This window comes from Tachypleus tridentatus, chromosome 10 (genome assembly GCF_004210375.1).
Source record: "Tachypleus tridentatus isolate NWPU-2018 chromosome 10, ASM421037v1, whole genome shotgun sequence".
Classification (NCBI taxonomy): Eukaryota; Metazoa; Arthropoda; class Merostomata; order Xiphosura; family Limulidae; genus Tachypleus; species Tachypleus tridentatus.
The window spans coordinates 88,110,502-88,164,578 of record NC_134834.1 but is presented as its reverse complement, the minus strand read 5'-3'; the positions used below and the strand labels follow the sequence as shown (position 1 = coordinate 88,164,578).

Below are 54,077 nucleotides of genomic sequence, written 5' to 3'. Positions count from 1 at the left end.
TACCCGACGTTTCTTTGGAGTGACTGTAGATACTTATTAAAACATTGTTATTACATCCTTCTGGGCTTTTGAGGTTTCAATATTTTTTGTTAGGGAGCTTGGCTTTTCCTGTTCGGAATTGAATTGTGGGCTAAATCGAGACAATCATTTTCTGCTACAACTTATCAGTGACGTTGTCTCAAGCGATATCTGTGTGTTCCTACCACAAAAAGATCACTTATACTAGGCTAACAATTTGATGATACTGAGAACGTTAAAGGCTTCATAATGGGTTTTCTCGTGAGTGGTTTATTCACAATGTCGTTATATTTTCAATTACCAGTAAGACTTGTGTCGGTGTGGCGTAGAATAAGAACAATAGAAATGATCATTGCTGTGTTCGATACCTCCTGTAACTGTTCATTTGGAACCATATGGAAACTGTCCATGAACCACTAGAAATTGGATGAGCGTGGGCGAGAAGAAGTATTGATTTAGCACTGTCGAGGTACGTCTGGATAGTTGTTCATCAGAACAGGAACCTGGTGGCCAACAAGAAAATGTGAACGACCATAAAAACAACAAAACACAAAATGTGAAACAGTAAGTTTGCATGTATCTCCTCATGGACCAAACAAACCTTTATGCCAACTTTGGAGAAGATCCTTTAATAAGGGCGAAGTAGTGGTAAAATAAACCCACAAAACACCCATAAAAACAGCAAAATGCAAAATTGAAAATTTGTATGTATTTCACCATGGACCTAATGAGCTTCCGTACCAATTTTCGTGAAGATCCAACTACACCCTGCAAAATATTTGCATGGACATACGACAGGCAGTACTATTGTATTTATATAGATGGTGTCAGTGCAAATGATCTGCATATGACGTCATATATACACTCTTAGAATGGAGAAAAATAAAGTTCTCCATGACGGGATAGGGAGGCGAAACAAGTAGATTGTGACCCCATTGCAACTCTATATGCACACAGGATAAAAATTTCGTGAAGTGGGGGTCGCACATCGTGTAATAAAAAAGTTTTTCCAGTATCATATAAGCAAGAGTTCCATTATAGTATGACAAGTAGGGTATTTCAGAACTCAGTCTTAAACCCTTACACTATTTGATTTACATCAATGATAAAGATGAAGAAATAGTCAATAAATTGCTTAAATTTGTAGATGGTATTATGGTCTTGGGTGTTACTAACTATAAAGAGGATATTGATGATTTACAAAGAGATTTAGATCATTTAGTGAGTTAGGCAAATAAATGGCAAATAGGTTTTAAGTAAAATAAGTGCAAGATAATGCATGTGAGTTATCATAATTTGAATTATAAGTATAATTTGGATGAGAATAGCCTTAAAGTGCCACGAAAGAAAGGGATCATGGTGTAAGGGTTGATAGGTCTCTAAAACCATCCAGACAGGGTGCTGTTACTAGTGATAGGTTTGGTTTGGTTTTTAAAATTTCGTACAAAGCTACTCGAGGGCTATCTGTGCTAGCCGTCCCTAATTTAGCAGTGTAAGACTAGAGGGAAGGCAGCTAGTCATCACCACCCACCGCCAACTCTTGGGCTACTCTTTTACCAACAAATAGTGGGATTGACCGTCACATTTTAACGCCCCCACGGCTGGGAGGGCGAGCATGTTTGGCGCGACTCGGGCGCGAACCCGCGATCCTCAGATTACGAAGCGCACACCTTAACGCGCTAGGCCATGCCAGGCACTAGTAATAGGACAAATAGGATTTTATATTATATTTACAGAAATATTGAATGCAAGTCTATAGAGGCTATAATTTCATTGTATAGGTCACTTGTTTGGCTACATTTGGAATATTGTGATTATTCTTTGTCCCCTTACCTAAGGTAAAACATTGAATTCTTGGAAAGGGTTCAGAAAAGGGTTACTAGAATGGTGTCTTCAAACTGTTTTCCCTTGAAAAATAGAAGCGTTAGGCAGGATTTGATTGAGGTGATTAAGATTGTAAAGGAAATTGGTAGTGGTGAAACATCATCTTTTTTTCATATTTAACAATGAGAATAGTAGGACTAAGGAACACAAATATACATTTTGGCAAGGTAGAATTCATCTTCAGCTAAGACAGTTTCATTTTTTTAATAGTATGGTTGGCCTTTGGAATGGTTGTCTTCGGATGATGTGGAGGCAGTAAATTTAAGTGAGTTTGGGGAAAGCTTGATAAATATACTCTTCAAAAAAAGAAACGCAAAAGGCAAAATATAAGACAAATTGTTAACAAGTTTATTCCGGGTAGTTCTGTATGACATGTGTGAAACTTTGCACATTCACTGCTGAACATCCAAAGTCTGCAAAGGCGAAGTCCACGTTCACTAGTTGAAGTTTAACGTCACTCAACGTCAATAACGAGTATACCCCCCGTGAGCATCAATAACTGCTTGGCATCTCCTGCCCATGGAAGCAATGAGATGACGAATCACATCCTGTGGAATGGTTGTCCACTCAGCCTGCAAAGCTGCTGCAAGCTGAAGTAGAGTCTGCGGTTGAGGTTGTCGCCGTCGCAGACGTCGGTCCAACTCGTCCCAAAGATGTTCGATAGGGTTTAAATCTGGTGATCTGGAGGGCCAGGAAAGAACGTTGATGTTGTGGTGTCTCAAGAAGACAGTGGTGAGTCGGGCTGTGTGAGGACGGGCGTTGTCATGTTGAAAAACGTGGTTGACGTTCACCATGATGGGTTGCACATGGGGCCTAAGAATCTCGTCGACGTATCGTTGAGCCGTAAGATTCCCTCGAATGTGCAAAAGGTCTGTTCTGGCATTGTAGGCGATGAAAGCCCACATCATGACGCTGCCACCACTAAATCTGTCAACATCCTGCACACGAGGTCTGCCAGATCGTGGACGGTCACGAGTTGATCCATGTTGTTGGTGACGATTCCATAGCCTTGTGATGGTGCTTGGGTGGACATTCACAGCTCTGGCAACATCTGATTGAGATTCGCCTGCTTCCAAGCGACCAATGGCGTTGTTGCGTTGTGCTTCAGTCAGTCTTGGAGTAACTGTATTGGGTGTCGGTGGCTTAACACTGAGCTATGGAAACCGAGAACCCGTCACTTGTATAGGGATTTTGCACATGTTGCACTTGCAGAATATGCAGATCTCTCAAACAAATTTATTGGACACGCATGCGTTTTGGCGAAAAATCCAATGTTTTCCTCCGTTTTCAAAGTGCACAACTTTTATTGTCATTTTGGTCTGACAATCAGTGCCTTAACACGTGTAACATCACATACTCTGAGCTTGTAACGTTATTACATATATTTCTCTTTAAAATAAAAAAATATCCCTTTCGTGTTTCTTGTTTTGAAGAGTATATATGAATGACAATGACTAGCTTTAAGAGATATTATTATTATGTATTTATTAACAGTTTAGTCTAGAAGACGGAACAGTCGATATGGACCAGTAATTCACATGTTAATGTTGAGTTCCCTCTATCAGTTAAAATTATAGCTTACGATACTGCTCCCTTCTTTGATTATGAAGTTCCTTGAATAATCCTAATACGCAAATAAACCAGTGCACTAAATTAACTGTCTATTCAACAATTTTTGATGGTTTTATTTTCTGAGGATTATGGTATGCAAATGGGATGGTCTCTTGTTCTTTGTTGTCATTTGGTGTCCTGTTACTTGGTTCCCTCTGGCTAGGTGATCGATGAAATCCACAGATAGTTTTATTCTTGATGATCCTCTGGTACTTTCCTCAACAGGAATCCTGGGCTGTTCTGGAGGTAAAATTTCTGCTGACAAATTTTTCAACAGAGTTGACCAGTTGACCATACTCCCACTGACTTACTTTCAGAAATAATCAGTTGGATAACCTTTGATATATACTGTCTGTCAATATTCTATAAACTAATATACAGTTATTCCGAACATCTGCTTAGCTTTAGAGTTTGTCCTTTCTTGCAGCAGGGATTGTACAACTATACCATGTCAACTCAAAGAAATTCCGTCTTACCAGTACTAACATTACAGTGATGTTTCATTTTAGCACAAACTAATTTACTTATTTCTCAGTTAAAATCATGTATGACAGTTATTTCTTCTTCAGATCTACGAGACCGCTTCCAACCATCAATTTTCCAATATGCACCATAATACTTGGTTCCACTATGCCCCAATGACTAGATATAGAATCATTTCCAATAACTTCTTATATGATTATTTCACTTTTTAGTTGTAGTATTACCATATTCACTGTTATCAGTGTAAGTTCAACCTTTAGTTTCGTAATTGTTATACATTGTATAAAGATTTTCTGGTCATCAACTGTTAATCTATTTAAATCTGGTTTTATCTCACATTGATATTTCTGCATGAAGTCAGTCCCCAACATTCACTTCTTCTTTATATCAATTACCTATACATCTTGGTATAAAGTAGCTTCATGTAGCAAAGCAGCTTCAGCTTTCCTCTTGCCGGAATTTTGACCATTTGCTATTCCCATCTTTCCATCCTCTTTTGTTTTCATTGTTATGGCCAAGGAACAAGTTTTAAATCAATTGTTTTATTATAATCAACATTATTATAATCTTCACCATAATGACCAAACAGAAGAAGTGGAATAACTGGAGTTTAAGGCTCGCGACTCTCAATCTGTGAGTTATGGTTTTGATCCCATCGCTGAACACACTGTCTCTTTCAGTCGTGTCAATCTGTGAGTCATGATTTTGATCCCATCGCTGAACACACTGTCTCTTTCAGTCGTGTCAATCTGTGAGTTATGGTTTTGATCCCATCGCTAAACACACTGTCTCTTTCAGTCGTGTCAATCTGTGAGTCATGGTTTTGATCCCATCGCTGAACACACTGTCTCTTTCAGTCGTGTCAATCTGTGAGTTATGGTTTTGATCCCATCGCTAAACACACTGTCTCTTTCAGTCGTGTCAATCTGTGAGTCATGGTTTTGATCCATCGCTGAACACACTGTCTCTTTCAGTCGTGTCAATCTGTGAGTTATGGTTTTGATCCCATCGCTGAACACACTGTCTCTTTCAGTCGTGTCAATCTGTGAGTTATGGTTTCGATCCCATCGCTGAACACACTGTCTCTTTCAGTCGTGTCAATCTGTGAGTTATGGTTTTGATCCCATCGCTGAACACACTGTCTCTTTCAGTCGTGTCAATCTGTGAGTTATGGTTTTGATCCCATCGCTGAACACACTGTCTCTTTCAGTCGTGTTAATCTGTGAGTTATGGTTTTGATCCCATCGCTGAACACACTGTCTATTTCAGTCGTGTCAATCTGTGAGTTATGGTTTTGATCCCATCGCTGTACACACTGTCTCTTTCAGTCGTGTCAATCTGTGAGTTATGGTTTCGATCCCATCGCTGAACACACTGTCTGTTTCAGTCGTGTCAATCTGTGAGTTATGGTTTCGATCCCATCGCTGAACACACTGTCTCTTTCAGTCGTGTCAATCTGTGAGTCATGGTTTCGATCCCATCGCTGAACACACTGTCTCTTTCAGTCGTGTCAATCTGTGAGTTATGGTTTCGATCCCATCGCTGAACACACTGTCTCTTTCAGTCGTGTCAATCTATGAGTCATGATTTTGATCCCATCGCTGAACACACTGTCTCTTTCAGTCGTGTCAATCTGTGAGTCATGGTTTTGATCCCATAGCTGAACACACTGTCTCTTTCAGTCGTGTCAATCTGTGAGTTATGGTTTTGATCCCATCGCTGAACACACTGTCTCTTTCAGTCGTGTCAATCTGTGAGTTATGGTTTTGATCCCATCGCTGAACACACTGTCTCTTTCAGTCGTGTCAATCTGTGAGTTATGGTTTTGATCCCATCGCTGAACACACTGTCTCTTTCAGTCGTGTCAATCTGTGAGTCATGGTTTTGATCCCATCGCTGAACACATTGTCTCTTTCAGTCGTGTCAATCTGTGAGTTATGGTTTTGATCCCGCTGATCGCTGAACACACTGTCTCTTTCAGTCGTGTCAATCTGTGAGTTATGATTTTGATCCCATCGCTGAACACACTGTCTCTTTCAGTCGTGTCAATCTGTGAGTTATGGTTTTGATCCCATCGCTGAACACACTGTCTCTTTCAGTCGTGTCAATCTGTGAGTTATGGTTTCGATCCCATCGCTGAACACACTGTCTCTTTCAGTCGTGTCAATCTGTGAGTTATGGTTTCGATCCCATCGCTGAACACACTGTCTCTTTCAGTCGTGTGAGCATTTTAATGTTATGGTCTATCAAATTTTCGAGAACAAAAGAATAGAGTAAGGTTTGGAAGTGGATGGTGCGGATTAGTTACCTTGCATTTAGTGTATCACTGCAAAATTAGAAGTGGCTAGTGCAGATAGCCTTCAAGTAACTTCGCATGCAATTCAAATCAAAACAAACCAATGATTAAAGAACAAACTTTAAGTCAACTACTTGACAATAAAAACATATATAGTTACAATATCTTTGATTCATATGTAAGTAATCCCAGCCTACAAATATGGATATATGTAGGTAAAAACCTAGAATACAAACTTATATGCTGCCTACGAAATAACCTCACCACATTTGAAAGAAATTGTATAGTTGGATGATGTGATGGCAGTCTAAGCCACCGTAAAAGAGTCAAATAATTTGCAATACAACTATTTGCAGTGAATAAGATGACAGTACAGTTCCAACCACTTCGGAAAACAATAGTTTTTACCCTGCCTATGCACCCAGGAATTCATAATTTAAGAAAATTGTTGCCACTGCTGTAAAAGAGATATAAGTTCTCCTCAGTAACTTAAAAGCTATTTTAATAGCATAGACTACCATAGTTAGATTATAAAAGCTGGCATTGTGTAAAAGGATGTTCACTACTTATTGATACATCACAAATCTTGAGCAAGGTGCTCCACTTGTCCACATCAAAGACCATTTTACCAGAAGTGGCAGTAATTACTAGAAGAGCTGCTAAAATTCTACACTATAACTAAGATTAATAATAAGTGCTTTTAATTATGTGTAATATGAAAACTAGAAAATGATTTTATGACCACTCTGCTCTAGGTTTTCAGTTGTTTTGTCAGTTTGTTGAATATATATTTAAAAATGGCTGGTATGGATTGAGAAAATTTTATGTAGAGGAGCAAACAACGTTTCGACCTTCTTCGGTCGTCGTCAGAAGGTCGAAACGTTGTTTGCTCCTCTATATAAAATTTTCTCAATCCATACCAGCCGTTTTTAAATATATATTTTTCTCTACAAGTGGGTTTTCTTGTCATCATAGTTTGTTGAATTTTGGTGCAAAACCGCTAGAGGGCTATCTGCACTACCCATTTTTTTATTTAGAAGCGTTAAAATTAGCACGTCTCCTGCTAATGCTCTAGGTTTTCTGTTACATTTACCAATTGTTGAAAAACATGAAAAATCTTAAGTGTTCTCTACTTTAAAAATGCCCCATTAGCTTATCAGGCCGTTGATATTGTAATGGCCATAGTTCCCTTTTCATTTGAAAAGTCATTGTAACTGCTAACGCCCCCCGCTAGCAGAGCGGTATGTCTACGGATTTACAACACTCAAATCAGGGGTTCGATTCTCCTTGATGGGCTCAGCAGATAGCTCAATGTGGCTTTGCTATAAGAAAACACAAACAAAAACACACGTAACTGCTAAAATCTATTGTTTTCAGTCATAGTGACCTAGGAAGTAAGTTAAAGTCAACAGTGAGGTTATGTTTAAAGGTTTATCAGTCTCTCACGGATCTCCTTTTCTTCCTCATCTGTCAGATCTAAGCAGCACTTAACAACACTGACATCATTTCTAACTTCAACTTGTTAACACTGTTTTCTGGTAAAGCCAGTGCGTTGAAGACTATCATTGTCTTAACTCTTTCTCTATCAAATTATTATTTTTAACTAATGCTGATTACTACATTCTTTTTAGTCTTTTAGTACCGAATAGGGGTGAATTACATAAAAGGTTCATAACTTCACTGCAAACGAGGATATAAACATGAATTTTTCAGAGTTTGTTTGGAATGTACATAGTCGGGTAGCCAGTCCTGTTCAAACATCTCCATTTCTTCCAGAGTTTCCTACTGCCACTGGGCATCCTGTTCTGAACTGGTCGATGATTTGGATTCAGGTGGATATGGGGACTGTACCTGGAATTCCTGAACCAGGGCCTTTCCTCGAACCACGGTCGCTCTTCTCGTGATTTCGCTGACCTTCCCCTGGCAGTGGAACAACGCCCCTTCGTGGTCTTAACTATCCCTACTCCATTGGTTGCTTCTACGTTCCTTTGTGTGCTTGGTCTACTTTCTTCACCACTGTCTTCCAAGTCTTCTTCAGAGTTTTCATACTCAAAACAGTCACTCCCCGAGTCCGAATCTTGCTGAATTATTTCCAAAACTTGAGTTGTAGTGAATGAAGAACACCTGCTCGAAGTCATCTTTAAAACTTTGTTTACAAAATTCTTCCCTTTTTCGCATCCCGGAAACAATACTAATCGTGTGACCAGGTTTATGAAGATATAAATAGACTAAGATAAACATCCAAAACTCATAAACACGTCAAGTGTGAGCTTTGCATTTGCTTGTAAAGTGCTGCTATCTAGTGAATAAAGAAGACACTATACAAATTATACAATAGTCGCAAATAACGCAAAGCCGTAGGATTGACTGGCGTCAAATTTGGCAGCGAAAGAGTTAAGATCTTATTTTAATGATGTGTTCTACTTGCTGTCACGCAACATGAGACTACTGAATTTTATAATTTGATGGACTGAGTCATAACGTCCAGTTAAATTGAACATGTGAGTTTACGTGACATGTGAAACATTAGTTACACCCATTGTTCTCTTTAAAACTGATGTTTTTCACCTTTAATACTCTCTATCCTGCTTTTTGGCCACATTTTCCATTTTTAGCAACAAACCCATGCACGTGAAGTAATGTATATATTCAGCGAATCCACATATTTTCACAGTTACTCCAGTAAATCTGTTTCTGATAATGATCCATATATGAGATCTACTGACAATATAACTATTCTTTCCAGAATTAACATTTGTGGAGAATAGCCAACTTACTGTTGTATTATACCTCAGATTTTGGCACTCTAAAGATAAACAAGCTCTTATCTATCTACTCCTATGCATCTAAACTAGTTGGTGTTACATAATGAAATTGTATTTTCCAATGTTATGGTTCAATATGCGATCTTGCCTTATAGTATTTACCGTTTATGAGCCATTCCAGTGATGTACAATCTACCTTGGTGATATTTCTTTTTTACAATATAGTGATGAATGTGTTTTACAAATATTAAAATTGTAAAGTTCTTGAAGTAATGGCATTCAGAAGACATTAACATTTGATGTGCATATTTCTATACACCATCCAATATTTGTGGCAGCATCGCTCCAATCATAATGTCACTGATATCCATGTCCATGGAAAAGGATTCTATCTCGTCTCAGGAAGAGTTACATCAGAGCATTAAACAAGGTAAATTTTAATGACTGGGGAGAGTTTGTACAGTTCTAACTTCATCTAAAATGAGATTCAGTCTTAGTTAACACAAAAAAGTGGTGCCAACATTTTAGAGAAGTTTACCACAAGCATTTCTAAAACTGTGCAAAGCTAAGAAAGCTTCGTATTTCTTCCTTCTATGTGTCCAGTCTACCAGTGCTTATATTTCCACGAGGTCTTCAGATATATCTATGCATATCCCACAAAAAACCTCCAGACACATTTGAATGAGAGAATATTTCTTTTACTTCGGTTTTATATATACTTATCATAACGAAATATACATGTTAAATTCTTCAAACACAACTTGAAGCACCAAATCTAAAACTGGGATGCTATTAACATATAAAAATCACCACTCCTACAATAAAACACATAATACAAATTCTATTACTGAAACATATTTTGTGGGGTTCCTTTCTTCTGGCAACTAAGCTGTGGCTGCTGATTGATATCTTATAATTATACTGTTGGCTTCTTGTGGAAACATAGTATATATAACGTCCAAATGATGTCCATTGTTTTCACTGGAATCTTTCTCCACACACTTGCAGGTAAGAATGTCTTCTCGGTTGGTTGTTGCCACGCTGAGATCTACTTCGCTATTTAAAGATCATAACTCATTGGAATAAGCAGCTAACTTTTCTTGAGTATCCTCGGTTGGTTGTTGCCACGCTGAGATCTACTTCGCTATTTAAAGATCATAACTCATTGGAATAAGCAGCTAAATTTTCTTGAGTATCGCATTTACTACTTGGCTCTATTTTCCATTGAGTTAGAGCAATAGTACAACGCAGGTATTATGGAATCACTTGTTCCTATGTTCAATGGTTCCAACCAGCAACTCGTAAAAATACTTGACGAAGAGTTCTAGATTTTTAATTTTTTTTTTTTTGGTCAGCCTTTAAAGGAAGCAGGCGTAATCTGTTTGATTCTGCTATTTCTTATGGGAGGTAACAAGAGTAGTTGTCCAACACTTGCACCACTCATTACCAATTATTATGAATTGCTGTAATCGTAGATATGAAGTCCAGCTCTTAATAAGCTGGAATCTAGGTATACTTCCAAAAGTTAAGTTACCTATCATACTTGGCTGAACAACATACTTCTATATTTTGTATTGATGCGTGATCTAATCATTTCACTTTTCTTCGTATAAGGTCTCCTGATTGATCCAAGATGTATCATGTAAATGACGTATTAGTAGCCACATTGTACAGTGACAGGTAAAAGTGAGTCAGCATGAATCGCAGCTTGTTTCTCAACGCCTCTAGAAGATCCACCTAGCATAGAGCTCTTAGGAATGATGGATACTGATCATGTGTCTCACCTACTTACAGTCCTCCTAAATGGATCTCAGTGTATCCATAATTAACTACCTTTTAATGTAATTCAATTATCTCTGTAAATGTCTAAATATTAAAGTTCCAGAGCATTTGCGAAAGTAATGAAGAGTATTGCGTATTCAACAAAAGATTTTCCCAAATCAGTCAAGGACCGTATAGTATCTCCCTCAAATTAGTATATCTCTTCGCTTTTTTTCACATATTTTACCATTTTAAAAAGACACTTCTTGAATTATAACATACTAAAATAATGTGGTAAAAATAACACTCTGAAGGAATGGAAGATATAAATAAACTACCACTTATTTTAATCTAAATCCTGATCACTGGCACTAAATTTTATCTTGATCAAACTTATTTGTGATGTTCCAAGACCCAAAAACAAATGAAGTACTCAATGACCTGATCATCACCACAACAAGAGGACTTAACAATAAAAGCAGTATAATATCATAAATAAAGGGTAGTTGCACACACTAACACTGATTGTAAAACTGAACCTGGAGAAATTGTTTGAACTTGGATGATAACGAGAAAATAAAATTAACTTATTTATACAAAACTATAACAGGCTTGATATGAAATTGTTCACATAACTGAATGATAACTAAATTATTGACTTATAAGTTAAAATTCATTATGCACACATGGTTAGCGGCTGGTACATTAATTCTAGCCAATAGGAAGGGCATAGGTAAGATTTCACAGCACTTATTGAATTTAATATTTCAAAATATATTTCCCTCACTTTTGTTACAGCACTAAATTCGGCATTCGATTTCATGAGGTGACCAGTGAGTTGGTAGCTCGTTGCGTTACTTTGCGAAAACAATTCCCAGTTTTGTACCAGCACTTTTAGAACGAAATGTATCAAACAAAAGAGAGCCCTGATTATTAATGTGTCCTAGAATATGGCGTAAAGATAGCAAATAGGTTATAAATGTAGACTTGCTCGCAGGAGAATAAAATAAATACTCTTAGCAAGCAAAGAGAATAACAAACACGTGCTGAGTGTGGCCTAATGGTTAGCTTGTCCTAACTGTAGATACGAGGAATCATCGTTCTTGTCTCATTGAAGCAAAAACGTATTCTACATATTAGAGTCATAAGTGAACTATAAGATTGATGGTCAAATTCCACCCTTCGGCCAGTTAATAGTAGCCAAGAAGTTGAAGTGGAAGGAATGATGTTAAAGCTAACTGAATTTCCTATATTTTGTCAGTTCAAAAGGGATTACTATGTGCAGTTAGGCCTTTGTGGAGATGTACATGCAGAGTCTAAAACAAACAGACGTTCAGAGATGTTTAAACAAGTCATCATGAGTTCGATTTATCAACTACATCTGTCAGTACTTAAAAGTTTCACTGACTGAGTTCTGTGTTAGTACTGAAAACTATTATTTACCGGAGTCAAGAGGAACGCATCTGCACGAGATAAAACTAGAAGGATTGCACCAGTACAGTATTTTTAATCAAACGAGGACAGAATTCGATAATTCTAAACAACCCAACTCAGTAGTAATTTTCATTGCATGTTTTCAGGAAGATTATCTTATAGCAAATACTATTTATCATTTACAACCAAGGAAAGAGATACCAAAGAATGTTGGCCAGGATAATATAAGCTCTGTTGAATAATCATCTGAGACGATGATTTAAAAACGTCCAAGAATATCTACGTTCTGTAGATGAAAACGTATCTAATTTAGAAGTGACAGACGAGAGGGAAGACAACTAATCAACATCAACTCTTGGGTTATTGTTTTTCCAAAGAAAAAGTGGGATTGATAGTAGCATTATAACGTCCCCACAACTCAAGAGCATATTCGGTGATGGGATACGAACTCGCAACCCGCAAAATGCAAGTCGAGTAAAATAATCATCAGTCCATCATCATATGATGATCAATAATCATCATCATACGAGAAAAATATTACAAAATTATCAGGAATAGTGATCGCAAATTAATCATTGGATGTATTATTTTGACGTGACTACAAAATAAACTTACAGTGTAATATTGGCAGATTGTGGATCACAGTTTTCATCTGAGCAGTTTTGTTTGTTGTTTTTAATGATACCTTAAACCTGGCCAAATCAGAGACCCCCTATGGTTCAGGCATAATCATCTTTAATTTTGAAATGCGGACTAGAGAGAAGGTAACCAGATGACAGCACTTGCCACACAAAGTAGTTACAATTAACGACATTGTAGGATCGCTTGCCACTCTTATGACGCAACTACAGCTGAAAGTGCAAGAATGTTTGATAATACCTTATCCTGAACCCGAGACCTTCACATTCCTAGTCTAATACACTAGTCAATAGTCTACTTTCAAGTCATATTCTGAGTCATCCAATTTGATACTCTACCTGTTATCATCAATGAGTGCAAGAAGAAGTTTGTGATGGAAAGTTCTGTTCATAAACCTGAATTTATGAAACCCAATCTAAAAGAACGTTAGAAATAAATTGGCAAGACCTTCCTGAAATTTGGTATCAAATATACTCTCACTTTTTTAATGCACTGATATAAAACAAAGTATGTCTTTACAGTTGGAAAACAACAACAAAAACATGACAAAAAATTACTGAAGTAAACTGAATTTAAGCCTTTTTTCACCATTTTGTCTCCTTTCGACAGAGAGTGAATTCTACACATGGTTATTCATCACTCTATATTGGTTAATTGTTACGAAAACAGAAAAAAGCACAAAACGTCTAAATTATGAAAAATTAATATTTATAAACATCACTTCCAAACTAGTTCTAATTGTACAAAAAAACACCACACATCATACATTAATTTTCTACAAAGCTTCACAACATAAGCAAATCAATGTCACACGCTAAGAGGTTTCAAGCTATAATGTTTTGATTAGTAAATACTGTCGCACAAGACAGAAATATTTCAATAGCAATCATTAACGTGATATTTGTAGTACACACTGTACCATTTGTTTGTTCTTTTTAATTCATATGGACATTATTATTTAAATTTCTGGATTGTCTTTAAGTATAATATCACTCCTCTGGAGAATCAGCGATAAGTCCGAATGCTTATAACGCTAAAAATTTGATTTTAATATTAAGCTCATGGTGGACACAGCACATGTACAGCTTTAGTCTCAATAACAAACGAACAGTTCAATTTCAATGTAGATAATTTCTCATGGAAGCCACTTACCTCTCCCTTTCTTCAGCATGCATAATCCACTAATTGGCAGTTAGCTACATTTTCTTACAGGTAAGATAACTTGTAACACTGTAAGATTGATGATCGTCATTTTTGTCAATGAAGTATATTCTGGCAAAGCACGAAGATAGTGTCTATGTAAAATAGAGTCATCCCGCTTTGTATATCTGTATACAAAACTAGGCTAGTCCCATTAAATTGACTTTTTGTGGCTGATTTAACTTTGAGTAGTTTAAGGAATTTCAACCTAATGTTTTGTAGGTTTTTTTTTTCCTTTTAGTAAACTCGTTTTACTTGAACCTTGGATTACTATAGACTCTGACTTTTGAGGTCGTTGTAGTTTATTTTGCTTAGCGTATAACACATGGATTCATTTGATTTAAACTTGACTTTGAGATTTATCATAAAGTTTTTTTTTACTTTATTTAATTTAGCTTGTAAAGAAAAGCTGAACTGATAAACATTCCTTTACTTTTCTCTTGTCATATCAATACATCCACAGTAATCACTTACTTTTATAAGTTGATACCATAATATCCACTTATTTTAATTTGTTGCTAATTTAAATTTGTTTGAAAATTCAAAGCATTGCTCAATTTCGTGAATATAAGCATTCATAAAGACTAACCATACATCAAAAACAATAAGGCAAAGCTTTGATAAAAAAAAAATGAAGCACTGAGTTTCCAAAAACCAAATATTTTCAATATAGAAATAAGAATTGTTGGGTTTTTTTCAGCAGAGAATTTGAATTTTCAATATCTTCTGGAAGTTAAAATAATTTCACTTTAAATGCCAGGTTAATAAATTTACATTGATTGAAACAAGTTATGTTTACCAACAATCTGCTTTGTGCTTTCAGTGTTTTGAGAGACAAGTTAAAACAAAGGCATCATATTCTGCAGGTTGGTTTAACTTTATTGTAATAACAGTTTGGTTTAAAAACAACCATGTTGTGTGAAAATGTTGCATGTTCTGGCTACTCAAAATGTTTCAACTGTCACAAGTAAGTGAAATTTAACAGTGTCAGTAGAGTTTTACTTGAACAGCCATTGCTACTAAGATAAATAATTACTTTATCATAAACAACTCCCATCACATTTTGAGACATGCATCAATCATGATGACTTAAAATGTTATCTCTTATGTAGTATTGCTTCAAAGAAATATCCAGTTTTGATTCCCCAGGGGAATACTTCCATGATTTATATAGTTGTATTTACTTAATTTACACAGAAAATATCTTCAGCCAGGGGTTTTATTCAAACCTATAGATGTAAATTTACTATTTCAATTGGAGCTTTTGTTTTCAATTGTTGAAATAAATTCATATTTCCATCACTGTTGTGTCTTGAAGGACATTTTGTTGCATTTGAATGAAGACTAAACTTTCAAATCAGCTCAGTGTTTTGGCTTCCATGATAAGATTACATGAGACAAAATCTTTAACTCTACACACACTATAATATTTTGGTCCAGTATTTACAGAAGCTTGCAAGATTCAATTGCAAGAAAACTATGATTCTGCCTAAAACTATCTTTTATACCACCAAGATAAAGTGTCATTTAATAAGTGCAGCTGAACAGCCAGTCATTTTATGACAAAAAAAAAAGGTGTTTTACTTTGTAGTTTATTAAATTAACCAGAAACTCCTTACTATGTGAATGCTTTTATTATTTTATAAAAATTAAAAAGAACGTTCTCAAAAAAGAAAAGATTTTTTTTTCTCTGAATATCTGTGCTTATCTATTAAAACTGACAATTTTTCATTCAGTTTACTCCCACATATAAACCAAAATGAATTAATATAAGAATTTTTTTTAAATTTCATCAACTATTTCTTTATATGAATTAGACTTTAAAACAAAAACAACCAATTCTCAATTAAATGCAACAGTATAATATAAGATACAGTACATGTTGAGTAACTGAAATTCAATAAAAACAATATATTCAAATTGCTAAAAAAGCACAATTTGTGGGAAATTTAATATTCTTGTAAAGATATGGGTATATATTAAATACTGACCAAACTACTCATAATGCTTAGTCCATAAGAAAAAAAAATTCTACCAAATCCTGCAATAATAGAAACTGCTTTTAATAAAATAGTGAATAGTGTTCTCGTATATTCTTCCTTGTTATATCCACATATTGTTATGTAGACACTAAAACAACTTATTTATTTGGTAAATATTTTCACAGTGTAAATGTAAGTCAATCAACTGGCACAATTAATTGTTGATTGAGGGAACTTGACCTATTGATACATTTTCATATTGACAAATTTATCTTTATACCTGTTCTAAAGTGCCAACACTTTCTTTTAATTGAATTAATTACTAGTTTAATTATTACTTTATGTTAAAAGGTTTTAAAATTACCAAATGTGTGCCAAAATAAATAAGTTAAACATTTAGAAAGGGATACGAGTTATCACATAACATTATGAAAGGAAAGCTCAAATGTATATTGTTGAAACATTAGTGTTTCAATGAGTACATTACAACCGTTTGCTGCAATTAGAAACATTCAAGAAGACAATGTTATTCAGAAGGTTTAAAAATGAGATTTATTCATAATGTCCCTAAATGTGTTTGTAAGCAACTGTTCTACAGGTGAAAGTTACACATAAAATGCCTAATATTTATTTTACACATGGAGTTGGTAAACTGTTTGATGATTTCAAAATATCACAAAAATTATAATAACACACACGACAACATCCTATGGATTTTAAAAACAAAGCCTGAAATTTTTTTATTCTAAGAGTTTCAGAAGTGTAACAATGAGAAGTTTCGGTAAGTGTGTACAAACAAACAACAGTGAAATGTGGTGGGAATACGACAGCAGGATCGGTAAGTGTGTACAAACAAACAACAGTGAAATGTGGTGGGAATACGACAGCAGGATCGGTAAGTGTGTACAAACAAACAACAGTGAAATGTGGTGGGAATATGACAGCAGGATCGGTAAGTGTGTACAAACAAACAACAGTGAAATGTGGTGGGAATATGACAGCAGGATCGGTAAGTGTGTACAAACAAACAACAGTGAAATGTGGTGGGAATATGACAGCAGGATCGGTAAGTGTGTACAAACAAACAACAGTGAAATGTGGTGGGAATACGACAGCAGGATCGGTAAGTGTGTACAAACAAACAACAGTGAAATGTGGTGGGAATACGACAGCAGGATCGGTAATTGTGTATAAACAAACAACAGTGAAATGTGGTGGGAATACGACAGCAGGAGTATGTTTTGTTTTGTTTTGTTTTTTTTCTGGAGGAAAAGAAAATACTGTAAATATTATTGTCATTACACAAAAAAGAGCCATTTATCCCAAGATCTTAATTTGTTATACAGTATATGTAAGTGATGATGTTCAATTGGCACTGGCTTCAGTAAGAGGCATTTTGGTGAAAAGAAATTGGTGATATGAATGTTATAAAATGACTAGCACAAAGTCTCATTTTTAATTTAACTGACACTCTGTGACATCAGACAAAATTTAAGATTGTAAAAGAAGGAAGTTAAGTAATCTAAAAACAACTTTGCAAGAGTGTCATTAAAAAATGAAGGAAATAACAGTTTAAAGAATAAAAACAAAACTGGTTTCACCCATGCGTGATATACATCACACTTAACGTATTATTATTTATTTTGTAATAATCTAAAATGAAACTGTTTTCCTGATACTGTAATATGTGGTCAAAATATATGTATTAAAAAAATTTTTTTGTAATCTTTCTTGAAAGCTGAATATTCAATTCTTTGTATTTAAGACTTCACATAATGATTGTATATAGCTGACTTACAAGAAATCTAATTTAAGGATTATAATTTGCCCATCATAAACTTTCTTACCATAAAAGTACACAAACAAAAAACAAAAACTTTAGTAATTGTGGGGTAAATTTGAGGAAATTTAATATGCATCTATAACAGCCACTCTGTGTTTTCTACAAAATTTACTTTACGCATATTAAAAAGCAATCAATTAATATATATCATATATATTAATATTGATTAAAATTTCTGTTTGTAAAAACCAACAAAATAATGTGACTTTTAAATGAGTAACTAACATTTTTGGTCAAATTTTGTACAGAATTTTCTCAGCAGTGAAGTGTTTTGCCCTATTAAATTTTCTTAGCTTCTTTCAACAGAAAATAAGACAGTTGAACTACCTCTAGGTCGACTTTACATACTGTTTAAAACCTTATTTATTTATGGCATTAAACACAACACACACAGGAAATGTGTAATAATATTAACGATATGAAACATGAAAAAATATATTTTCTGAAGTTATAATGATAATTGTCCTCTGCAAACTACTAACAAAGTAAGTATAAGATCAGACTATACAGTTATTGAATAATTCTAGTAGAATGTTAATTATATATGTACAAAGTTACAATATTTATATATTTCCAATGCACTGTTTATAAAAATAAAAAAAAGACTTCACACATAAAAAAGAGAAAGGATGAAATGCCTTACCAAACAACGAACATTTGATTTTTACATAAACATTAGCCTTACTTGGAATAATACCTTAACCATGCCATAAGAATAGTAAAAAATATTACATAGCAAGTTTTTAAATAAAAGAATTAAATATGTATATATATATTCATGGTTGTTTTTTTGAAATACTGAATGATAACTGTCCCATTCAAGAAGTACATATATACACTTTTACAGCTAATTATAAAGTGATAAATATAAATAATGATAATACAATTACTTAAGAAAGTTATTTAGTCAGAAATATTAATTTTCTGTCATATGATATCATCAAACATTAATAATAATGCCCACTATAACAATAAAATATTTTCCAAAAACAAAAAAATACTCTCCCGAATACAAATATCAGTATTGTATGTTTTGAAATAAGACAAGTTTTATAACTACTTGATGTATGTTTTCACATACTTTAAATAGTTTTAGAAAATATGTGCTTTGCTTCTAAATTTTCATTTTTACACAATAAACAAATGAGGAAAAGGTCTTTAAATACTTGAAATTATAACTTTAATAAATACAAGATTTAATTTTAAAGTTATAAACTGAAGTACAATTTAAGTAAAATATCTATATACACTATAGTGTTTAGGAGTTAATCAACATATGAATGTGCTAACTACTGAAAATTCAGTTGTAAGAAAGCTTCATTCTTCATTTTACAAAATGTTCCCCTTATAGCAGGTTTTTTGTGACATTATCAGAAAGTTATCAGTTTCCTGAAACATCTACAATTGAAAACATTAAAATGTTTAATTAATTTAATTGATTTTCTAATTTTTAGCCATCAACAACTAATATTTATTGCTCAAAGCTATAGTTACAGCATTATATGCTCTAAAATAAAGATCCAACTGCACATTACAAGTAGCCAGGTATAAACAGATAATCTCCCAACAACCTCTTATACCACTATATAATTTGTTGAACCAAACCAAGATAAACGTCCTGTTGATGACTGACCCTTTCACTAAATCATCAGATATTTGGCAAATGGTAAAACCTGTGACTGTTTGAATAGCTGTTACCTCCTTTATATTCTGGAGTGCTGGCTCCAGGAAGCTGTGGTAACAGTGTTTGATGCTGGGAATTCTGCAAAAGAAACATGTTAAACTTTTAAAGTAATCCTGTTATATTTCATTAGTACTTAAATATGTTGATATTCTGTACTTTTATGGCGATAGAAATTTATATTGAATTTCTGATTTATTGCTCTTGAGGATTAACAATACAAAAACCAAGACCTTTTCAAAAATATGCTCACTTGAAACTTCAGATGAATTCTACCCAAACTAGTAAAACCCTCCAACTACTTATTTAAATAAAACTAACATGACTGGTTACTAAAAATATAATAAACCCACTAAATGAAACTTTAAATTAACTTGTATGAATTCCTTTAAAACTATATATGCATTTCCCATGGAAAGTTATAAAATGTACGTACAAAAATATAGAATTTAAACATTTATTTCTCATATCTTTAAATTAGAAAAGATGTTTTAGTTCAACAATACATAAAAACACTAGTACTTTGGACTTTTCTCTCTTCAGTCTTATATGACTGCCTTCTGTCTCAAAATCTGAGATCTTAACCTCGCTCAAGTAAGGATGTTTCAGTAGTCCTTCACAGGTATACCTCTTTTGGGGGTCTTTGTCAAGACATTTCTACATAAAGACAAATATGGAACTTCAGTAGTGATTAGAAATACCTAACATGCATTAAACACTTGTAACTGCAAACCAAACTTTATTTTACAGCTTCAATAAAATACTATATCAGAAAGATCTAACTTTGATACCTACATTAGTTGGAAAACCTTAAACCATGGCCAGCTGAGAACTGCAGTTTCGAGCAATGTCAGTTCTCATTAGCCCACCTACATAAATAATAGAAACTGTCATCCAGTGGAAGCCGATACAGCTTTAGGCATGGAAGAGAGGTTGGTGGTGTGGTATTTGCTATCTATTGTGAGTTTATATGTTTTTGTACTATATTGAATAGGTTTTTCCTATGAATTAAGAGTAACAGTAAAGTGATCAGGTTAAACGTACACTTGAAGTATACGAGCATCATATGGAAAATTAATTCTTAAAATAAAATTAATTCATTGATGCACAGAAAAACGGGTCATACTTTAAGAAATTATTTAACCTCAATGTTTGTCACATAAAGAGCAACATGTTTATAAATAATATATGCACATATAGTAAAGGTAGAAGTAACTGCTTCGAGGGTAGGGAATACACTTCTTTCCGATGTGATTTTCTCTAAGTTATTGTTTATTCAGAAGAAATCAAAGTTGATGTTGTAGATGAAGAAACATACAACAAATTATCCATCATGTGATACAGTTTAATACGACTGACGTTACCTTCTTTATTTTTTATAACTTCATGTATAATAGCTCATCAGAAGTCTAACATGTGGCTGGCTAACGTTACAATTATACTTTCATGGTAAGAGTATACTAAGATTATAAAATTTAAAATGTATTTTAATCTATTGAAACAACAAACATGTAACTTTTAAATGGCATAAAATTGAGTAACTTGTAGGCAATGTAAAAAAGAAATCCTTTGAGGTATAATGGCAATGACTTACAGGTAAAAAAAAAGTAATTTTAAATTAAGTTCTCAAAGGAGAAATAAAATAAGTACAAAGATCATCATGCTGGTTGCTAATACAACTTAAGTCAGAAAAAACTTTTCATGAATCTTTCCTGGGGACAAAATATAAGTATGAAAAAAATATGAAAATTAGAAATGTATGTATAATTGAAAAAGCAAATTAACACTAAAATTATTCGTGTAATTTTGTCTTAAAGATACCAATTAGAATCACTGGTCAGAGAAATTAGTATGATGAAGCAAAATATTTAATAGTCAGTGATCTCACACTTGGTCACTATTGCTTAATTAATAAACTATGAAAATACTTCAGACTAAGAGACTGATAGCAAAGTGGAGTTTAAAGCACTTAAAGAGTCCTTAAAACAAGGAGAATCTGTCTTAAAAAAACAGTTTTAGTTGTGTGTTTAATGACTAGCAATGTACGACTGTGACACAATTCTTTATGTTGATTTCTAGAATGAAAAATTAATTTAGTTTCAAAGATTAACGATCAAGACACAGGATAAAATGAAAAAGACAGTAAGAATTGTCAAAAATGCACCTTGCTGGATGAAATAATATAACATTTTGGAGCAACATGGGACCTATTGGTTCATCTCAGCTCTTCCATCTTCTAAACTAGAAAAAAAAATTTAAAGCCAGCTCCTATAATTCATATACTTGTTTTTCTTAAACTTACTGCCTCTACAACATCTGAAGGAAACTCATTCCAAAGACCAACCACCCTGTTAGAAAAATGAAACTGTCTTAGCTGAAGATGACTCTTACACTGCCAAATTTTGTGTCCACTAGTCTCACAGTTAAATATGAAGAAAGATGACATATCAACAATATCAATTCCCTTTACAATCTTAAACACTTCAATCAGATCTTGCCTAACTCTTCTTTTTTCAAAGAAAACAATTTGAGAGATTTCAACTCAAAACCAATGAGAAATATATACGAATAATGGCCAAAACTTTTAATTTTATATAATTGGGTTGAGGATTGCTAAGGGAATCTTATCTGAGCTTTTGAAAAGTTCCTTCCCTTAATTTTTTCATTCAATTCAGTTAGTTCTAAATCAGTTCTTAATTTGTTTTCTCTCTTGTGAGGAGATCTCTAAACTACAACTCCTATATCAGAATTCTAAATTTTATTGTCTTTTCACGCTTCTTTGCTAGGCTACTGAGAAATTTGGTTGTAGTTTTAAGTCTAAACAAGTTAATTTTAAAAATAAGAGAAACACAATGTCTGTGCTTAGTCCAGAGTCATATTTCGTATGCTGTTAAGTGACAACATTTAAGGATTTCAAATACCAATTGCCTCAGCCAAATATAATTTATCTTCCATGGCTGTAAGTGGAAGAAGGTGAAAAGGAAAGAATGAAAACACAGGATTAACAAGAAAAACCTTAAACATATTTTAATATTTTCGTGATCAAACTGTATATGTACTTAGAAATAAAGGAGTGAAAAATGTGACAAAATAACTAAAATGCTATAATTGCTTCATTTATTGTATATTCCACTGAAGATAGATTTGACCCTATAAGTCATATATCAGTGAATTCATTCTAAAAAACTCTATCAATGTACACTGATATGGACCCTGGGAATAAAAATAATGAAATAACAAGTACATCACTGTGGAAACAATAGGTTACAACAATCAATATCTACTTCCAAATTGTTGTTAAGTAAAAAATTGAGATAAAAAATTTAACTGAATGAAAAGAAACTAGTATGATGCCAACACAGGTATGCCATTATTTAACTGTAAAATAATGCTTACAATTCTGTAATGAAATAAATTAGGCTTCATTGGGGAATAGTTTGGGGCTCATGTGCCATTCTTCATGTGCATTTTAACAGATCTTCCATGATCACTTCTAAAATTGTGATAAAAAACGAGTTCTCATAAAGCAGCTAGAGAGTGACTTTGGGATCCTATAGAGGATTTATATATTTATATGAGCAAAGGGCAGTAACTACTATCATCATCGGTATCAGATTCAAAAGTTCAAATGAAGAAGTTTTCATCTCACATAAAATAAAATCCATGGGTTATTTTGTCAGCTTCTGTTGGATTGTTTGACAATTACTTTCATTTTACAGGAACTATAAATAACTGCATCACAAAAGAACTTGAAACTGATATATATGTGAAATGAATCCTTTGTTTGTTACAAGGCTTAATAAACATTTGTGAAATATAGTTTGTTAGTCAATATGGAATCCAGCAAATATGCACCTAGCAGTTTATGAGTTAAGTTCAAAAAAGAACTGTGCATAAAGTACAGTTGATGTGATACACTTTGAGGATGTTAATATAAAGCAACATTTGTATTTTAACTAAATCTTCAAAGTAAAATGAGTGTAGATTAAGTGCAGTTTGCTTTGTACAACTTATGGATATGAATATAAACAACTCTTTATGGTAAATAAACATTGAAACTTAGATGTAAATAAAGTGTAGTTTTTGTAGTAATATCAGAATGCCAACTGGTACAGAATTCATAATTTGTACAGAATATCTGAAAACCAAAATGTGCTGTATGAAATGTAGTTTAGGAGTTGATTCCCAAATGCTGTTGGTGAGATCAGTCTTGGGAACCAACATGTTAAAAAACACACACACACACACAGGCTATAGGTTAAGGATTATTTGAGCTAAAGCACAAATTGGTCTGTTTGAGTTAAACTGGTAAAGTCATTCTAGGGAAACAACGTTTCTGCAGAGTTTACTTTGTAATGTTGGTCCACATATTACTAATATACACAAATGTAGGATTATCCTTGAAGGATAGACCCATCTAGATTCTTCATATTTACCACTACAGAAGTAGGTGGCATATAAGTTACCTCAAATTAAATGAATTAAGCTTTATTTTAATTTAATATCTACTGTATATTAAATAACTATATATGGCAGTTAAATGAAGTGGTGCCTTCACTTAGGATTATAATTTGATTATAAACAAACCTGTACAAATTCATACATCAAAAGTTAGCATGTTGGTAATTAACACTACCTTCAATACCAACTACAATGAAACTATGTTGCCCTGCAGTTGTAAATTCAGTGCAATACAAAAGCATCTATAAAGACACGTATTAATAAATAAAACAGTCAGTTTTATAAAGATCCTCGATATATCAAGCCCCATACGAGTGTTAGGGTTACATGAATCTAGCTCTGTTTAACCCAGTACCTCTTCAGGGAAACCGTAATAGTACTAATAAAGATAAATATGCCTCTTTAATACCATATTGATACTATAGCATTAATGAAGCAAAAATTGTATGAACAATAATGTTAGGTAATATTCCCTTTCCTTTGTTCTTTTGTTATAAATCCCTAATCATCTTATTAAACACTAATTGCATACTCTGCTTTGTGAAAGGTATAACTGACTCACTTAAGTGATTAAATTGAAAGCTAAAAATGTATAAAAATGTAAAAAGGTGGCCTTTTTCAGGGCACTTTTATTTTCCGTTTTAGAAAAAGTCCAAGTATACTGTTAAACAGGTTCCAGTTATCATACAATAGTAATCAGGCCAGTCAACTCTGGACGATGGATGCTAAACACACGCATACACATACACACACACATATATATGTAAAGGATCATCTTTATGGTAAGACATACTATTATACCATATTATATATTATTACAACCAAAAATACTTATAACACTGGATGAATCACAGTATTCTACTCATTGTAATTTTTGTTTCATGATAATGAGATTCAGTAGTTCTACCCCAGTCACTATATAAATAAAATTAGCTTTGTCATTTGCTAATTAGTTTTGACCTATGTAGTTGAGTACATATGTATCATACTTTGATAAGGAAGTACCAATAACATAAAATTGTGTTTTGCATTTGCACAAATTACTTGAAGTCCATCTGTGCTTACTACCTCTAATATAGCTACTTTCTAGCTACTCTTTTGCTAAAGAATTATGGTTTGACCATTACATAATAATATCTCAACAGCTGGAAGGGCAAGCACGTTTAGCAATGTGAATACAGATGCTCAACCCCCAGACTGCAAGTCGGCAACCTTAACCTCTGGGCTCATAATATTAAGTAATATAAATTTCCACTTGGCTTTAGTTCTACTTTTTCTACAAAAAACAAGCTAGAAAGATAAAATTTAGGAAATCTCCTTTTTCCTTTCAAAATATTAAAATGATAATTATGGTTTATGTAAATTGAAAGATAGTTATCTCTGCCTTTAGTATGTATTACTTCTTGGCAGGGTCTGCCATTTATTAAAAACTGAAATTCTCTTTGGTATCATTTAATTTTTGAGAGTCAAATCTGGCATTGTCCATCAGACAAAAGTTCTTATGTAGCACAAAGTGCATGAAACTTTCTAACAACCATGCCAAAATGTTTATAAAGTTTAATAAGCAAGGTAAGTTTAGAAACTCACTTACTTAATAAAGTTCTCCAGTGGATCAGTGGTAACTTTACAGACTTGCAATGCTAAAACCCAGATTTAGTTTCCCATGATGGATACAGGAAAAAACCCAATGTGACTTTGCTCTCAGACAAATTTAAGAAATGTTTGTGAAATTACTATGGGAAAATATCCAATACATAGTGAGAAATCTATCAAAAGAATCATCTTTGTTCTATAGAGATAAGTATGGAACCTCAGGCATGTATGAAGTTTACTGTTGTGTGTGATGACTTATCTACAATAACTGGAGTCAGACCTGGGATTAGACACAATTCATAAATGAGCATTGCAATTTGATTAACCAGACCAAAAACAATGAACTGAAGTACAATGTTTTATAACACAGAGTTTGAAGAGTTGAGTAGTTTAGAAATATAATAATTGTGCCATAAATAAAATAAACTTTGAGAGTTGAACATCATTTTGGATGTTCTATAATGTTTTTTTTTCCTATATCATATCTATGGAATATGAACATACTAGGAATTTCTATATTCTTGTAACATTATAGTATTTATTCTTCACCTGTGGTAGATAAAGCCATTAAGCTGATTTTGTTTCTTTATTATTCTTAGAGAAATGATATCTGTTCTGCACATGGAAATAACTGTGGCAATACTGCATACTGTGAAAGGATGTCAACAGCAATTACCATCAATGGTAGTTCATGTGGTATCTTAAGATTACAGCTAGATGAAATGTCATTTTCCATAAATAGAAGGGCTTGTGATAAAATTGAAGAGTTAGTAACTGAAGGGAGACAGTTATTTGAAATAATTAGTGGATCAAGGAAAGTCCTCTCCTGGGTGTTAAGACTTTTGTTGATTCTATGGAAATTCATGACTTCAAACCTGTTACAGCTAATGACTCAGGAAGAAGAGCCATTGATAGCTTGGGTACCCAGGATAGATGTCTGCTTTTTCCATGAGGATCAGCCTTTGTGCAGAGAAACATGAACAACTGAAAATCATTACAATGATGTAGTGTTTGTCCAGTCTTAGACTAAGTGGGGCAGTCTGTATATATTATTTCCAGATTTATGCCAGTCATAGTAACCAAATAACAGTACTGAGGATGAAATGACAAGTTCCAAATGTAGCAGTGGTGAACCTTTCTGAGTTGGAAAGTATGTTGTTAAGAGAGCATGGGCCATAAAAGAGCCTGATGTTGTGTACAGCTAATTGTAGGCCCTTAGAGGTGGGGGCTACCACTCATTATAGTGCCATAGTCCCTAAGAATATGTTAATGCTGTGCCCATGATGTTGAAGACACTTCAGTCAGATGATAACCAGAAAGTTGTGAAAGGTCTTGCTATGATCATATTTCTCAGAAATGTAGCAAGGCAAATCACTCCACAGATTCTTAATGGTGCAACAATGGAGGATTTTCTAAAAACCAAAATGGACGTACTCCAAGCCAGACTGCACCATAACTACTTCTGAGTTTAGCTGATCCAGCACTTGAATACTTTCAGCATTTGAGGGAGCAACTGCATGATTGTCAAATAATCATTACTGATTTGCACTGGAAGTTTTAAACAGTGGAAACAGAGCAATCTGTTAGGCTAGGTTCAAGGCTTGAAAAAGAGGTACCACATAATATTTGACCACTTACACAATTTATATACACCATTTATGTGGCAATGTTTACCATACAATGGCTCTGCTAATTATGAGGAATCCTCATTGACAAGCTTTTAGAAGAGCTACCCAATGAAATAATGCAGCATCACCTGAATGTGAAAGATCTTCTCATCCTTACTGAAGCAGTTGCTGTTGCAAAGTGCTACATAATGTTAACTTCAAACTGGTTGCAAGACACAAAGAAGTTTTTAGCACAGTTGTAGTTACTTCTACTCAAATACACTGACCTATTTGTGTCGTGCAACAAGCTACCTGCACATCCTGGCATTGTGATGCAATCACATTTGTATCCAGTCAGTGGGCAGAGCTCTTCCAGTCTTTTGATGGTTAATATGCTACAACCTAAGCTATTAGTGCCTCCACCAGGTTGCTATCACGTGAAAGGAAGAAGTAAAATATCTAGTTAGCATATTGAATATTGGGTTATTTTTTATTGAACTGCTCATATCTTGCTAAGCAGCAAGGCAGACAAAGTTATTGGTTTATACTAATAGTGAAACAAGTTAGAGAAAGCCAATAACAGTCAGTGAATGGTGGTGCTGCTACAGCTCTAGGAAACTATAGGACCCAAGTTTGGCCTGGCTACCAATTTAGGAGAATACAGTGAACAACTTGTACTAAAAAATGTGGGAGTCAGCCTAACTCCTTAGAACTGGGTGGACCTTGTTAAATGTCTGTTGGAGTACAAAAAAAGAAAGATTAAGAGTTCTTGGTTAATAAAAGGGATAATAATAGGTTGCTCACCTAAAATGCTCCTTGTAGATGTAGTGTATGGATATCCAACAAGAGCGGATATCCAACAGTGTTCAAAAAAACATAAAGAGTGTTAAGGTTTATCTTAGGTGATGCACATCTGCACATCAAAAGATAAAAATGGCCAACATGTGACCAAAGAACTGCTATGATAAAAATTCGAGGAATTAAATTTAACAAAGTGAAAACATGATGCAACTTTGACATGTGCCAGTAGTACAAAAGCCACTCAGCTCTGGTAAAAATGGGTCTCATTTTGTCCTCCAACAAAGTGACCCACTATTGTATGAATTACAGCAGTTTAGGCAATGTACAAAAGTGTGTAGTATTCGTCAAACATAACCAACAATAAAACTCTGGTGAGCTGACTTGACCAAGAGTCAATAAAAATTGGTAATAAAGTCAGACAAACACAAAAAATGTTTTATCCCATTCCAGCCATGAAGATAAAAGGATGTACCTGGTTCTTCAAAATGAGTAAAAGTGAAGAAGCACTGAAATCTATAGGCAAGACACAGCTCCAACAGTCTACATAACTGCTGCCACCAATCTTCCAATTGAAATGGCTTAATAAATCACTAGGACAGTCACTGGCTGAAGGATCACTAACTGAAAAAAAGAGGCAGTCCTTGCTTTCTAAATTACCAAGTAATTTTCACAGTATAATGTAACCAGCACAATGCATTATTTCAACTTCAATACCATTAAGGCTAGGATAGCTGAAGCTAACAATGCTACAGTTATTACATCAACTGTTTGAACAACTAGATAATACAGCTAAGAATATGAAAATCAATTGAACGGATGTTGCAACCCTTGCTTTCTGATCTATAAGGTAATATTGTAAGATGAAATGTGTACACTATACTGAACAATTATCACTTAGTAACCTGAAGTTGGGATAATTTGTTGATTGTAAGATCAACAAGACCAAAAGCCTTTAACAAAACAATGTTTTGGGGAAAACAAGAGACAATAGTGTCCCTAGACTATCTCATCTACTAAATGATAAACTAAACCAAAACTATTAAAAAACAACACACACATCAAATCCAGCCCTTACCCTTCATATATTTCTCAAATCTTTCAATAAACTAACTTAAATTTAATCCACTACATCTGGAGGTAACCCATTTCAATGACCATTCGTGATGACAAGAAACCCACTTGAAGTCAAAATGTATCTCAAAACAGCTGATATGGGTATTAAAACTTTTATTTAAATAAAGTAGAGAACCTAAGAAATTAAAAATTTTGTTCTCTACTTTATTTTAATAAACGTTTTAATACCCATACCAGCTGTCTTGAAATACATTTCAATGACCAATTACCATGTTATTTTGTTTGTTTTTGAATTTCGCACAAAGTTACACGAGGGCTATCTGTGCTATTCATCCCTAATTTAGCAGTGTAAGACTAGAGGGAAAGCAGTTAGTCATCACCACCCATTGCCAACTCTTGTGCTACTCTTTTACCAATGAATAGTGGGATTGACCATCACATTATAATGCCCCCATGGCTGAAATGGCAAGTGTGTTTGGTGTGATGAGGATTTAAACCTGCAACCCTCGCACTCTATTAGAAAAATGAAGTTTTCAAAGGTGAAAATAATTCCTACCCTCCAAAATTTAAATTTTCACTCTCTAAGCCTACAATACTCACCATTAAGTATGAAAAACGATAATGTACCAATGCTATTAATTCCCTTTACAATGTTAAACCCTTCAATCAGATATGCTTTAACTATTCTTTTTTCAAGCGAAAACAATTTCAGTGGTATTAATGTCTCCTCAAACAACCTTTTCACCCCAGGTACCATTCTAGTAGTAATCTTCTGAACCCTTTTCAGCAATTCAATATCCTTCCTAAGGTAAGGAGCCCAAGACTGAACATAGTACTCCAAATGTGGCCTAACCAGAAACCTGTAGAGTGAAATTATGACCCTTTTAGTCTCGTATTCAATATTTCTCTAGATACGACCTAAAATCATATTTGTCCTACCAATGCTAACAGCACACTGTTTATCCAAACAGAGACTGATCAATCACTATACCAAGATCCTTTTTTTACCCCCATAATACTGTTTAGTGTATTCTAATCTAAATTATACTTATTATCCAAATTATGATAACTATATGCTTTATTTTGTAGTTATTACAATTAAAACCCATCTACCGTTTATTCATTCAACTCACAAAATCCTTTTGTAAAGCAGCAAAATTCTCCTCACAGTCATCCAAACCCAATACCTTGATATCATTAGCACATTTAAGTAATTTATTTATCATTCATCCATCTATGCCATTAATGTAAATCAAAAAGAACAATGGTCCTGAGTGCTGAGGTGCAAAACTTATAACATTAATCCAGTTTGACTGAACTCCATTTACAACAACCCTCTTTCTACAATCAAGTCACTATTATATTTAATTAGTTAACTTCTCCCCGACACCTAGAGATATGTTTCTTTACAAGCCTTTCATGTAGCACCTTGTCAAATACATTCTTAAAATCTACACATACCCCTAACTTCATCTACATAAGCAGTAACCTTTTCTTTGAATGTTAAAAGATTTGTAAGGCAAAAATTTTCCTTAATAAAACCATGATGATGACCATCCAATAGATGTCTAAACATGGTTAAATAACTTTCAAAAACTTTTCCCACAGTTGATGTAAGACTAATAAGCCTATAATTACTTGGAAAATTTTTATCACCTTCCTTGAAAAATGGAGTAACACTAGTTAACTTCCATTACTCTGGAACCTGCCCACTATTCAAGGACTTACAAAAATAGTAGTGATTCACATATCCAATCATTAACCTCCTCGAAAATCCTTTACAAACTATTATCTGTCCCAGGAGCTTTCATTTTTTCAATTTCCCAATTTTTTCTTAATAAGCTCAGAATTAATGTGATCATGTTGTTCAATCTTGTTTTCATTTATAAACCATTCAAGATGAGAAACATTGGTTAAATCTTTGAGTACAAAAACTGCATAAAACAAAATTTAATAACCCAGCCAACTTTTAATAATCAAGCATGGCCTTTTCTTTATCATCTCTCAAAGGTCTGACTCTTTTGTTTACTTTTAATATATTTAAAGAAATCCTTACTGTTAATTTTTATGTTTTTTCCATACATCTTACCTGATGTCTTGATTTCCTGTTTCACCAACTTTTTTGATCTTATGTAATCTTCCAAATCTCTCATCGTATCATAAATCTTAAATTTATTATGCTTTTCTTTATTTCCTAAACTTTTTGCAAGTCAACCTGGATTTCTACTTATAGCTACCATTTCCTTTGTATAAAGAGCATGTTTATCTTGAATATTCAGAGTTATCCTTAAACATTTTCCACATTTCTACAGTCTTCAAATAATTCAGCTGCCCAATTCACAAGAAATAATTATTGTTGAATCCGTTCAAATTTTTTTTGAAATTTGTAACCAAAATGTTATTCCTGATCTTCATATGTAGCAAAACATAAAACCTAATATAGCAATGATTACTTGCACCAAGATGTTCCCCAGTTTCCACTCTCAATCATTTATACATTTGAAGTCAAGAATAAACCTAATTGCTTTGTTTATAATAGGTTCCTCGACAAATTGGTGAAGTAAACCATCTTGCTATTTCCAAAACCTTTCTTCCTTACAGTTTGACTCTAGCAATCCCCAATACATATGCCTGAAATTAAAATCCCCACACAATTATGAACTCATTGACAGATGAAGTCTTAATCTTACTATAACGTTTCTCACTAATTTCATCAAAATCATCTGGTGTTCTGTTACAAATTTCTATTAAAAAGCCTTTTCCCTTTATAATTGTTAATAGAAGCCCAAATGGATTCAATCTCCTTGCTATAATCTTTGATACCCTCAACTTCAACAAGATGTAACTCATACATACAAGGAGATTCAATCTCCTTGCTATAATCTTTGATACCCTCAACTTCAACAAGATGTAACTCATACATGTAAAACCACTCCTCCCCTCTCTTTACTACTCTATCCATATTAAGTAACCTATAACATCCATTATATTTTGTTCCAATACTAAACATTTCTCTCTCAATTTTATTTTTTCTGCATTTAGTTTATCCTGGTACTCTCTACTATCTAGTCCTAGTTGAAAAACTTTCCTTATAGCTGAGTTAATATCCCTTGAAAACAAGCCAGTCCCTATCCTATTTAAATGTAAATCATCCATTCCAAGAAGCTCTCTTAACCCTTTAAACTAGTTTCACAAATCCAACCAGCCAATCCGTTTATCCTTAAATATTAACCTCAGCATAGCATCTAGCACTTGTAAATAACTTATAATTTCATTCTCATAATTAATTAATTAATTCTTGGCAGTATCTCTGACACAATAAAGTTGTGGCCTTTTTCTTTAAATGCCTTTATCAAACCCCTGTACTTATCAATTAGCTCCTCTGATACTTTTTCAATGTCATTAGCCCTGATGTGCACAACAAAGAATCCCTTAAATACATTTCTTGCTTTGTCAATTATATCCTCCACCTGTACTCCTGGGAAGCATAATTTAATTATTTTCTCCATATTTACCTCACAGGCTATCATACACACATGTCTCATCAAAAAATCACCTATAACACTAACCTCTGTCATGATACAAAGATTATTTAGCATATATATTATGAATTACTTTATTTTGTGAATGGATATTTTATGATTGTCTGCTTTTAACTCTCTTATAATAAACAAAATAAAGAATTAGTGGAAGTTGTGTTTGTAACTCATTGTGAATTAAAATAAAGGATTTAAATCTAAATGTTAAGACATAGTAACATTTAGCATTTCTTTGTAGTAAGTATCCTGACAGAATACCCTGTTCTTGAGTGGACTTATACCATTGCTCTTACATAAATCCAGATTTACCAGGATATACTATATTATATAATATATACACTACATAATCAAAAGTATGTGGACACCAAACCATCACACCCATATGTGTTTGTTGAACATCTCATTCCAAAACAGTGGGCATTAATATAGAGTTGGTCCCCCCATTTGCTGCTATAACAGCCTCCATTCTTCTTGGAAGGCTCTTCATTAGATTTTGGAACATGGCTGTGAGGATTCGCTCCTATTTAGCCACAAGAGCATAAGTGAGGTTGGGCAAGAAGGTCTGGCTCACAATCGGTATTCCAATTAATTTCAAAGGTGTTCAATGGGGTTGAGGTCAGGGTTCTGTGCAGGCCAGTCAAGTTCTTCCACACCAACCTTGGCAAACCATAACTTATAGATCTCACTTTGTGCACGGGAGCATTGTCATGCTGAAACAAAAAAAGGACTTTCCCCAAACTGTTGCCACAAAGTTGGAAGCACACAATTCTCTAGAATGCCATTGTATGCTGTACATTAAGATTTTCCTTCACTGGAACTAAAGAGTCTAGCTCAAATCATGAAAAACAGCCCCATACCATAATTCCTCCTCCACAAAACTTTACAGTTTGCACTATGCATTCAGGAAGGTGATGTTCTCCTGGCATCAGCCAAACCCAGACTCATCCATCAGACTGCCAGACAGTGAAGTGTGATTCCTCACTTCAGAGAATGTGTTTCCACTGCTCCAGAGTCCAATGGCAGTGTGCTTTACCCCACTCTAGCTGATGCTTGGCATTGTGCACAGTGATCTTAGGCTTGTATGCAGCTGCTTGGTCATGGAACCCATTTCATGAAGCTCCTGAGGAACAGTTCTTATGCTGACATTGCTTCCAGAGGCAGTTTGGAACTCGGTAGCAAATGTTGCAACTTTAGACAGACAATTTTTACAAGCTACGTATTTCAGCACTTGGTGGTCCCATTCTACGAGCTTGTGTGGTCTATCACTTTGTGGCTGAGCTGTTGTTGCTCCTAGGTGTTTCCATTTCACAATAACAGCACTAACAGTTGACCGGAGCAGATCTAGCATACTAAAAGTCAATGAGCTCTTCAGTACGACCCATTCTACTTCCAATGTTTGTCTATGGAAATTACATAGCTGCAAGCTTGATTTTATGCACCTGTTAGCAATGGGTGTGGCTGAAATAGTCGAACCTACTAATTAGAAGGGGTGTCCACATACTTTTGGCCATGTAGTGTGTGTGTGTGTGTGTGTGTGTGTGTGTGTATAGTATTTTTGTACTAATTACTTTTATTTTACAGTTCAAATGATTGATGTGTCTAATTAAACTTATTTTTTAAATTAACCATGTATATTAAATTAATCCTCTTGCTATTAAATAATGTCTTTTTGCCCACACCACGTTTTACTTTTTTCAAATAACTATTCATTTTATGTTGGTGGAAATCAAAGACAGAATGGGGGTGTAAGGTAGAGACAGTTAATAAAGTTCGATATTATACCTGACATTTAAATATAAAATGTTGATAATGTACATTTAATTATTATAGGGATGATAAAATAAACCCTGAAGCTTTCTCAAGTACTCTGTAGCTAATTTTCTAAACTAGCACCTTCTTGTCTTTTATATTTCTGAACAGAATCTTGTATCCTCTTCACAATTACTTCTGAAAAGTAAAGGTGTTTACTCACAGTCAAAATGTATTGTAATTCATACCTTTAAAAATTCTAACCCACTGTCATCAATAAATTTTGGGAGTTTGTGGTCCAAGCTATCCTGTAAAAAATAAAGAATATTACATTAATAACAATGTTTATTACTGATCTTATACCAGTAAGTACTATACTGTATTTTAGAAACTCAGCATTATACATAGTGTTGCTATGAACTTTGTTACTATAGCTTATCAGATACATTCATATTTGTTCACAGACATTTTGTACAGCAACAACTTAAATAAAGTACAATAAACAAAAGGTTTATACTTAACACACACCACCTCCAGTTGCACAGCAGTATGTCTTTGGACAACTCTAAAAACTGGGTTTCAATACTTGTGATGAGCAGAGCAGAGATAATCCATTGTGCTTAACCATTTACCAAACACATTAACGATCTCAAATGTGAGAAAAGTAAAATAATTCTTGAAAAATATAAAACCAAATTTTATGTTTGAGAACTGAGAATACCCATGTTATTTGAAAGCATTAATTTCAAATGCCTAGTTTTTGCAATTTTCTCAATACTCTATATGCAACTGTATACAGCTGTACAGTAATACTCCTAAACTGGATTTTTAACATGTTACATATGAGAGGGAGATAGCGATATTGAACAGTTTATTGGCAGGTTGATGTAACATTATATTAACAAGATGTAATTCTTGAATGATACACTAAACACTTTAGTTTTGATGTATGATCCAAAAATTGAGGAAAAATGGTGCCACATCCATGTAACAGATGAGAGGAAAATGTGAATTTTAGAAGATAATAATGGCAGTGTTACTGAAACTATTATTTAGAATTTGATTTTGAAGAATTTATGTAGTCGATTACCCAGATCAAATAACACAAATACAACTGAGGCAGTTGTAAGTGTAAGAATAAAAATCACCCAAAAAGTTTTATATCTCATAATTGGAGTGCTTCAATAGGAATTTAACACTTGTTGTAGCAACAAATATTACTTTATGATGTATGAAAGGTACATGGTAGAAAACAGACTTTTGAGAAAAAAGATATATAAAGTAAAACCTTGAGAACAGAAAGAATCATTTTCTTTCCAAAGAAATAAAATAATCTTTATCTCTTTCAAACATGTTCAATCATCCCCAGTCAGTAACATGTTTTTCAAATGTACACATCTTTTTTTTTTTCCACTCATAATATGAACAAGCTTTGTACTCAGAGGTTTAATTGCAAATTTTGGAAAAATTATTTAACTTTCTTAACCACACTTTCTAGCCTTCCAAATGATTTCAATACACAATCCTAAAAATAATTATCTTTGAACAATCTGATGAACAGTTAGACAAACAGCAAAAATTCAAGTATGTTTTATGAAGTTACACATTCTATGAGCTGTTATAGCTTTTTAAATTTTTGCTGTGCAAGACATGATGTATCTTTATTTTAAAATAAATCATTTTTAATGTAATAGTTAATACTTTAACAAATATGGCAATACAGTGTACAAAGTCCTACACTGAATTATTTCACTGCTACACAGGATTGATGTACTGGTACAAAAATGTACACCTCGAAAATTAATTGAAAAGTTTACAAAAAATACTTTTTTGTTAGAGAAGATAAATTTAATCTCTCAGTGTTATACATACATACATACAAAAAATAAAATATTTTTAATCATTACTAAATCTTTACAAAATATTCATCATATGGTTACTTATTTATGAATAAATTAATAGGTTAGTAGCAATAAGTAATTATAACTCTCTCTTAAACATCAGAAAAGTATACTTATTAACCTACACTCATTATCCAAGTCAAACTTTATTTCTAACTTAAGTAGGTAGCTTGCTGTGATCTAAAGTTAATATTAATTAAAATGATATATGTATATTGATGAATAAAAATAATTATATAAGTAGTTCTAATATTAACTTCTTTTAATCAAACTAAAAAAATATAACTACTTCAGCTCTTTGGATAACAGCATACAGATGAGGCAAGCTTTGATAGGTTGCATTAGCCAAGTGTATTTGATCAAAGTCAACAATAAATAAGACTTGACTTTTCTCTGCATTCTGTAACAAGCAAATAATGTAATCTGCTCTGATCAAAATTTTAATACATTTTGGAACATTAAGGCACCTTTTGGCCTATCAGGGATGTCCTGGATCCCAACTTCCTTCAACAAACAGAAACTGATCACTAAAACCATCTCTAATCCCTCTTATATTCATCAACACTTATCTTGAACTCAAGTGCAGATGTAGTCTTTGCCATTCTAGATGACAATTTGCTACGACAATTTATGAATTAATTGGAGAAATATAATCGGGAAGTGTCTAAGCATTTGTACGTACATATATTAATTTTATTACATTTGCTAAAACTGTCATGAAAATATTTTACTATAGATTTACACTTACCCTGACTTCTGGCTCTGGTATATTGACCCCAGCAAAAAAATTATTAGACCTAAAAATTTGCATGTGTCTTGGAATTAAGTCTCCTGTATAACAAAAAATAAAAGCTTAAATATTAGTCAAACTTATACTCAATATTTGTTCATTACAACCCTACAACAGAGATTATATTTTGATAAACTTTACCTAAAAGCAACAGATCCATGTTATACACTACATTTTGGTTATGAAGCAAAGATACTTAGGGATAAGAAACTTGTCTTTAGATATCAGGATTATCTACAAGAGAGCTTTTGGTAAACTAATCTTATGAATATGTACTGGATATAAATTCAAACAACTGATATTATTTTTATAACTTTGATATTATCTAGAGTTAATGAACTATTATCACTAAAAAACAGCTTTCTTCCAATGATGTATATTGTATGAATGCTTCAAGTTACTATAATGACTTATGAATTATAATGCTGAAATTTTAAAAGAGATATATTTTTGTTGTTTGCAGGGCAAATGTCATGGGTTAGTATTTGATCTACGGGTATCTGTCCAAGGTTGAAAATACCATCAGTTTTGTTAAAAAGTGTTGTACAAATATTTAAGTTTCATGTTTTCTGGATGGTTTTCATTTAGAAAGTTATAATTTTCCTGTAGTGAAAATGTATTTCTAACAGGTACTTACCACCCCATACAAGATTAGCTATTCACACCCAGTGCTGCTCTCTATATGCAAACTTTTTCTTTAAGCATGCCACAAGCTTTCTGTTCCCCCTTATAAGAATCAAATGATTCCAACATGTCTCTCATTCAAATCATCATTTGTCACTTCTCAACTAATAGAAGCACGACATAATCATGTGGTGCAAGTGAATCTCTCTATTTGCCTCCACCAAAGTAACACTTTGAAGTTTGCTACAAGATATAAGCACCAGAGTAAAGTAGAGAGGAAGAGAAGAGTGGGAAATGAAAAGTTATAATTCCAGTATGGCACTTCCTCATTCAGTAAGAGCAAAACTGGTGCAAGGAAATGACAGAAGTAACCCCCAAAACTATTCTAAGAATATCTCTGGAAATGGGGATTCAGATCTGAAGATGTTACAAGGGGAAACACAACACTTCATGAAAAGTGTAGGAGATAAAAGGTGGAAAAACACAGGAGCAGATCCAAGTTGGAGAGAACTTTGGCAGGATAGTGATCACAACTGTGAAATGAACTGTGGAACTCAATACCACAGAGCATAAAAGTGGTTAAATCAATGGGTGTGCTGATAGGTGTAGTGGCTAGGATGCAACAAACCATACTCAGTAAGTCGACTAGATCCAAAAACCCATGCTGTTGGGAACCAACATCCACATTGGGGCAGAATGAGAATCATGCCATCTTAACCTCAAGCCCATGAAACTGGGTTGAATCTATTACCATTCCAACTCCTGAGTAAAATACATGTAATATATTTAATCTATCAATCTGGGAACCTGAAATCTGGTATTGAAAGGATGTCTGTATAATAGAAATCAACTCCCCGACAGCAAAACTGACCAGAATCATCTGAAAAACAATAACTTCCTTGGCACAAGATACAACTGGAGATAGCAAAAAGGACAGAACCAGAACAATCCCCTCTTACTTCCACTGTGACTCATAATACAGAAGGAGTATGATAAAGGAAAGGATATAGACAGCCATAAACATATGCAAGGACTTATATTTACTCTAAATCCAAAACACAGAGATGGGGTACCTACATCGTGATGGGATATTATGAGGGCTCTCAATTAGAGGGATGAACTGCAAACTGATGTCTCACTCATTTGTGATTGTATCAGGTTATCCCATAAGTTAATACAGAAAGTGCATCATCATTTTTGTTGTTGTAGAAGGCTTTAATGACTAAAATATGTAGTAGGACATGCATAAAAATGTTCAGACAAGTAAAAGAAACTAATCAACTCCAGTTTTTCAGATCATTAATCAAATAAATCCTTATTAGATATATAATGCTCTACAAGTTTAAAAAGGCAATAGTGCAGCAGAAACTACACAAAACATTCAAGGTGTTTAGGGTGCAGAGTCTCTCAATAAACGAAAATGTTGAAGGTGGTTTCAGAAGTTCAGATCAGGTGACTACAGCTTAAGTTAAGTGATGTGCCATGTTCAGGTCATCCTGTTGAGTTTAATGATGACTTGCTGCTGCCTGCACTTGATGAAGATTGTGCTGTAACAGTTGAAGAACTAGCACAGAAGCTTAATTCAACCCATTCAACAGTTCACTGTCATCTGCAACAGCTTGGAAAGGTGTCAAAACTTAGAAAATGGTGCCCCCATGATTAGACACAAGCCAACCTTAGAGCAAGAGTGGACATTTGCACTTTTCTGTACTCTTGTGAATGTAATTCACCTATTTTGGACAGGATAGTGACTTGAGATGAAAAACAAATATATTATAAAAATGTTAAGTGCTGCTTAGTGCAGTTAAACTGGCTAAAGTACAGCCCAAAATGGACCTCCACTCTAGGAAGTATTGTTAAGCATTTGGTGGAATATTGTTGGTGTGATCCACTTTGAGTTGCTGCCACTCAATGTAACAATTACATAATACTTGTATTGTCAACAGTTAAAGCACTTGAATGTTGCACTGAAAGGAAAGAGGCCTGCTTCAATCAATCTTAAAGGTGTTGTGTTACATCAAGATAATGCACGGCCCTATACACCATGGATCATATCTGCAAAGATTGAAGAGCAAGACTGAGAAAACTTCCACATCCTTTTATTCTCCAGACCTTGCCCCATCTGATTATTATCTATTTCAAAGTTTGCAGAACTATTTTGATAGAAAAAAACTTGGAACACATGTAAATATCAAAACTACCCTCTCTACATTCTTTTCTTTCAAACCCCAAGAATTTTATAGAAGTGGCATTCAGAAGCTCGTGAATCATTGGCAGGAAGTAAATAACAGTAATGGGACATACGTTATTGATTAAATAACATTAAAAGCATTTGAATTCCTTTCTCTTTTTCTGAACCTAAAATCGGATATTACTTAAGGGATGACCTGATATAACATCTATTGAAGGATATCATGTCATCCACGTTCACAAAACACCACCATCTTACTCTGCACTGAATGTTTATAGAAATATTTGTGTGAAACATATTCAGGATGGTGCCTTCATGGTTGGCCACCCCCAGCAGCTTGGAACAGAAAAGTAGTAAGGACTCTCATACTCCGCCTGACGAAAAAGGGAGAAGAGTGTTAAAAAGTCCAGAAGAATGTCATCACTTGTGACAGAGCAGACCATACCAATTTATTCAATATAAAGGAATGATAGGGATGGATAGCTATCCCCTTCTGCTTTACCCAGGTGTAGTCCATAGGTGCTATAGCCTGCAACAGTCTACGAGGTTATTCATTACAAGCAATTTTGTCAAGCATCTCATCTCAATGGCGAGCATTGCAAAGCCATGGATGTTAAAACATGAGTCAACATGGTTGTACAGTATTCATTTCTAATTGAAGAATAACTCATTAGACACCACTTAACACAGAGCAAGACCCATAAAAAGAAGAAACCATGATATGGTGAAATAATGGAGAGAATGTACTATGTGCAGTTCACATGCCAAATTGTAGAATTTCCTCTAATGACCAACAAAGATGAGAAGCAAAGTAAAAGTTAACATGTCAAAGCTAATGTGAAGACACCCTGAACCTATTCCAGTGGGAAAGAGACAAAGAGGAATAAGCCAACTGAATTGAATGTCAAACCCAATTGGCAAGGGTAGAATGGGAAAGATTACAAACAGAAGATGACTGCCAAGGGATAATGAGTTATGAATGGGTACCACAGAAGTAAGCATGCAGGTAATGTAAACCAAAGGATACAGACTGGACACAGAAGTATATCCACATCAGGACAAGAGAAGAGATAAGAAATAGAATGAAGGGAAATATGCATAAAAAGAGGAATTACCCTCACTAGCTACTGGATTTCTGGGAAGAAGGAATGATCAAATAAAGAAAATATGTAGGGTGATAAAGTGCATTTTAAATGTCAATGGCAAAGAAATCAGACCTATGATGTGCACAGGCTAAGTTTGTTTGTTTGTTTTTAATTTTGCGCAAAGCCACAAGAGGGCTATCTGCACTATCAGGTCCCTAATTTAGTAATATAAGACTAGTGACAAGGCAGCTCGTCATCACTACCAGCTGCCAATTCTTGGGCTACTCTTTTACTAACGAATAGAGGGACCGATAATGCCTCCATGGCTGAAAGGGCCAGCATGTTTAGTGTGAGAGGGATTCAAACCCACAATCTTCAGATTACGAGTCAAGTGTCCTAACAAATGGCTATAATAAGCCTCACAAACTAAGAGGAGAAGGTAATATGCTTTAAGGAAAAGGTGAAACATAATAAAGACAGAGGATCAGTGTTAAGAAAAATGAAAGTTATGTGACAAGGCAGCCTGATAACCCAAGAGCGAGGAGACCAAAGACCCTTGGTTGAAAGGACATGTGAGAAACTCAGCCACAAGAGCCACAGAATATCAGTCAATTGGGAATCCTCAAGTTGCAGATCAACTAAGGAACACCTTCCATTTGCACTGATACACCTTCACTGAAGAAGAACACATGAAACAAGCCAAAATAAATGCTGCACAATAGAAGAAACCTGACTGGATAAAACCTAGTGGGAAGAAGGCAATACATGGCTGGATGTAGAACCAGTGACTGAAGTTGACAAAGAAGGGAGACAGACAAGGGAAACGTTGCAGTTGTTGTAATCATGGAAAACATGATTAAGCTGACAAATAGAGAGTGATCTGATGGACTCAACAAAAAGTAGCATGGAAGAGAGAGACCATCTGATGAAGTAATTAGATAGAAGGATAAACATAAAGAAATCTGTGGAACAAATTCTGGCTAAAAATATTGGCAGCTAGAGCCCAAGGATGAGGTACCATGAACGAAAAGAGGAGTAATTTGTGATTAAGGGCTACAACCAATGCACCTAAATGGGAAATCCCACAAAGAGGAAAGCCTCCAGAATATGAGAGGGCTTAAAGACCACTGCATTGATCCAAAAGAAGCCTGTCATCCATATAATGGTAGAATTGCAGCCCCAGAGCATGAAGTGATGAACAAAATCTCTTACCACCTAAAAGAAAGTGTATGGTGCAGAAACAAGCCCAAAGAGCAGGGCACAAAATTGGCAAGCCACACCATAATGAATGAATTAAAGATGCAGATGAGACTGTGTTGAGATAGGGATGTGTAGATAAGCATTAGCAACACCCATCTTGGTCATCCACAAGCCTGAAGAAAATAACCACGATAGGGTGAGAAATAACTCTATGGTAAAATGGGCAGTCAAACAAATCAATCAACTTTGAAGAAATTAAAGACAGGCCTTATTTTTGTTAGAACCACAACAGAGTCTGCAATTGAAACCTATGGAATTAAGTAGAACATGTAGATTTGATTGCCTTTTGGGATAGTAGGTCAAGTACCACCTCAAAACGATGCTGGCAGCAGGAAGAAAATGGGTATAGGAGCTATGGGAGGTAGGAAAAGAAGCAGGATCATGAATCCTTTCAGTAAGATGTGAACACTCCATAATCCTTTATGAAAGGTACCACTGATGAAAAAAATTAGCAAGTCAAGCTCTTACAGGATCAAAACCATCTGAGAAATTATTTATACTGTTGGCAATATGATGTAAGTCTGAAGAAAACAATGAAACAAGACACCCTAAGAATGAGGTACAGGTTAGGGTTGGGAAAGAAAAGGATGAGAAACTGGAACAGGTACCATATTAGGCTCAAAATAAGACAAACAGGCAACAAGATTGAAAAGGGTGGACTGTTGCTGTACTGATACATCATCTTACAACTTCAAAGACTCAGGGATTGTGTCAAATATGTAAAAATGGGGCCATAAACAAGTCCTGAAGATGTTGATAAGCATATGCAAGTTATAGTCGCATCTTGACCTAGAAGCCAAAGATGACAAACAAGCCAACGTGGAGGAAAGAAGAGAGGGGATATCACCAGAGAGAACCTCAGGATTTTGGTGGAGAGTATTAGAGAGGAGATGGATAGTAGAGTGATACTGTAAAAAAGCTGTGAGGCTAAAACAAAGGCAGCAAAAGTGGACATGAGTCAGAGTTGCAGGAGATTTGAGGAATGACCACAAACAGGTAAAATATAACCTTATAATTATTGGTCTATAAAAAGGCAGTGTACATAATGGCATGCAAGAGCAAACTGATTCAAAGCCCATGGGAGCAAGGCATGCTAATTGTGAGGCAAATTGATCAGCACCTATCTGAAATATCTGGGGAGGTGAGGAAACCAAATAGAGATGTGGTCAGTTAGTAAGGAGGAACATGGTTCATAGGAAATAGGGGCAAAAATAAAATATATCTGGAAACAATATCCAAAAAGAGTGTAGTAGGCCTAACTGGATCCTCAGGAGGAGCATGAAAAGGCATGGGCAATGGAAATAAGTGATCTAGCTCCTCATGAGGTAGAACAGGTTCAGCATATATGGAAAGAAGTGGGGCAAGATCTCTCAGAGAAGTTGACCCAAGTAATGTTCAATCTCCTTGAAAATAAAAGCTGATAAATCTCCCACCAGGCTGCCTGCACATGAGGCCTATGCTATAGCACAAGTTTCAAGTATAACTCTTGAAGCAGTAACACAAACTTTGGAATTTATAATCAAGAAAAGTCAACCAAAAATCGAAATTGTAAATAATAATGTAAGTGTAATAAACTAGGATTATGTTAAAGTGAAGGAACAGTCTGAATAGACTTGGAACTAATTTAAATGAAAAACACTTCACGAGCATACTGAAGCCGAGCATAAAATTTGAAACAAATAAATAATAAACAAACAAACTTATAATAATAATAATATCTTTCATAACAGCTTTCACACTTTTTTGTTTCTATAATACTACACACTAACTGTCAGGTCGATTTTTAGACTCTCTCGGTATATAGCTAGATTTGTTCAGAAGTTAATATTAATTATACAGAGAACTAACACAAAAATATTCACATTTTATTGGAAAGTTGAAAATGTGATCATGTTTTCATTAAAAGTAAAAGTAGACACATAATTACAGTAACTGTACTGATAGAAATTGGTTATTTCTACCTAAGGTCTTTCTGATCAGGTAAAGTTGGTCCACATCTGATTTCCCAGGCCACAAGGCCTCTCCTCTCATTAGTTCTGCTGTAACACAACCAATGGCCCACACATCTACAGCTGGTCCATACTGTGTATCTCCTACTAACAATTCAGGAGCTCGATACCACCGAGTAGCCACATAATCAGTGTAGTTTTCACCTGGGCCTAAAAACAAATTTTCTATCTGACCTTTATATGTAAAAAAGGCAAAACTAATAATACATAAGAAAATAAACATCCAATAAAAATAAGCTTCCAATTAAGCACATAATAAAAGTGAAGTATATTCAAATAACAAACATTAATATGTCATTATTCATTCTCTAACAAGGTTAGATATGTACACTATAAAAATAGTCAGCATTTGTTACTTTTTTAAATGAAGGATTATTAAAAATGTTTGTAAGCCTGCCACATTTTGAAGAAGCTTCAATGAATTATACTTTACTTTTTAAACTGAATCACTTTACAGGCAGAAACTAAACAAAATGCTCTGAAAAGCTTTAATCTTCAATAATGATGTTTCATATACCTTATGATGAAATATTTCTTTATAAGTTTAACTTACAAGAACTACTGTCACACTTGATATATATATCAAATAATGTAATAATTTTAAACAATTCATAATAATTCTTACTTAATGTCCTAGCAAAGCCAAAATCACACAGCTTCACCACACCCTCTTTGGTTAAAAGAATATTTTCAGGTTTAACATCACGATGTATGCACTGAAATAGTGAAAAAATAGTGTAAAAAGTGTAGGCTCAGAGTATATACACATATTACACTAGTAAAAACAACTTGTGGACCCTATTTCAACATTCACCCTTTCTCTCTCTCTTACTACTTAGCAATTATGGAAAATGGTGCAAAACATATCATACATAATTCACCAAAAATATTTTTAACAACACTTTTGAATACTTTAAAAAAACCTTTTGAATTTAATTATGCAGCTTTTATAAACATGAGTACTTCAGACTTGAGATTATGGACCTAAATATATTTGTATATTCAACTATCACACAAACTTTGATGACAGTAATAACTGTAAATATCTAACAATACTGTTGTTAATCCAGGTGTCCGCACTCAAGCTTTGTGTCTCTGTGTGTTTTCTAATAGCAAAGCCACATCGGGCTATCTGCAAAGTCCACCGAGGGGAATTGAACCCCTGATTTTAGCATTGTAAATCCATAGACTTACCACTGTACCAGTGGGGGACACACTCAAGCCTTAAAAACCACTACATTATACACTTTTTGTCATTTTTTTTTACAGATGTTATTTATTTTGTATTATTATTTCATAATCAGAACTATAAATTTCTTGTTAATTAATATTAAATTTTGTTTGAAAATTTGTCAATGTAGATTAAAATTCAGCAAAATCAGAGTCCATGTTGTATGAACAGTAATGTTTCAGGTCAACTCTTGTTCGCTGTTTTTCATATCTATGTAATTCTGCTTGTTTTGCTGCAATTTCAAATTTAAAAATACCTTTCAACTTATACTTTGAATAGGGTACAAAGATTTTCTTATATACAACTTTGAATAATGGTAGAAGTTGGTCAGCTTGCAGTTTAAAGAACATTTTAAGTCGATCATAATATCTTATTAATAGAAGGCACAATGTTCTTAATATGGCTTGGTCACACTTACGTTGTGTTGATGGCAGAAGTTCACAGCTTGTAATGTCTGCCATATCAAATGCTTAGTTAGTTGATCTGGAACTCTGGTAAAAGAATGTTAACATTACAAATTTACAATAGTACAATTAGATCTTAGTATTCATATTTATAAAGTCTTCTGTCTGAGGAGATTTGTTTTGTGCAATAAATACCATGTCCAAAACATATCACACTTACATTTTGAACAATGAACCTTAGTTATCTAATTCTGTGTATATATACTATGTTTGTATCAGTTTATGGTAAAATGAAAACTACTGTCTACAGTTAACAGTGCCACCTACTAAGCATACTAAGGAGCCATTCACAATTCATGCAAATTTACCAAATGGTGCAAAGGAGAAGGATAAAACCTTGTGCATTCTTTTCAAAAAGACATCAAAAGAACATATTTACTATCAATAAATAGCTTGCAGAAATACTGACCAGCAACAACTTTGTCAAATTATATGACTGAGACGTTTTCTGTTTCCAAATATCCTACATGTAATTACAAATGTCTAATAATACCTTTTTAAACAACTTTGCCACTTTATGCATGTGTATACTTTCAGAGTAAGTTGGTCACAGAAAATGTTTTGTACACTAATAAAAATGGTAAAAATTATAAATGACCCCTTAGCAATACTATTCATCTGCTGATATCCTTATATATATATACACACCCTCTTTAAATAGAACTAATTCACTAAAATAAAGACCAGCAATCATAATGATAGTGGGATATTTTTATGTTCATTTAATCAGTTGGTTTTACTATCAATAAATACTATTATTTTAGAATATATTGATGAACTTCAAATGCTAGGAAATACAACTTCAAAAGTCACTACTTATCATTAATGTTTCTCAAATATTTGTTACATGAAACATTCATTATAACATATTTATATATTTTTATGCATGATTTATAACATACACAACTTTCTGATAGAAATGTATCTCATATTTAATTAAATAACAATCTCATTATTCATATAGAAATATATGTACAAATGATTCGAAAGAGAGAAAAACATATTATTTATTTCAATATTTTCATATCTAAAGTTGATTTTACACATTCAATCATTAAAACGTACACACACAAAACAGATCATGGGTATGTTAACCGTTTCCTTATAGAATAAAAAACAACAACATATAGGCCAACATCATAAGACCCAGTAGAAACACATTTAAAACGTATTGACCCAACATACTTATTTTGCTGAATTAAATCCTTATTGAAAACTTCTAAATATATGATTTCATGTAGAGTTAGAACCTACTAAAATATCTTGCTGGAGAGTCTTTTCACATAAGCTTTTAGTAACTAGAATTTCAGTTACTTCCGATTGTATGTTGTTTGCAACATTTTTGACACTGATCATATCAAAACTATTAAATCTGGCTTTCACATCCTAACCAAAAAATTAAGTTAGACGTAATAATGAATACTTAGAGCTCAATGTTGACTAGAAGACCTTGAAAAGTAATACAAGTACAAACCCTCTTGGATTTTTCTCCAAAATATCCAAGACAGTGTGATCACAATATTCAAACACCATATGCAGTTTTCTTTTACCCCGAAACACTTCAATCAAGTTCACCAGGTTAGGATGTTTCAGGTGCTATGTAAGGTGATATAAATACAAACATTCTGTAACAACTGAGGTAAAAATCAACATCAAGATCCTAACCATTAACCCTTATAGTTACTTCACTTTTATAACAAATACAGTTGTGTATGCAAATATTGGGTTCTTGACATTATGCTTTTTTCAGAACATTATTAATATAGCTGTATCTTTGGTTGTATTATTAATAAATTCTACAAGTGTAAAAAAAACAACTTAAAAACATAATTTGGTTTTCCTTAATCTTAGAAATTTTCAAAATAAATAAAATTAGAGTTTTAACAAATACTACCTGTATTTAGATTAAACATATTTATACTCTGTATTCAAGTAATATGACTTAATTATTTAAAAATCAACTTAAATTTCTTCTGCTACAAAACAACTCAATTTTTTTTTCACTCCAAAAATACAAGCTAAGATATAGTGAACCCTAACTGTGTTTCTTTTTCTTTTTTATACATGTATGTGGGTGTGAATGCTGACAGAAATATTGTCCCTAATATTGTTTTAAGATTTAAAGAAAGAAGTACAGTCACTGCATACCAAGTGTGGTCCTTCTGTATCATCACATACCTCTAAAGTAATGGAATAGCTTTTACTGAATGTTTTACTACACCTCATATGTTAACTTAATTAATGTATGACTAAGTTTCTAAATTAATTTTCAAAATAATTGTTCAAATTCATTTGTAGCTCAAAAAACTAAATTAAGTAAAATGAAGAAAAAACACCTTCAGCATTCGTATTTCTCGTAATGCAATTTTTTTAATCAGTGGGTCATCCTCTGTTTCCACATATTTTTTGACAGCTAGAAGTTGTCCAGTTTCACGATTGCGACATTTAAATACAACACCATATGATCCTTCACCAATCTTTGTAATTTTTTCATATTTTTCCATCACTGAACTGCAATGATTTCTATGCTTTCTGTAAAATAATGTGTAAAATTAAAACAGTAATAATATCAAACACACACACAATCTATAATATTAAATTTAAATAACTTTTAATGAGTGTTCAATAGTAAAGAAAATAATAATACCTGGTTAATTATTCATGAAAATTCATCATAAGACATTATGCAAAACATTTTGCACTCTTTTTTATTTTTTTAATGACAATAAACATGTATAGTTTAAAAGACTTCCAAGCAATACATCAGGAGAGTGAGAGCTCAAAACATTATTGGTGCTCATATAGGGGCCAAAATTTTAAAATTTCATGTAAACCGATGATCCAATTTTGAGAAAACATCAAACTTATTTCAACATTTTAAGCAGATTGGTTCAGTCTGCGTTAGAGCCTCCCAAACCTTGCGTTACTCCATTTTGAGACCCCTTCCCTACTCTTTAAAAAACTGTTTTATTCGTTAATATTCTACAGAAGATGAAAGCTGGCATGAAAATTTTCAAATAATTTTGCAAAAAACTACGTGCAAAGCATACATACATAGTGCAACTGAAAATAAACAAAGGCCTATACTTACCTATATACTAAGGATTTAATCATTAAGCAAAACAGTGCTCTCTACGATACGATAAAACACTTCATACATCAATGATAAATGTATTATTATACTTTGAATTAAGTTTAAGTAACAAACATTGCAATCAAATATTGTTAAATTTAAAATTTTTGCAAATTATTTCTACTTGAAGATATTTTAGCAACAGATCTCTAAAAAAAATTTGATCTACTGACAATCTTAAGACATCTTGCGTATATCCCAGCGTCAACTTATCTGATAAAAAAATCTAGCAACGTATCAACACGAGTTGTACCATTTTCTACCACCGTTACAACAATGTTTGCATTTGACAGTTGCCATAGCAATAAAAATACAAAAGTACGTCACGGTACAACAGAAAACATAACAACTGCAAGCACGTGGCTAAAATATTTTTTGTGTTTTTAATGTATTAAAATCTAAAAGCAAAGCTTAAAAGATATGTCAATTCTGATTGAAAATACTTAAAACTTTCAACCAAAAGAAAAGCCTGGGTTTTATAATAAACTGTTTCAGTTGTAATAATTTAAATTATTATTTTTAGTTTATTTGATTCGGCTGTCCGCGCTCTTTTCATCGTCGGTTTATCGATTTTCGGATTTTAGCGTTGTAGGCTCGGAGTAATTCTTCAAACGAGGAGAACAAGTAGCGCATCTTTTGTTAAATGATTTCTTAAAGTCAGTAAACTTCTTTCTGCGCTCAAAGTAATGTTCTTTGGTAAGTTGATTTTCAGTTATAACAATAAACATCCCTCTATGAGTCAACTGTAAGTTCGTTTGTTGTTAAGCGCAAAGCTCTACAATCGGCATGTGTATTTTGTCCACCACGGATAGTAGAAACCCGGTTTTCTTCTGAGCTACTAGGAGAAGGGTGACGGTGGGAGGAGCAACAATTATATGTATTTACAAAGCAATTATTTCAGGTTCTATTCCCCCTGTTGTGTTTATTTATTTGTTTGTTTTGAATTTCGCGCAAAGCTACACTATGGCTATCTGCGCTAGCCGTCCTTAATTTAGTAGTGTAAAACTAGAGGGAAGGCAGCTAGTCATCACCACTCACCGTCAACTTTCGGGTTACTGTTTTGCCAACGAATAGTGGGATTGATCGTCACGTTATAACGTCCTCACGGCTGAAAGGGCGAGTATATGTGGTGTGACGGGGATTCAAACTCGCAACCCTCGGATTACGAGTCGAGTGCCTTAACCACCTGGCTATGCCAAGCCTCCCTCTGTTGTGAACAGAGCGCATAGGAACTGAGTAGAATGGAGTAGCTATTTCACTAAATAGCTTATGAGTCGCTGTTTGTAAGCCCCCAGTGTATATATGTATACACACACACACACACATAACAGATTAGGTAGTATGTATTTACGTGCTAATATTTCCAGAGTTTAATACAGGAATTCACAACACGATTACAAGGCATCAAGTGTAATCGTAATATGTAAGCAACATCATGCTAAATTGCTAAAGATCGAATATAGAATTTTAGATCTCAAATTCTCAGTTGTAGAACATTGTAACATATTAGCTATAATATGACTAAGCTAAAAACCACTGTCAAACAACCTTAATTCATATGTGTGACACTCATATATTTGATGAGTCACAAGTGATTAGAGATACACATTACTGGTTATTTATCCTAGATTCGTGAATAAAGCTTTGGTATAGATAGCTTTATGTCATTTTATTTCATTAGATTTCACTTAAGTGTATAGAATACGGCCATTATGAACAACAAGTACAGCCACACACCAATGTCACATTCTTAAAATTAAAATGTTCACAACTTTAACCATTTCTATGAAAGAGCTACCTCCAGGGGATCTTTGATGTGTGGAGCCTTTTGGGGGAGATATGATGCATTTCTTAAATATTCCATACTCAATGAGTATGAAATCTGGTAAATGTTCACGATCCCTTTCTCATACTTCCCTTTATCAATGAATGTTCAAGATGAGAGAAAAGCATGTAGATTCAAGAGGGCTGACATGGCCAGGTAGTTAGGGCGCTCAACTCGTAATCTGAGGGTCACGGGCTCGAATACCCATCGCACCAAACATTCTCGCTCTTTCAGCCGTGGGGGCGTTATTATGTGATCGTCAATCCCACTATTCGTTGGTAAAAGAGTAGCCCAAGAGTTGGCGGTGGGTGGTGATGACTAGCTGCCTTCCTTCTTAGACTGCTAAATTAGGGACAGCTAACGCAGATAGCTCTCGAGTAGCTTTGCGCGAAATTCAAAACAAAAGAAAAATCACATAACCCATAATTTGATTCATTGTTATTAGTTAACAATATATCACACTCATTTTTCGATTAAATACTTGCTAAATTGTTTGACACTAACTAATCGAAAACAATAACAATAATTACGAAACCTAAAAAAGTCCATATTTCTCATCGTTAATAACCATTAGAATTTTTTCACAAAGTTTTTTTTTCATTTGTCTTGACTTTCTTTCTTTTAGCAAAAATTATCCACAAACAAACAATAGAAACGACACAAATGAACACATCACGCATTTTAACATCCTTTCCCTAAAGGTAGATTAAAGAGAAAAAATGATATCACATAGAAAATGATAAAAAATAACATGAAAGCAACTCTGGAGAAATTCTGTGCAACAGTTTAGGATATAGGCATACGCACCTTTTGATTATCCACAGTAAAATTATAATCCAGAAGTAAGTAAATGTTGCGTTACCACCGTTAGTAGAGTGTGGTACAACTATTATCAATAATACCAAACTAAATAAAGTGTATTATAACAATCCTGATTACTTCGACACTTGATTTTTAATATGAAAACATTGAAATATAACATAGTGGTGATAATATTATCCTGCACATATTCCAGAAGCGTATAAAATACCATTCATCAAGATCTGAGAAACTTTGTGATCCAAGGAAGTTTGGTTGCTGAATGCTACTCCATGCTACAGATGGAGGCAACATTATATATTTCACTGGAAGGTGTATGACAACTGAAGAGAGTGTGTGAAACTAATGCTATTAATAATAGAAACAATTAAAGTAGAAGTCCAAACTGTCCAAAACTGATATTGAAACAAGACATATTCTCTACATAAAACATGAAGAGACCTTGCCAATGACCTAACTATAAGTGTAGAGGCAAATATTACGTCCAGAATGATAAGATACATATTAGCATTGAATTAGCTTGATGGAAGTGTAACTGTTAAACAGAGAACACTACGTATGAAAGATAAACAAACCAAATGAATAAAATTTGCATCACACTTCAAAGGATGAAGATGAGTGCTTTTTACTGAATACTTCAAATTCATATAGTTCGTTTCATCAGAGGAACAGAAACGGTGTAATGATCAATTTACAACAATTGCTGTGCCTCTCTGAGCGACTAATACATCTCAGGCAGAACTACGCAACACTGATAATATTCTAATTGCTAACAGGTCAAGCATAAGCGCAACAATCGGGGGGGGGGACTTATATATATATAACGAGAGCCAATGATCGAATATTTCGTCGAAAATACGTTTTACGGTTTGAATATTAACCTTACAATAATATGTTTAAACACATAGACATATCTATAACTTTTGTGCGATTCAGAAGCGAGTGTTTTTTGTTTTTTTTTGCTCCCGAATTGAACTCCAGTAGGTAATGGCCCTTCTGAAACCTGATGTTTACACTGTCATTTGTAGATTATGATTTCGAAATAATATTAATCTTCCATACAAAAACAAAAACCCGCTCCTCTGTCGTGCTGATATCACGACTATTGCGGTGCAACTCAACTTGACACTTGTAGCAAATAACAGCGCTTTCTGTTGAGTCAAGCTAATTTGCCTTTTTAAAAATTCTTACAGTCGAATGGTGTATGGTCCGGCATGGACAAGCGTATCAAGGCATGCGACTCGTAATCTGAGGGTCGCGGGTTCGCATCCCGGTCGCGCCAAACATGCTCACCCTTTCAGCCGTGGGGGCGTTATAATGTGACAGTCAATCCCACTATTCTTTGGTAAAAGAGTAGCCCAAGAGTTGGCGGTGGGTGGTGATGACTAGCTGCCTTCCCTCTAGTCTTACACTGCTAAATTAGGGACGGCTAGCACAGATAGCCCTCGAGTAGATTTGTGCGAAATTCAAAAACAAACAAAAAACAAACGAATGGTGTATACATGCGCCTCACCCTTGGTGTTGTTGGCATACAGAAATCATAACTGTTGGCTGAAATTCCCTATTACGTTAACTTGGTTGTCAAGTAGGCACACTATCTCACTTTCATGAAATTTTCTCCAATCGGAAGCCTTGGCTATAGCGTTGTAATAACCCACGTGTTGTACCAGCAGCACATTTTAACTTTGAAAATGACCAAATTAAAGTGCGCTTCTTCAGCTCAGAAGGCTACAAAGTAAAAGCAAGGAAGACAGTTCAAAGAGAAGACCCTGAAAATTCGAGAAACAACAGGATGTAACTTAACATCACCTAACTCGCCAGTATTTAACCTACAGTCAAGCAGAAGAAGAGCAAAACGTCCTCGAACACCGTGTCGCTCGTCAGGACATTGATAATAAATACATTTCGACCAGGTCATCTGCATAGTCAGGGTCAGAACGTTATCGTATTAGTGAGAATGTAACTGCGAATCAAAATAAAGGTCTAAGTACCGTAATTCACTGTTAATCTAAAGACTGAGCAGATAGCCCGATGTGGCTTTGCTATAAGAAAAACACACACACACATCTAAAGACATGTTGTCATTTTATTGGCAAATTATTTTTAAATGCTTTCACACTGAATTATGCGTTATTTGGAAATATGTTTCTATATATTATAAAAACTTAGGGATAATTTCAGTAACATTAAATAGTAAATTCATTATTATAGTATTTTTCATGTTATTTCAGTGTTTTAACCATACTTCAAAATGTCATTTTTAACATTAAAAATAACGATTAATTACATTAATTTTTACAGTGGACTAAATCCTTCATCCTTCC

The 54,077-nt window shown here is 34.0% G+C and overlaps 1 protein-coding gene across 1 annotated transcript; it reads right to left on the bottom strand.

Moving 5' to 3' along the window:
- Nucleotides 1-16,020: 16,020 nt before the first annotated feature.
- LOC143229823 (cyclin-dependent kinase-like 4) lies at nt 16,021-49,375 on the bottom strand. Its single transcript, XM_076462630.1, has 10 exons — nt 49,068-49,375; nt 48,313-48,508; nt 47,451-47,572; nt 45,931-46,003; nt 44,907-44,997; nt 44,234-44,431; nt 37,071-37,153; nt 34,670-34,729; nt 20,120-20,254; nt 16,021-19,678 (listed from the first exon to the last, which is right to left on the bottom strand). The coding sequence occupies exons 1-10, from the start codon at nt 49,088-49,090 to the stop codon at nt 19,565-19,567; spliced, it is 1,095 nt and encodes a 364-aa protein (XP_076318745.1). The 5' UTR covers nt 49,091-49,375; the 3' UTR covers nt 16,021-19,564.
- Between the last annotated feature and the right edge of the window lie 4,702 nt (nt 49,376-54,077).

What these genes read in the sequence shown, in the direction of transcription:
- LOC143229823 (XM_076462630.1), bottom strand. Translation starts at nt 49,090, where the DNA reads ATGATTAAATCCTTAGTATATAG. An exon ending in TACCAGAGCCAGAAGTCAGG is followed by an intron (nt 34,730 to 37,070) that starts GTAAGTGTAAAT and finishes TATTTTTTACAG; the next exon opens with GATAGCTTGGACCACAAACT. An exon ending in GTGGGTTAGAATTTTTAAAG is followed by an intron (nt 20,255 to 34,669) that starts GTATGAATTACA and finishes GTCTTTATGTAG; the next exon opens with AAATGTCTTGACAAAGACCC.